Source organism: Rhinolophus hipposideros, assembly GCF_964194185.1.
Source record: "Rhinolophus hipposideros genome assembly, contig: HAP1_SCAFFOLD_69, whole genome shotgun sequence".
Classification (NCBI taxonomy): Eukaryota; Metazoa; Chordata; class Mammalia; order Chiroptera; family Rhinolophidae; genus Rhinolophus; species Rhinolophus hipposideros.
Genome location: NW_027669388.1, coordinates 104,746 through 176,668, shown reverse-complemented (window position 1 = coordinate 176,668; position 71,923 = coordinate 104,746). Strand labels below are relative to the sequence as shown.

Genomic DNA, 71,923 nt, shown 5'->3' with positions numbered 1-71,923 from the left:
AGAGAGCATTATGTTAAGTGAAATAAGTCAGAAAGAGAAAGACAAGTACCATATGATCTCACTTATATATGGAATCTAAAGAAAAGACTATGTGAATGAACTAATCAGAGACAGTTTTGGGGAAGCAGACAAAAAACCGAGAGTGGTTAGATGGGTGTGTGGGAGGGGGTTGGGCATAAGGGGAAAGGTGAAGGGATTTGGAAGCAGCTGGTAACCACAAGATGGCCTCAGGGTTTTTTTGAAAATTAATTTGGGGAAGGTATTCTATAATGTTGTAAAGATTTTGTTGGGTATCCGATGGACATGCGTCCTATTTGGGAGACCACCTCAGGGATACAGTGAATACCTGATCATGGCATTGTACACCAGAAGCTAAACATTAATGAATGCCAACAATAATTTTATATATATAATGTGATAGTTCAGTATGAGGTCGGAGGGATAGTGGATGGGGTTGGGGGGTTCAAAGTATGAGGGATATAAATGATGAACGTCTAAGTATTACCTTGTTTTGTACACCTGAAACTAATAAATAAATTAATTAATAAAAAAATAAATAAATAAATAAAATAAAAAAAAAATGAGCAGCGGACCGGCCTGCGTGGTGAGCGCGAACCAGGCTGCCGGGCTTCTCCCGTCCGGAGCATCTCCCCGCTGGCCGGCTCCGCCAGGGCCCCGCCTCCCGCCTGCTCCCCCCCTCCTCAAAACGCCGCCTGGGTGGACTGCCTTTTCCTCCTTGCCCGCAGCGAGGCCCCTTCGCGCCATCCGAGACTCCACGGGGCCTCTACCACTTCCCTGGAGGTGGCAGAAGACAGACAGACAGGGGTTGGGAGTTGGGGAGGAGGGGGGACTGACGCACAGGATGGGACACCGACTGGGACAGAGGCACTGAGGCTGAGTTGAAGTGGCGGCTTCCCCACAGGAGTGCGGTGGTGCCCGGGGCTGGGCCCCGTTACGGAGGCAGTGCCCGGGCGCTGGCAGTCACCGTGGGACCCCGGGGCAGGCCTCCAGGGTCCGCGGATCGCCGCCGGGCTCCGAGCCCCGCCCTGGGTCCCGCATGCGGGAGGAGAGGAGCGGCCCCAGGCACCCTCCTCGTGTGGGTTGTGTGCATGCCCGCCTGCCTGCTTTTCCCTGTGCTGGTCTCTCCTGGAGCCGGAGGGCACGTGTGCTCCCAACTCCTGCCGTTTTGTCCCTGCTCTTTTGGTGCTGTGGGTGGGGCCACCGAGTTCTGCGGGAACGGAGGGCGCCTGGTGCTCCGGGGAGATGAAAGGGGGGCGGGGAGGGGTCGCGGTGCCGGCCATCAGAGACGGAGCTATCCGGTGGGGTGGGGCTGGTGGCGTTCCCCTTGGTCCGGTGTCGGGCGACACCCGGAGTCTCTGTCTAGGGGCCCAGGGGCAGGCAGAGCGATGGTCGTGCCCTGGGCTGGGTCCCGAGGTGTCAAGCACCAGCACGTCCTTGGCTGGAGAAAGCCGCCCAAGGCCGAGGCAGGCCTGCGCCTGCAGGCAGATCGGGGCTTGGGCCTTGGGGGCGGGGCGAACGGCTGCTGGCAGACGGCTTGCGGGAGGGAAGGGGACTAAGAAGGTGGTGGGGGGGAGGGGGGAGCCCGGGCCGAAGGGCCTGGCGTGGGGCCGGGGCAGCGAGATTGTAGTGCTGTGTGGCGCCACCCATTCCTCTCCCCCTGCCCACTAGCCCCCCCAGCGCCACCCCTGGCCTGGGTTTATTAGGCGGGCTGGGCCACTCCCGAAAGACGAGGGCCGGGGCGGCCGCAAAAGGAGTGGCGGGCGGAAGCAGAGGGCACCCGGTATTCCCGGGCGGTCCCCCATCCAAGTACTGACCAGGCCCGACCCTGCTTAGCTTCCCAGATCAGAGGACATCGGGCGCGTTCAAGGTGCTGTGGCCACAGACGCTGGGAGCAGGCCCCCGCGCCACAACCATAAAATATCTAGAAGAAAATATGGGAAGAAACTTCATGGACATTACCCGGAGTAAGATTTTTACTGATATATCCCCTCGCGCGAGCGAAGTAAGAGAAAAAATAAACATGTGTGATGACATCAAACTGAAAAGTTTTTTCACAGCAAAGGAAACCATCAATAAAACAAAAAGGGATCCTACTGTATGGGAAAAGATATTTGCCAATGATATATCTGATAAGGGATTAATATCACAAATCTATAAAAAACTTACTCAACTCAACTCCAAAAAAACAAACCACCCAATTAAAAAATGGGCAGAGGACTTGGGGAGACATTTCTCTAAAAAGGACATACAGAAGGCAAGAAGACATATGAAGAAATGCTCAACCTCACTAACCAGCAGAGAAATGCAAATAGAAACCACAATGAGATACCACCTCACTCCAGTCAAAATGGCTATTATCAATAAATCAACAAACAACAAATGCTGGCGCGGATGTGGAGAAAAGGGAACGCTAGTGCACTGTTGGTGGGACTGCAGATTAGTGCAGCCACTATGGAAAACAGTATGGAGGTATCTCAGGAATCTGAAAATGGAACTCCCCTATGATCCAGTAATTCCACTCCTAGGCATCTACCCGGAGAAATCCAAAACTCCAATTCAAAAATCTGTATGCACTCCTATGTTTATTGCAGCACTTTACACAATAGCCAAGATATGGAAACAACCAAAATGCCCATCGGTAGATGACTGGATTAAGAAGCTGTGGTACATTTATACAATGGAGTATTACGCAGCCATGAAGAAGAAAGAAATCTTATCATTTGCAGCAACATGGATGGATCTAGAGAGCATTATGTTAAGTGAAATAAGTCAGAAAGAGAAAGACAAGTACCATATGATCTCACTTATATATGGAATCTAAAGAAAAGACTATGTGAATGAACTAATCAGAGACAGTTTTGGGGAAGCAGACAAAAAACCGAGAGTGGTTAGATGGGTGTGTGGGAGGGGGTTGGCCATAAGGGGAAAGGTGAAGGGATTTGGAAGCTGCTGGTAACCACAAGGTGGCCTCAGGGTTTTTTTGAAAATTAATTTGGGGAAGGTATTCTATAATGTTGTAAAGATTTTGTTGGGTATCTGATGGACATGCGTCCTATTTGGGAGACCACCTCAGGGATACAGTGGATACCTGATCATGGCATTGTACACCAGAAGCTAAACATTAATGAATGCCAACAATAATTTTATATATATAATGTGATGGTTCCGTATGAGGTCGGAGGGATAGTGGATGGGGGTGGGGTGTTCAGAGTATGAGGGATATAAATGATGAACTCCTGGGTGGACTGCCTTTTACTCCTTGCCCGCAGCGAGACCCCTTCGCGCCATCTGAGGCTCCACGGGGCCTCTACCACTTCCCTGGAGGTGGCAGAAGACAGAGAGTCAGGGGTTGGGAGTTGGGGAGGAGGGGGGAGGGACGCACAGGATGGGACACCGACTGGGACAGACGCGCTGAGGCTGAGTTGAAGTGGCAGCTTCCCCACAGGAGTGCCATGGTGCCCGGGGCTGGGCTCCGTTACAGAGGCAGTGCCCGGACGCTGGCAGTCACCGTGGGACCCCGGGGCAGGCATCCAGGTTCCGCGGATTGCCGCCGGGCTCCGAGCCCGCACGGGGTCCCGCATGCGGGAGGAGAGGGGCAGCCCCAGGCACCCTCCTTGTGTGGGTTGTGTGCATGCCCGCCTGCCTGCTTTTCCCTGTGGTGGTCTCTCCTGGAACCCGAGGGCACGTGCGCTCCCTATTTTCGCCGTTTTGTCCAGCTCTTTTGGTGCTGGGGGCGGGGCCACCGAGGCAGGCCGGAAGGGAGGGCGCCTGGCGCTCCTGGGAGATGAAAGGGGGGCGGGGAGGGGTCGCGGTGCTGTCCAGCGGAGACAGATCTTTCCGGTGGGGTGGGGCGGGTGGCCTTCCCCTTGGTCCGGTGTCCGGCGACACCCCGAGTCTCTGTCTCGGGGCCCAGGTGCAGGCAGAGCGATAGTCGTCCCCTGGGCTGGGTCCCGAGGTGCCAAGCACGTCCTTGGCTGGAGAAAGCCGCCTAAGGCCTAGGCAGGCCTGCGCCTGCAGACAGACCTGGGCTTGGGCTTTGGGGGCGGGACCAAAGGTGGCTGGCAGAGGGCTTGCGGGAGGGAAGGGGACTAAGAAGGGGGTACGGGAGGGGAGAGCCCAGGCGGAAGGTTCTGGCGTGGGGCCGATGCAGCGAGATTGTAGTGCTGTGTGGCGCCACCCATTCCTCTCCCCCTGCCCTCCAGCCCCCCCAGCGCCACCCCTGGCATGGGTTTATTAGGCGGGCTGGGCCACTCCCGAAGGACGAGGGGTGGGGCGGCCGCAAAAGGAGTTGCGGGCCAAAGCCTAGGGCACCCGGTATTCCGGGGCGGACCCCATCCAAGTACTAACCAGGCCCGACCCTGCTTCGCTTCCCAGATCAGAGGAGATCGGGCGCGTTCAAGCCGCTGTGGCCATAGACGCTGGGAGTAGGCTCCCGGGGCCACAAGAGCGGCGGACCGCCCTTTGTGGTGAGCGCGAACCAGGCTGCCGGGCTGCTCCCATCCGGAGCATCTCCCGGCTGGCCGGCTCCGCCAGGGCCACGCCTCCCGCCTGCTCCCCGCCTCCTCCAAATGTCGCCTGGGTGGACTTCCTTTTCCTCCTTGCCCGCAGCGAGGCCCCTTCGCGCCATCTGAGGCTCCACGGGGCCTCTACCACTTCCCTGGAGGTGGCAGAAGACAGTCAGGGGTTGGGAGTTGGAGAGGAGGGGGGAGGGACGCACAGGATGGGACACCGACTGGGACAAACGCACTGAGGCTGAGTTGAAGTGGAAGCTTCCCCACAGGAGTGCCGTGGTGCCCGGGGCTTGGATCCGTTGCGGATGCAGTGCCCAGACGCTGGCAGTCACCGTGGGAACCCGGGGCAGGCCTCCAGGGTCCGCGGATTGCAGCCAGGCTCCGAGCCCCGGGGTCCCGAATGCGGGAGGAGAGGAGCAGTCCCAGACACCCTCCTTGTGTGGGTTGTGTGCATGCCCGCCTGCCTGCTTTTCCCTGTGGTGGTCTCTCCTGGAACCCGAGGGCAAGTGCGCTCCCTATTTTCGCCGTTTTGTCCAGCTCTTTTGGTGCTGGGGACGGGGCCACCAAGGCAGGCGGGAAGGGAGGGCGCCTGGCGCTCCTGGGAGATGAAAGGGGGGGCGGGGAGGGGTCGCGGTGCTGTCCAGCGGAGACAGATCTTTCCGGTGGGGTGGGGCGGGTGGCCTTCCCCTTGGTCCGGTGTCCGGCGACACCCCGAGTCTCTGTCTCGGGGCCCAGGTGCAGGCAGAGCGATAGTCGTCCCCTGGGCTGGGTCCCGAGGTGACAAGCACGTCCTTGGCTGGAGAAAGCCGCCCAAGGCCGAGGCAGGCCTGTGCATGCAGACAAACCAGGGCTTGGGCGTTGGGGGCGGGACGAAGGCTGCTGGCAGAGGGCTTGCGGGAGGGAAGGGGTCTAAGAACGGGGTGCGGGGAGGGGGGGAGCCCGGGCCGAAGGGCCTGGCGTGGGGCCGATGCAGCGAGATTGTAGTGCTGTGTGGCGCCACCCATTCCTCTCCCCCTAACCCTCCAGCATCCCAAGCGCCACCCCTGGCGTGGGTTTATTAGGCGCGCTGGGCCACTCCCTAAGGACTAGGGACACGGCGGCCGCCAAAGGAGTGGCGGGCCAAAGCCTAGGGCACCCGGTATTGCGGGGCGGACCCCATCCACGTACTAACAGGCCCGACCCTGCTTCGCTTCCCAGATCAGAGGAGATCGGGCGCGTTCAAGCCGCTGTGGCCATAGACGCTGGGAGTAGGCTCCCGGGGCCACAAGAGCGGCGGACCGCCCTGTGTGGTGAGCGCGAACCAGGCTGCAGGGCTGCTCCCATCCAGAGCATCTCTCTGCTGGCCGGCTTAGCCAGGGCCACGCCTCCCGCCTGCTCCCCGCCTCCTCCAAACGTCGCCTGGGTGGACTGCCTTTAACTCCTTGCCCGCAGCGAGACCCCTTCGCGCCATCTGAGGCTCCATGGGGCCTCTACCACTTCCCTGGAGGTGGCAGAAGACAGAGAGTCAGGGGTTGGGAGTTGGGGAGGAGGGGGGAGGGACGCACAGGATGGGACACCGACTGGGACAGACGCGCTGAGGCTGAGTTGAAGTGGCAGCTTCCCCACAGGAGTGCCATGGTGCCCGGGGCTGGGCTCCGTTACAGAGGCAGTGCCCGGACGCTGGCAGTCACCGTGGGACCCCGGGGCAGGCATCCAGGGTCCGCGGATTGCCGCCGGGCTCCGAGCCCGCACGGGGTCCCGCATGCGGGAGGAGAGGGGCAGCCCCAGGCACCCTCCTTGTGTGGGTTGTGTGCATGCCCGCCTGCCTGCTTTTCCCTGTGGTGGTCTCTCCTGGAACCCGAGGGCACGTGCGCTCCCTATTTTCGCCGTTTTGTCCAGCTCTTTTGGTGCTGGGGGCGGGGCCACCGAGGCAGGCCGGAAGGGAGGGCGCCTGGCGCTCCTGGGAGATGAAAGGGGGGCGGGGAGGGGTCGCGGTGCTGTCCAGCGGAGACAGATCTTTCCGGTGGGGTGGGGCGGGTGGCCTTCCCCTTGGTCCGGTGTCCGGCGACACCCCGAGTCTCTGTCTCGGGGCCCAGGTGCAGGCAGAGCGATAGTCGTCCCCTGGGCTGGGTCCCGAGGTGCCAAGCACGTCCTTGGCTGGAGAAAGCCGCCTAAGGCCTAGGCAGGCCTGCGCCTGCAGACAGACCTGGGCTTGGGCTTTGGGGGCGGGACCAAAGGTGGCTGGCAGAGGGCTTGCGGGAGGGAAGGGGACTAAGAAGGGGGTACGGGAGGGGAGAGCCCGGGCGGAAGGTTCTGGCGTGGGGCCGATGCAGCGAGATTGTAGTGCTGTGTGGCGCCACCCATTCCTCTCCCCCTGCCCTCCAGCCCCCCCAGCGCCACCCCTGGCGTGGGTTTATTAGGCGGGCTAGGCCACTCCCGAAGGACGAGGTGCGGGGCGGCCGCAAAAGAAGTGGCTGGCCAAAGCCTAGGGCACCCGGTATTCCGGGGCGGACCCCATCCAAGTACTAACCAGGCCCGACCCTGCTTCGCTTCCCAGATCAGAGGAGATCGGGCGCGTTCAAGCCGCTGTGGCCATAGACGCTGGGAGTAGGCTCCCGGCGCCACAAGATCGGCGGACCGCCCTGTATGGTGAGCGCGAACCAGGCTGCCGGGCTGCTCCCATCCGGAGCATCTCCCCGCTGGCCGGCTCAGCCAGGGCCCGCCTCCCGCCTGCTCCCCGCCTCCTCCAAACGTCCCCTGGGTGGACTTCCTTTTACTCCTTGCCCGCAGCGAGGCCCCTTAGCGCCATCTGAGGCTCCACGGGGCCTCTACCACTTCCCTGGAGGTGGCAGAAGACAGACAGACAGGGGTTGGGAGTTGGGGAGGAGGGGGGACAGACGCACTGGAAGGGACACCGACTGGGACAGACGCTCTGAGGCTGAGTTGAAGTGGCAGCTTCCCCACCGGAGTGCGGTGGTGCCCGGGGCTGGGCTCCGATACGGAGGCAGTGCCCGGGCGCTGGCAGTCACCCTGGGACCCCGAAGCAGGCCTCCAGGGTCTGCGGATTGCAGACGGGCTCCGAGCCCCGGGGTCCTGAATGCGGGAGGAGAGGAGCAGTCCCAGGCACCCTCCTAGTGTGGGTTGTGTGCATGCCCGCCTGCCTGCTTTTCCCTGTGGTGGTCTCTCCTGGAACCCGAGGGCACGTGCGCTCCCTATTTTCGCCGTTTTATCCAGCTCTTTTGGTGCTGGGGGCGGGGCCACCGAGGCAGGCGGGAAGGGAGGGCGCATGGCGCTCCTGGGAGATGAAAGGGGGGCGGGGAGGGGTCGCGGTGCTGTCCAGCGGAGACAGATCTTTCCGGTGGGGTGGGGCGGGTGGCCTTCCCCTTGGTCCGGTGTCCGGCGACACCCCGAGTCTCTGTCTCGGGGCCCAGGTGCAGGCAGAGCGATAGTCGTCCCCTGGGCTGGGTCCCGAGGTGCCAAGCATGTCCTTGGCTGGAGAAAGCCGCCCAAGGCCGAGGCAGGCCTGCGCCTGCAGACAAACCAGGGCTTGGGCGTTGGGGGCGGGACGAAAAGCTGCTGGCAAAGGGCTTGCGGGAGGGAAGGGGACTAAGAAGGGGGTGTGGGGGGGTGAGCCCGGGCCGAAGGGCCTGGCGTGGGGCCGATGCAGCGAGATTGTAGTGCTGTGTGGCGCCACCCTTTCCTCTCCCCCTGCCCTCCAGCCCCCCCAGCGCCACCCCTGGCGTCGGTTTATTAGGCGGGCTGGGCCACTCCCGAAGGACGAGGGGTGGGGCGGCCGCAAAAGGAGTTGCGGGCCAAAGCCTAGGGCACCCGGTATTGCGGGGCGGACCCCATCCACGTACTAACAGGCCCGACCCTGCTTCGCTTCCCAGATCAGAGGAGATCGGGCGCGTTCAAGCCGCTGTGGCCATAGACGCTGGGAGTAGGCTCCCGGGGCCACAAGAGCGGCGGACCGCCCTGTGTGGTGAGCGCGAACCAGGCTGCAGGGCTGCTCCCATCCAGAGCATCTCTCTGCTGGCCGGCTTAGCCAGGGCCACGCCTCCCGCCTGCTCCCCGCCTCCTCCAAACGTCGCCTGGGTGGACTGCCTTTAACTCCTTGCCCGCAGCGAGACCCCTTCGCGCCATCTGAGGCTCCATGGGGCCTCTACCACTTCCCTGGAGGTGGCAGAAGACAGAGAGTCAGGGGTTGGGAGTTGGGGAGGAGGGGGGAGGGACGCACAGGATGGGACACCGACTGGGACAGACGCGCTGAGGCTGAGTTGAAGTGGCAGCTTCCCCACAGGAGTGCCATGGTGCCCGGGGCTGGGCTCCGTTACAGAGGCAGTGCCCGGACGCTGGCAGTCACCGTGGGACCCCGGGGCAGGCATCCAGGGTCCGCGGATTGCCGCCGGGCTCCGAGCCCGCACGGGGTCCCGCATGCGGGAGGAGAGGGGCAGCCCCAGGCACCCTCCTTGTGTGGGTTGTGTGCATGCCCGCCTGCCTGCTTTTCCCTGTGGTGGTCTCTCCTGGAACCCGAGGGCACGTGCGCTCCCTATTTTCGCCGTTTTGTCCAGCTCTTTTGGTGCTGGGGGCGGGGCCACCGAGGCAGGCCGGAAGGGAGGGCGCCTGGCGCTCCTGGGAGATGAAAGGGGGGCGGGGAGGGGTCGCGGTGCTGTCCAGCGGAGACAGATCTTTCCGGTGGGGTGGGGCGGGTGGCCTTCCCCTTGGTCCGGTGTCCGGCGACACCCCGAGTCTCTGTCTCGGGGCCCAGGTGCAGGCAGAGCGATAGTCGTCCCCTGGGCTGGGTCCCGAGGTGCCAAGCACGTCCTTGGCTGGAGAAAGCCGCCTAAGGCCTAGGCAGGCCTGCGCCTGCAGACAGACCTGGGCTTGGGCTTTGGGGGCGGGACCAAAGGTGGCTGGCAGAGGGCTTGCGGGAGGGAAGGGGACTAAGAAGGGGGTACGGGAGGGGAGAGCCCGGGCGGAAGGTTCTGGCGTGGGGCCGATGCAGCGAGATTGTAGTGCTGTGTGGCGCCACCCATTCCTCTCCCCCTGCCCTCCAGCCCCCCCAGCGCCACCCCTGGCGTGGGTTTATTAGGCGGGCTAGGCCACTCCCGAAGGACGAGGTGCGGGGCGGCCGCAAAAGAAGTGGCTGGCCAAAGCCTAGGGCACCCGGTATTCCGGGGCGGACCCCATCCAAGTACTAACCAGGCCCGACCCTGCTTCGCTTCCCAGATCAGAGGAGATCGGGCGCGTTCAAGCCGCTGTGGCCATAGACGCTGGGAGTAGGCTCCCGGCGCCACAAGATCGGCGGACCGCCCTGTATGGTGAGCGCGAACCAGGCTGCCGGGCTGCTCCCATCCGGAGCATCTCCCCGCTGGCCGGCTCAGCCAGGGCCCGCCTCCCGCCTGCTCCCCGCCTCCTCCAAACGTCCCCTGGGTGGACTTCCTTTTACTCCTTGCCCGCAGCGAGGCCCCTTAGCGCCATCTGAGGCTCCACGGGGCCTCTACCACTTCCCTGGAGGTGGCAGAAGACAGACAGACAGGGGTTGGGAGTTGGGGAGGAGGGGGGACAGACGCACTGGAAGGGACACCGACTGGGACAGACGCTCTGAGGCTGAGTTGAAGTGGCAGCTTCCCCACCGGAGTGCGGTGGTGCCCGGGGCTGGGCTCCGATACGGAGGCAGTGCCCGGGCGCTGGCAGTCACCGTGGGACCCCGAAGCAGGCCTCCAGGGTCTGCGGATTGCAGACGGGCTCCGAGCCCCGGGGTCCTGAATGCGGGAGGAGAGGAGCAGTCCCAGGCACCCTCCTAGTGTGGGTTGTGTGCATGCCCGCCTGCCTGCTTTTCCCTGTGGTGGTCTCTCCTGGAACCCGAGGGCACGTGCGCTCCCTATTTTCGCCGTTTTATCCAGCTCTTTTGGTGCTGGGGGCGGGGCCACCGAGGCAGGCGGGAAGGGAGGGCGCATGGCGCTCCTGGGAGATGAAAGGGGGGCGGGGAGGGGTCGCGGTGCTGTCCAGCGGAGACAGATCTTTCCGGTGGGGTGGGGCGGGTGGCCTTCCCCTTGGTCCGGTGTCCGGCGACACCCCGAGTCTCTGTCTCGGGGCCCAGGTGCAGGCAGAGCGATAGTCGTCCCCTGGGCTGGGTCCCGAGGTGCCAAGCATGTCCTTGGCTGGAGAAAGCCGCCCAAGGCCGAGGCAGGCCTGCGCCTGCAGACAAACCAGGGCTTGGGCGTTGGGGGCGGGACGAAAAGCTGCTGGCAGAGGGCTTGCGGGAGGGAAGGGGACTAAGAAGGGGGTGTGGGGGGGTGAGCCCGGGCCGAAGGGCCTGGCGTGGGGCCGATGCAGCGAGATTGTAGTGCTGTGTGGCGCCACCCTTTCCTCTCCCCCTGCCCTCCAGCCCCCCCAGCGCCACCCCTGGCGTCGGTTTATTAGGCGGGCTGGGCCACTCCCGAAGGACGAGGGGTGGGGCGGCCGCAAAAGGAGTTGCGGGCCAAAGCCTAGGGCACCCGGTATTCCGGGGCGGACCCCATCCACGTACTAACCAGGCCCGACCCTGCTTCGCTTCCCAGATCAGAGGAGATCGGGCGCGTTCAAGCCGCTGTGGCCATAGACGCTGGGAGTAGGCTCCCGGCGCCACAAGAGCGGCGCCCGCCCTGTGTGGTGAGCGCGAACCAGGCTTCAGGGCTGCTCCCATCCGGAGCATCTCCCCTCTGGCCGCCTCCGCCAGGGCCCCTCCTCCCGCCTGCTGCCCGCCTCCTCCAAACGTCCCCTGGGTGGACTGCCTTTTACTCCTTGCCCGCAAGAGGCGCCTTCGCGCCATCTGAGGCTCCACGGGGCCTCTACCACTTCCCTGGAGGTGGCAGAAGACAGACAGACAGGGGTTGGGATTTGGGGAGGAGGGGGGACGGACGCACTGGATGGGACACCGAGTGGGACAGACGCACTGAGGCTGAGTTGAAGTGGCAGCTTCCCCACAGGAGTGCCGTGGTGCCCGGGGCTTGGATCCCTTGCGGATGCAGTGCCCAGACGCTGGCAGTCACCGTGGGAACCCGGGGCAGGCCTCCAGGGTCCGCGGATTGCAGCCAGGCTCCGAGCCCCGGGGTCCCGAATGCGGGAGGAGAGGAGCAGTCCCAGACACCCTCCTTGTGTGGGTTGTGTGCATGCCCGCCTGCCTGCTTTTCCCTGTGGTGGTCTCTCCTGGAACCCGAGGGCAAGTGCGCTCCCTATTTTCGCCGTTTTGTCCAGCTCTTTTGGTTCTGGGGGCGGGGCCACCGAGGCAGGCAGGAAGGGAGGGCGCCTGGCGCTCCTGGGAGATGAAAGGGGGGGCGGGGAGGGGTCCCGGTGCTGTCCAGCGGAGACAGATCTTTCCGGTGGGGTGGGGCGGGTGGCCTTCCCCTTGGTCCGGTGTCCGGCGACACCCCGAGTCTCTGTCTCGGGGCCCAGGTGCAGGCAGAGCGATAGTCGTCCCCTGGGCTGGGTTCCGAGGTGACAAGCACGTCCTTGGCTGGAGAAAGCCGCCCAAGGCCGAGGCAGGCCTGTGCATGCAGACAAACCAGGGCTTGGGCGTTGGGGGCGGGACGAAGGCTGCTGGCAGAGGGCTTGCGGGAGGGAAGGGGTCTAAGAACGGGGTGTGTGGCGGGGAGCCCGGGCCGAAGGGCCTGGCCTGGGGCCGATGCAGCGAGATTGTAGTGCTGTGTGGCGCCACCCATTCCTCTCCCCCTAACCCTCCAGCATCCCAAGCGCCACCCCTGGCGTGGGTTTATTAGGCGCGCTGGGCCACTCCCTAAGGACTAGGGACACGGCGGCCGCCAAAGGAGTGGCGGGCCAAAGCCTAGGGCACCCGGTATTGCGGGGCGGACCCCATCCACGTACTAACCAGGCCCGACCCTGCTTCGCTTCCCAGATCAGAGGAGATCGGGCGCGTTCAAGCCGCTGTGGCCATAGACGCTGGGAGCAGGCTCCCGGCGCCACAAGATCGGCGGACCGTCCTGTATGATGAGCGCGAACCAGGTTGCCGGGCTGCTCCCATCCGGAGCATCTCCCCGCTGGCCGGCTCCGCCAGGGCCCGCCTCCCGCCTGCTCCCCGCCTCGACAAAACGCCGCCTGGATGGACTTCCTTTTATTCCTTGCCCGCAGCGAGGCCCCTTAGCGCCATCTGAGGCTCCACGGGGCCTCTACCACTTCCCTGGAGGTGGCAGAAGACAGACAGACAGGGGTTGGGAGTTGGGGAGGAGGGGGGACGGACGCACTGGATGGGACACCGACTGGGACAGACGCTCTGAGGCTGAGTTGAAGTGGCAGCTTCCCCACAGGAGTGCCGTGGTGCCCGGGGCTGGGCTCCGTTACGGAGGCAGTGCCCGGGCGCTGTCAGTCACCGTGGGACCCCGAAGCAGGCCTCCAGGGTCCGCGGATTGCAGCGGGGCTCCGAGCCCCGCCCGGGGTCCGGCATGCGGGAGGAGAGGAGCGTCCCCAGATACCCTCCCTGTGTGGGTTGTGTGCATGCCCGCCTGCCCGCTTTTCCCTGTGGTGGTCTCTCCTGGAACCCGAGGGCACGTGCGCTCCCTATTTTCGCCGTTTTGTCCAGCTCTTTTGGTGCTGGGGGCGGGGCCACCGAGGCAGGCGGGAAGGGAGGGCGCCTGGCGCTCCTGGGAGATGAAAGGGGGGCGGGGAGGGGTCGCGGTGCTGTCCAGCGGAGACAGATCTTTCCGGTGGGTTGGGGCGGGTGGCCTTCCCCTTGGTCCGGTGTCCGGCGACACCCCGAGTCTCTGTCTCGGGGCCCAGGTGCAGGCAGAGCGATAGTCGTCCCCTGGGCTGGGTCCCGAGGTGCCAAGGACGTCCTTGGCTGGAGAAAGCCGCCCAAGGCCTAGGCAGGCCTGCGCCTGCAGACAGACCGGGGCTTGGGCGTTGGGGGCGGGACGAAAGGCTGCTGGCAGAGGGCTTGCGGGAGGGAAGGCGACTAAGTAGGGGGTACGGGATGTTTCTCAGAATGCCTAATCATGTCTAAGTTTATTAATTGTATTATGTCTGTATGATCTGTGCTTCTGGGTGTTGGTAAATTCATTTTTATATTTCCCACTCAGTTTTATAATGACAAAAAATGATTAAATACTCAAATATTGGCAAAATAATTGTACAGACAAGTGTGTAGACACTGCCAAAAAATGAACAGTCAGTAGTGTGGTTAGTTATGAACTGATTAACTTAATGCAAACTCACCTTTGGAAAGACAACTGAAGGATTTAAGTGACAAATTTAAAGTGGGTTTTTAAAAAGGTGTTTGAAAATCAAACCGGCTATAATAATACTGGTCCAGTTGTCACAAATTGACAAGTGAATATAATACCAACTAAAGAAAGGATTGGAAATGTGGATCTTTTCTGGCCATTCTAGACTGAATAAATTGGTGAAATCCTGAGGCAAAACAGCAAATTTCCTTTCTTTCTTAACATATATACTGAAAAGAGAAAGAGATTTCTAGTTTCACAGGCCTTATTCAAAAAGCAGATAAGTACAAAGTATACTCCAATTTTTAAAGAAGATTTTTGGGTCTAAGGTGATAGATATTGAGGTTGAAAATAAAACGTTTCAAAATACAAGAGTTTCCCTCACAAAGTGATAAGCCCCCAATGTACTACCCCTGTGGCAGTGTTCATAGCTGTTACAGTACCACTGACTATTCCCTATGCTGTACTCCACATCCTGTGGCTATATATGTGTTAAATTGTGGTTGACATTCAGTATTGTTCAGCCTCGGGTGTACACTGCAGGGGTCGGGCGTCTACACCGTCCGTGGGGCGGTCTGTCTGATGGGACGGGTGCCCGTCTGACGCTTGCAGGGTTTTCACGGCATTGTTGATTACATTCCCCAAAGTGTCTTTCGTATGTATCCCCGTGGCAATGTTGTGGCTACTGATTTGCACTTTCTGGTCCCCTCGGCTTCTCCCCCACCCCCACCCCCCAGCATCTGGCAACCCTCGGTTTTTCCTCTATATCTCTGAGACTGTTTCTGTTTAGTTTGCTCATTTAGGTTGCCCACTTTAATGATCATTTGAAAACGGAAGTGGCGGGGGATTTCATTGGTTTGTCACGGTGAACGCCGCTGGGGAAAGTGCAGTTGGCGGCGGGCAGGCCGTCCCGCGGGTCCTCGGCCGAGGCCACAGGGGGCCCTGTCGCGTCTCCCGAGGAAGGCCGCGCCCAGGCTTCGCAGAGAGGTCCCTGCCCGCGGCCCCGCCCGCGGCCCCGCCTCACGTGTGTGCCCTCTTCTTGGCCCGCAGAGCCCCCCCGGCGCGGACCCGGACACGCTGCGAGCCTGCGCGGGGGCTTCACCGGCTGCCTCTCCGCCGTGCGCTTCGGCCCCGCCACCCCGCTGAAGGCGGCGCTGCTCCCCGGCCGCCCGGGCCCAGTCGCCGTCCGCGGACAGGTGGCCGCGTCCCGCTGTGCCCGGGGGCGGGGCCCGGAGCCCCGGCGCGCGGCGACCCGGCCGCCCGCAGGTGGCGCAGGTGCGTGGCCCTCCGCCCGCGGCCTGCCAGCCGCTCTGCGTCCCGAGGCTCCCCGAAGTCCTCTGTGGGTCCGCCTTCCCCTTCTCTGCCCTTTCCAGTCTCAGTGCCTCGGCTCTCGTTCATTTCTATGGCTGCGATTGTCTGCTTTCAACTGTTTGTGGATTTTCAAAAGTCCGCCTTTCCACCCCCCTGTCGTTCTGCCTTTTTCTACTGTAGGTCGTTCTGGACCGACAGATGGGGGCGAGCCCTGGGTCAGAGCGGACGGACATGGCTCCGCGGTCATTGGAGGTAACAGGCCCGCGAAGGGCACCCTCGGAGGTGCTGTCGCTGTCAGCGGGATCCCCACGGGAGAACCGCGCCACGGAGGCCTCAGAGGCAGGCCACACCCCTGTGACGTGTGGTGCACAGGTGGCCCCCGTGCGGCACGGCTGCCAGGGCCCTAAAACTGCCGTGTTATGCGAAACAAGAGCTCCTACAAAAAAGGTTAGGCTCCAAAAATCAAAAACACAAAGTATCATATTTTTATAATTCAGTGAAATATCTTGATTAAAGCAATTTTCACCCCAAAAAAAAGAAAAAAAATACAAGAGTTTTCTCTGGGAAATCAAGCTTTTAAATGCTTTTGTGTTTTATAAATCGAAATTAATACATTTCAGTTTTAGGGTACATAAAGGTATTTTTTCTTCTCTCATTTATGGTTTTTGCTTCCCCCAAGTTCTCTGCCTGTTACATACCTGTTTTCTTAATTCAGGAAATGAAATTTCCTATTTCATTTTGCTCAGACGACCCAGCAGAAGCCTGGGCCAGCGCCCACCGAGGTCCGAATGGAACTCAGCGCTGCCCACAGGCCACCTCTGAAGCTTGAGGCGCCTGGGCCTTGCACGTGGGCTCCGGGTGCCCTTGACCTTGGCCACGGGGCTCTGTGCGCACGCGCAGCCCTCGGCCTCTGCCCCGTGCACCGTTGCTTGGCGACGGCCGTTCTGGGCGGAGAGATTCCAAACCGCCTTGCTGTCCTGCGGGGATACTGTGGCGACTGGAGTTGGCTGCTCTAGAGGCTACTGTTGGCTGGGCGCGGAGAAAACAGGCGTGAGAAGTGCGGAGGAGGTTCTGAAGCCCGTGGCTTGGCCATGAGGAGGTTCATTGGCTTAGGGATTCTGAAGGTCAGGTCCGGCTTGGGTTTCCGAAGGAGACCCCAGAGCGATGGTGGTGGCTGGCAGCCTGAGACCGGAGGTGGGGTCACCTCGGAGTCCGGGTACTGCATCCGAGACAAAGATCTCCAAAAAATCCACAGAGCTGCCTCCAGGGGCGACGTGGCCGGAGTGCAGAAGCTGCTCTCGCTCCATCCAGAGAGACTGAACGACAGAGACCGGCAGAAGAGGTGAGCGGGCCTGGGGGGCCGCTGGGCACGGGCCGGAGGCGGCGGGGGCCTGGGAGAGGGGCCCACCTGCCGGCTCCCCCGGGAGGAGCGCAGCCTGGGCGGGGCCCTTACCTGGGGGCCAGGGCCCAGGCCCACGTGGTGAGCACCAGGACAAACTCTCAAGGTCCCGTCACTCATAATTCCCCTTATAAAGCACTTTACTGACAATGTTAAACCAATTTAACTAAATATCAGTAATAGAAATGAAAAGAAGTATATGCAGCATTTTACTTTTGATGTGCACAGTTTTAGACCACATTGTTAAACACTATAGAAAAGTCCGTAATGAGAAAACTAATTCCCATAATAGAGCGACTTGTGGGCTAAAAGTTCTTCAGCTAAAACCCAGTATCCGTTTTACATCAGTGTCCACCCATGTATGTATGGTGTTTATTGAGGGGCCTTAGAAGGGAAGCTTCCAGTGGAAGATGCCTGTGGTCTTGGCTAGGAAGACTCGTTTTCTCACCGTGTGTGCTCTTCCTCTAGTTATCAGTTTTCCATAAGCCAACTAAACTCTCAGGGTTTTAAAAGTTTTGGGTTGCACATGCTCTTTGATTGTAGTGATAAAATTAAGAATCATTCTGTATAGTAGACGAAGATTTGCCCTTCTAGGTGTCAACGGGTGCTGTATTGCCACAATTTCTTTACTAAGAGCTGAAAAGAGAGATAAATGATTGGAATATAGCAGAAAATGCCCAAACACCCTAATATATGCAGGATGTTAGAGCTTCATAGTGATGACATTTAGGGTTAGTAGAAAATATGAATTACTCATGAATGATGGAAAAATACCTGTTAAGTATTTGGAGAAAATTCGTTAGATTTTCATATCACAAAAATAAGATCCAGATGTACTGTAGATTAAAAACTATAAATACACGAAATGAGGAAAGTACCAGAAGAAAACAGAAATTCCTATTTATACATTTTTTTATGTTGGCGAAGACTTCAAAAAAACCAAGAGTTCAGAAGGTTGGTTGAGCAATATAAGAAATCAATAGTCTCTGTATATCAGATAATAATACTAACAAAGCACAAGAAAAGGTACTTGTAAATTATGTACAGCATACACATATCAGGGAAAAGTGTATCTTTGTTTTATAGAGAAGTGTCTGAAATCAACAGAAAAAAAGCAGTCGAATTTTGAATTTGACCAAGTTCTTTCTGTGTATCTATAAGTGACCAATACTTAGTGTCCTAGGTAAAAAAAAAAAAGGAATTAAAGTTGCAAAAGAAATGAAAACTTCTTTTCCATCCTCAAAGGTTGAGAAGATGAGGAACCATGGTACTTGTACAGCTGCTTCAAATTTAAGTTGCTTCTGACTTTTCAAAGAGGCAGTTTGGTGATAAGTACCACATTTAAAAATGTATATTCCCTTTACCCATCAATTTCAAGCACTAAAATATCTTTATGAAATAATTAGATAAATCACATACAATTTGCTTTTCTCAGCACTGCTTACAATATCAATGTCTTGTGAAAAATTCACATCAGCGGATTTCGTAAATAAATTGCAGTGCGTCTGTAGGGTGGAATTACCTGAGACCATTGAAGGTGGTATGGATAATACATACATGTTTACATGCAAAGATGTACTTTGGTAGATTGGAAAAGGAGAAAGCATTCCTTTGATTATATAGACACACACAGACTATGATGTTATTTTAGCCAAAAATATGTGCAAACTTGATATCTGAGTGTTTGTACTGTGACATTTTCTTTTTTAAAAAATCTGATCTCTACACTGAACATATACAGGAATTCTAGTAACAGCTTGTTATTAATAAAGTAATCCCAGGTAATATTTCATTATTCCCAGGAATATGCATCTTGTACAGATTAAAACAATTTCTCACTTCTATGTCCAAATTTTTTTTTTAAAGATTGGTATTTTCTGGCAACTTTTAGCCTCTTCAAAAGTAAAGGCAGTCTTTTTATCTGTGCTGGTAGAAGTTCATGTATCTATATTTCTGTACACACTTATTTTTTTATTATATAGAGCTTCACTACCTATAATATTAAATGATTTTTGATTCATCATTTTGGTTCTGTCTTTATGGAAATCAAAAATAGCACATATAAGTGATTATTACTATTGCAGAAGTACTGCATTACTATAAACATTTTGTTTAAAAACATTGAACTCTCCAGCTGTAGTTATCCCTTCTTTCAATGCATTTATTCATCAGATATACACTGAATACCTGTTATGGAGCAGACACAGTCTACTCGGGACTCTCAGAATCTATCTCTCAGGCCCTCTTCATCCTTAAAAACTTTATGTTGCCCAGTAGGAGCGAAATGAAAAATTGTAAATGGAAGTATTAGTACCTAATATCCATTGAAGCTTTTCCTCCCTTGTTTCAAACAAAAGGATTTCTCCAGTTAGGACATTGTGAACAGTGACCAAACTTGCTGTTTAGCTAGTGTACAATAGTATTAAATACGAGTATCGATCACTGGAAATCATCCGATTTTCATGTAATCTATGAATCAAAACAGTCAATGAAAGGAGCCATCCCTAGTCACTTGAATGCTGAGTCTCTTTTGGCTTCAGGTTTCTTGAAAATCAAAACAAGAATTTCTTGGTGATGTTAGTCCTCTTTCCCCATGATGCTCTTAAGAATGAACATTTATTTAGATGCCAACTTATGATGAGAACTACGGAGGAAGGTCTGGTGTGTTTCCATTATTTCACTTCACGTTAGGGTGGTAGGATGCCCGTTCTTGTAAATACCAGTAAGAAATTATTTAAATGCTCCAACTATACTTTCAAGGCATTCTGAATTATACATTGCCTTCCAGAGTCAGAGGTGTTAAAATATGAGAAAAGAAGCATCTTAGAATCACTGAAATACAGTGTTCTTTCTTAATCCTTAAAACACAGCTGCAAAGTAGGTGGAATGATATCATTTTACTTAATTGAAATGTTGTCTTTTAAAGTAGTAGTGATGGTAATGATTCTGATAATATTACCAAAGAGTTATTGAGCTGTGTGTTTTGTGCTAGGAACCTAAGTAAACACTTTGCATAGATTCCCATGTAAGCCCACAACAGTGTCCTGTGATGTTAACTACAGTTTTTATCCCCATTTTGTTGATGAGGAAATGGAGGCACACAAAGGCTAAGGGACAGCTAATAAGTGGTCGAGTTAAATTAGGATCAGACCCGAGTTGAGCTGATTCCCCAGGGCATGCTCTCTGTAGTCACATAGGCTGCTCTGTCCTTAGTGTGGCGAGTAACAAGAGCTCGTGAATATTGTACTTTGTGCAGAAGAAAACTCCATGTTGGTTCTGAAGGCATTGGAGTGGCGCGTCATGTTTACAATTGCGTGCAGAGCTGCATGTTTGAGACAGTGCCCTGTAATGTCCTAAATGTCCTCTCACCCTCATAGGACTGCTCTCCATTTGGCCTGCGCCTTTGGCCATGAGGAAGTGGTGACTCTTCTAGCAGAGAAAAAATGCCAGATGAATTTCGGTGACAACAGAAACAAGACAGCTCTAATAAAGGTATGTGGTAGCCAGGTCTGTCAACAGGAGATGGATTTTATTTAACTATTTAGAATAAAAATGAAATAGTTTCAATCAACTATAACTAATTGTGGAAACTTGTGGAATGCTTACTTTGAATTCCCATAATTTACCGTTCATTTAATGACGTATCCTGACAGGCCGTGGAGTGCCAGGAAGAGGAGTGTGCAACAATCCTACTACAGCATGGAGCGGATCCACATGTGAAGGACTTCCGTGACAACACGGCTCTCCACTACGCGGCCATGGGGCACAACACCGCGATAGCTGAACTGCTGCTGCAACACCAGGCAGACATGGAAGCAACCAATGAGGTATAGATCCACAGACTGTATTTACACAATATTTGTAATACATGTGTTTCAGCCACAAGCATTTTATTTCTAGTCGATATATACAGCATGCTGTACACCTGGCCCTGTCGCCATAGAAACAAGTCCAAAGCCAAGTCAGGAAGGGGAAATGGGGTGGCCACAGAAAGGGCCCAGTTCTGTCCTGTAAGAGTCCTGTTACTGCTTAGGAGTCGGTGCCAGGTTCACTCACACCAAGGACTGAAGACCCCGGGGGAGGGAAGTATGTGGGGGTGGCTGCTGCAGGGCAGGGCCTAAGAGATGGGTGTTCCTGGGGGTGGGTGGGAGGAGGAGTGGAGCCTGGGTCCCGCCAGGGAGCTGGGGGTGTGCAGGTAGGGAGGGGAAGCAGCAGGACACTGGCCCTGAGCACCCCAGGCCTCGGGGATTCTGAAGATTAGGGCAGGAAGGCCAGTCACGTTTGGACATCCAGCAAGGGCATCCACCTGCGTTCCTAGCCACTCTGCCAGCCACGGCCCCCCTTGAGGTCTCCACCTCGGAGTGGGGCTCCTGCTCAGCCTTGTGGAGGTGCTGGGCAGGTTTTAGGTGTACAGAGGGAGCAGGTGATGGGGACGCGTTCACCCCTTTTTGTTCCTGGACGTACATCACTGCTCGCCACTGCAACCCCAGCAGGAATGCCCTTGGTTGACAGAGGAAGGGTCAATTTTACATTTTTGGAAGCTCAAGCGTTCCCTGAATGCAAACAGTTGGAACTTAATTTTCTAAAATTTTACTTTACGTGATGATACCTCTAAAGTAGCAGTAGAGGGCACAGCTCTCTTTTATGCACTTACGACAAATTACGTGTGAAAACAAAACTTGTTACAGGCAACACTTCCTTTTTTAAGTGTTTTTTCACGTCCGAGTTGTTTTCCAATTAATGCAAAACAATGTAGGAAGGCAAAATTTGCCTTTGAAATTGGCTTTACCTTAAAACTCAAACAAACAAAAAAGCATTTTACAATATCATAGAAATCTTCCCGCTGTTGACAATTTTTTTTTTTTATAAACAAATGATTTATATAAAGCTATTTAGTACTCATTGGCTAAAGCCTAAGAGGGAAAAAGGAAAGGGAAAGGAAATAACCATCAGAAATATGCAGGGCAATTTGGAAATTTGGCTATTGAAGGGAAATAACAAGAAGAGGTTTTTCAAAACCTCATGGACACAGACAGCAGTTCAATATTTGCCAGAGGGTAAAGGGGGGAGGGGAGATAGATGAGGAAAAAGGGGTCAAACATATGGTGGTGGAAGGAGAACTGACTCTGGTGGTGAGCACACAATGCGACATACAGATGCTGTATCATAGAAATGACACTTGTAACCAACGTAATTTTACTAACCAGTGTCACCCCAATAAGTTTAATTAATAAAAAGAGGCTTTTTATTTTTGTTTTTCTTCAGTTTATGTGCTTAGTCAAGGTCCTCTTCAGTTTTGGGGGATAATAATCCTTAGTTTTGAGAGAGAGTTAGTGAGTTTTAAACTTCCCTGAGACCACATCTGGGAAGGCTCCGAATCCACCAGATTGCAGTGAACAGGCGGCAATTAAGTGGGAAAGGAGGGAAGGACAGACAATTAAGTGACATGTCATCTGTTCTGGCAGAAAGAGCCACCTAGGGAAGAGTCTAAACTCTGCTGTGAAATGTAGACTGTCCCATGAGAAGTAAGGGGTTTAGCAATAATGAAATCAAGTTGCATTTTAATTGTTAATCCCGTTTCCACTCCTACCCAGGAAATTAAGTGTGGTTTTCATAAGTGACATGTCTCTTCCACTTTTATTTGGCCTAATCGTCAATGTCAGAGGAAATTGGTGACTTAGGCTAGAGAAGAGACCGAAGGGATCGTCTCCCGGACTACTTCTCGGCTAGAATTCTGCTGGCGAATCACAGTCACCCTAGGAACTTGGAAACCATTTACAAGCTAGGCTCTTCCTGAAGGTTTTGACTATGGAAAGCTAATAAGGCCTGGACATGTGTTGTTTAGAAATATCTCCCTGAGATTCTGATACAACTCTTGGTTAAGAACTACTAGTGCAATGTATCAATTCGCAGATCTCAAATACTTAAGAAATCTCTAGAAGAGGTGGAGTGTGAGAGGTGATTCTCCTTCAGCTCTCTCCTTCCCAACACTCTTCGCCTGACTTTTGAACTGTCTGTACCTCTGGGCTCGAGAAGTGGAAGGAAATATCATTGGCGGTACCTGCTGGCTTAAAGAAGAAAACCTTTTTCCTTTCAGCCATCAGTCATTCACTGGTGCTCAGAGAATCTTTAGAAATTTGCTGATGGGTGGTCTCCTAATGCATAGAATCGGGCCCTTTAAGAGTTTTGCATGTTTGTTTGTGCTCAGGTTGTTAGATCAACAAATGCTTACTGCACGCAGGGTTTTCCTGCAGTAATAGGAAATTGTGAACCTACTTTTTTTGCCTGTTGTTCTGTAAATCTCCAGTTTTCTTTTCTTTGTTTTTAATTAAATTTATTGGGATGACAATGGTTATTGTATTTAAATGGGTTTCAAGTGTACATTTCTATAATGCGTCATCTGTATGTCATAGTATGTGCTCACCATCCAGAGTCAGTTCTCCTGCCTTCACTGTATGTTTGACCCCCCCTTACCCTTCTCTACTATCCACCGTCCCCCCCTTACGTTCTGGTCACCACTGAACTGTTGTCTGTGTCTATCAGTTTTTGTTTCCTTGTCTTGTTCGTCTGTTGCTTTCAGTTTAATATCCCTCATATGAGTGAAGTCGGATGGTCCTCGACTTTTTCTGTCCGATTTGTGTTGCATAGCATAATAATGTCATGGTCCATCCGTGTTGTCCCAAAGGGCAGCATTTTATTTTTTCTATGGCAGAGTAGTATGCCATTGTGTATGCATACCACATCTTTTTTATCCAATCATCTGTTGAAGGACAGTTTGGTTGTCTCCACTCCTTGGCCACCGTAAATGATGCTGCAATGATCGAAAGTGTGTGATAAATTCTCTCAGTATGTCTGTGAAATTCATAGAGCCGTGGCATAATCACGATGGTAGGTTTAAACATGAAATCCCATGAAGTTAGTAGCAATACAGATGGGAAGTGTCAATAATTTAGTGTCAGCAGTCCTATAATGTAATTGTCCATTGGATTAACAATCTGAAAAATGAATACAAATAGATTATGGTTTGAATAAGAATGGGAAAAATTCTTGAAGTGGGTGTAATGAGTCTAAATGACAGTTTTATTGCATGTTGGGGCCCAGTTTTTTAATGAAGCATATGATACTAAAAAACAGAAAGATTTTACATACAAATATTCACATTATACACAAACGTTTGGAAACAGCAGATAAAACATCCCAAGTGGGCCACGGACTAATTATGGCTCCTTGATATGTTTAGTTTACCTCCATATGTTGAGTGAACATCGAAAGTTTTGGAGACTCATGAAGAAATAAGGATGTCAAGCTTCTCCTAAAGAATCAAGCCTGGTCCCCTTGAGCCCTGACTACAGATGGGTGTCCTGTGGCGAGGCTGCGCCTCTTATATGAGACATGTGTTCCCTAGTGTGCTACTGTCCCCACCTGGCTTCTTCACTTACTTGGGTCACCTTCTTTGCCTCCGTAAGCACTGGAGTGTGCGATTCCTGTTTTATAGAATATTTTGATAAACGCTTCAAGATTTTCAAGACAGTCTATATTGATTTATTATACGTATTCTGTATTAATCACCTTAGAATGAGACTGAGTTTTTCAAGCTAGAATTCCTAAGTTGTTTTTCTTTTAAAAAAAACAAAAAACAAAACACTTCCTTTATCATTATACGTCCTATAAATAATCATACCCATTGAAATGTCTTTAAGTCTTATGAGGTCAATGATGGTTATAGTTGTAGATGTTATGCATAGTCCAGGCAGTATTCTATCATCCTCCTCAACGTGGTTCCTTAAAAATGCAAGTGATTTAGTCACTTTCATGATGCTAAAAATCATCCATATAGATCAGTATTAAAACGTTAACTGATAAGCCATGATGTTTTATTTCGGAGTTATATTTTGCCTGAGCTATAAAATAATTTTAAGTAGCAATTAAAATAGAAACAGAATAAAAAACAGATTTTTTCAAAAAGTAGATAGGCATTGGGGTCCCAAGATTATCCTTGCAACTGAGAATAAAATTTCACATTGAGCTTACCAACAGCCAAGATAAAATCCCATCGTCTTATAATGGGAGAAAACCCATGGACCATTTAGTGATAAGCAATCAAAGGTCATTTGAAGCCTAACTCTTTTTAATTTAGAGTCCATTTCCTTAGTGACCCTTTTGGAGCAGGAGAGCCTGAAGTTGACATCTGGGATCCTGAGAACATGGATAGAAGAGAAGCAAGCAAGTTTGTATAAACTGCAGAAAACCTTCACTTCTGTTGGAAAGCTCTCCAAACTGTATCCCTGAAATTCTATGATACTTCAGATGTTAATGTTTGCCACAGAAAAGTATTGTCAAATCGGGATTAAGCGACCTGAAACACTTCTTTAGTAATAGCCATATAAAGCACAGTTTTATATTTCTCAAATACCGGTGATCTTTCTGGAATATTCCTACTAGGGCACAGTAATTAATTTCTGCTAAAGTACATATTCTTTGGAATATAATGTAACAAACTCTACCCCAGAAATAATTATTTAGGTTATCAATTCAATAAAACGACTTAAAGCATTTACGTCTATGTTTTCGAACTTGGAGATACAGGGATGAAGAATAGCCCCTGCCCTCAGAAAGCTCTGGGTTCAGGTGGGGAACGATAAAATAACTGCAGTATAGTGCGATAGAGATTGTGATGGGAGCAAAGTTCTTGGCACCAGGGCTGTCAGTGTTTGAAGGGAGTTCTGTAGAATGAGGTGGAAGTCCATCTGTTAGAGAGGAAGGAGGAGGATATTTTAAAGGGAAGGAGCAGCAGATGACAACACAGAGGGCTACTTTTTATTTACTTTCTCTAGTGTATGTTCAAGTTTAGAGGATCTTTTATGAGTTTTCAAATTCAATTTAGAACTATCTAGCTTTTTAAGCTATAAATTGTTTTCTCTGTTTTACAGTTTGATTTTACACCACTTTTATTTGCTGTGTATAAGGACCGCTGGAAAATGGTGGAATTTTTACTCGAGAGACATGCAAACATACATGCAGTTGATAAGTGGAAAAGGTACATTTGTTTGTTCTTTTTTTTTAACTTAGAACTGTTTTAGAGCGGTAACAGTTACTCAAGTCAGAAAGATTAAATTAAGAAGAAGAGGATTAACCTATAATTTCAAAGTGAAAAATATCAGCACATCGTCAGTTAGGTAGAAAAGCAATTATTCTGCCTGGTGAACAGGAAGAACCGTAGCCTACAGGATTCATATTCATTTATGATATCGACTGATGTCATTTGTCATTGCAGTTTTTGGTCACATGGTATTATATTAGCTAAAGGGTTTTCACAGTAACTTTACTAGTTTTGTATAGTATGGACTCTAACTTAGTTTATGATACAATATTGGATTTAGTCTCTCTGACAGTTTTTTTTAACCTCTACTGTGTATTCAGGTTTCCTTAAAAGATGCACGTTAAACGTAAATAGGAGTTGATTTTGTTGTTTGGATGACTGCTTTAAATTGTTTTCTTCAAGGAATACTGATGTTATAGGGTTTGCCCTAAGTGACTGTGTATTACTACTACCAGATATTCCTCAGTTTTTATCCTTTTTCGTTTCTAGTCTATTTTGATGGTTTTTTTTATCATTTTTAATTGGTATGGGTAGAAGGGAGAAAGACAGCATTAACTGAATAAACTTCTTCTTTAATGAAACAAGTCATGGATGGGTGATTAAAAAAGAGATGGGCTTTCAGTTCACTCAAGACTGGCTTCAATGCTCAGCTTTCCTATGTGTCACGTGTGTGACCATGGGAACATTACTGTCATCACCAAACATGTTTCCCGATGTGGAAACGAGGGAAATAATATCTCCTTCAAGTATGGTCGTGTGTCTTGACCTGGCATGTGATTCAGTGCCCAGCACATGCTTATGAGCACCGTTAACTCAATGATGACAATGTTTACTAGAATTAGTACTAATATTATTGTTTTGAGCCTGCCAAGTAGCTTTAACTTGCCTGACTTCTAGCTGACTTTGGATGTACCATATATAAGACTAAGGAAGAAATGGGAAATTCTTTATTGAAATCTTCACCTACTTCAGATAAGTGACCTTAGCAGAGTTACTTGTCTATTAGAGAACTTTAAATTAGCACCTTCTAGGTAATACCCAAGTGGAGCAAGAGGCTTTTTTTTTGTTGTTGTTTTTATGTCCCTTCATTTTAGACACAATTTGGACATAATTTACAAAGATGAACACTTAAGCATGTAAATGGTCAATTCTATACAGATAAGCAATATATTGAACTTGGTAAAGTCTCTCAATGTTGCTGTTTACGTAATTTAAGTTCCTAAGGGTGAAGTTGTCTCTCCGTTATTTCAGAACAGCCCTCATGCTTGCTGCAAAGAATAAGTCCTCAAATACAGTCCGGCTTCTGCTTCAGGCAGGTGCAGATGTCTTTGCTCAAGATGACATTGGAAGGACTGCTGAAGAATATGCTTTATCTAAGGGTTTGACGGAGTAAGTGTGTACATTGAAATGGTAGTTATCAACAAACTGGGCTTCCAGACACTTTCACTGTTACTTCTTAGGGAACAGGTGAGACGTCCTAACTGGGGTCAGGCAGGGGGGGGATGGCAGTGAGTTAGTAGACATCCTCAGCCAGAAAACAAACAGTCAGACGTGTGAGACGTAGCGAAGGGACAGATTCCTTATCCCAGAACTTTGAAGACCTTTATCTTTAGGGATCCCCACGTTCTCCATTTCATTCCAAGCATAACCCCTGTGTTTCAGGTACCAATAATGTCTCTTCTCTGACTTTTCCAACTAGTTATTTGGGGGTGTAAATTGTACAGTTTAGCAGGAAATTCTCTATTTTCTGGAGGCTATTGGCTATGCTCCCCTCTTGAATTTTTCAAGAAGCCAGAGTGTTCCCTAAGTCCAAGGGGGACCATCCTCTTTCACAAGTTAGATGGAGAGGGAAGGAAGGTCATTCTGGTCATTCATTGGTTTCCATCGATTGTGTTGCTGCACGGTTGCTATAGAAACGGTCCTGTCGTCATGACTCCCTATGCTCCAAGGTTCCCTTGCTGATCCCGAGTCCTCTGTGTCCATGGTTTTCCACACTTGGACTTCAAAGTGGCGATATTTTTAACTTGACATGCAGATGCTCGCTTACATCCTTAGCTCCTATTCCAGAGCACCAGCTCCCTGTCCCGGGAGTCTGGACTTCTAGCTTTAGCCACACACAGCCTTCCCCAACACTGAAAAACTATGCGGGGCCCACATCTTAGCCCAAACCTCATAATGACTTACCCTTTTGAGTGTCTTGTTGTGTCTTCTGCCGGCACATGTTAATTGGAACTTTCTGAGCTGTCAGAGAGGTGCCAGTAATGCTGCAGGAAAAGATCAGACTTTCCTTTCTCCTGTTACCAGATCTGTACCCCAAGGCCACTTGCTATCCCATGGAGTATCTTTCCTTAGGTCCTGGAAGGTCCCATACGCCTTTCCCAGAGTAGTAGACACTAAGTTGCCTGTGATTCCTTAGTTAAGATGAGGCTCAGTGATCTGTTTTCCAAAATAATGAAAATCTGGCCAGTGACTTGACTCTCCCTCAGGTTTCAGAGTATTTAAAGTTTTGCCTGACACGGAAGCCAGTAAACAGAAAGCTCTGGATCTAAAGGAGGTTACTTGGTGTTAGAATAGCTGCACCCCTTCCACGCCTCATGAGTGTGCATGTGTTCTATCTTCCAAGTCAACTGGGGATGCCTAGGAAGGTTAGAAAGATCTGAGAGGTCAGAGTTTCAGGAGGTAGACATGAGACGGAAGTAGTCCAAGCCAGGTCTTGACTTCTGTGACTTTTCTGCCACTGGTGTGATTAGCTACGATAATAGGGGCAGTTATGTTATCTACCTTATTGAGGTAACATATTTCTAAACGCATTTAATTACAAATTACATAATAGCTGAGATGTACTGAATTACAAACCACAAAGAGAGTAGCTGATAACCAAAATTAAAAACATTTTCTGTAAACTGCAACATTTGAATGTTAAATAGAACCTATGAAAAGCACACATTAGGTTTATTTGGAATTCCAAAATAATTTCAAAAACTAAAGCTCAAAAATACTTATTCCATTGCCTTACCATTTTGCTGTATTACCTATTTGATCCTCTGACAACCTGTAAAATAAGGCAGTGAGATGCTTGGTTTGTAGAGGAAAGCTCTGAGCCTAACAGCGGTGACTTCCCCGAAAACGGATCTTGTGGGCTATAGAACTAGGATTTCTGAGTTCTCAACTCTCGCCCCTGCTAATTCTAATTAACTGACTGAACTATGCTGCCCTCAGCATGACTGGTTCACCTTGCTCTTTTGTCTTCTTTAATCACATGCTTAAGAAACATTTTGTGCAACTTACTATGGGTTTTTTTAACTTAAATTTACAGGGGTGACATAGGGGTTTAACTTAAATTTATAGGGGTGACATAGGGGTGACAATAGGGGTAAAATTACATAGGTTTCAAACGTACAATTCTTTAATATATTGTCTATATATCACATTGTGTGTTGACCACCCAGAGTCAGTTCTCCTTCTGTCACCATATGTTTGACCCCCTTTACCCTTTTCTACTATCCCCTCTTCCACTTACTCTCTGACAACCACTGAACTGTTGTCTGTGTCTATGAGTTTTTGTTTCTTTATTTGTTTGTCTTTAGAACTTACAAAATTGAAGCGTATGGGATAATTCAAGTTTTTATATTAGCTCAGACATTACCTGAAATACTCTAAGAATTCCATGTTTTGATAAATGTTTTCCTGTCAGTATTAAAACAGTAATATTCTCACCTCTTTTATACATAGCAACGCCCAACTAATTTCTGATTATAAAAAGGAAAGGAGATGTAAAACGTCTTCTGACAGTAACAGTCGAGGTAAGACTCTTAATGGTGAAGTATTCTTTGTGGTCCTACCAGACATACAGTAAGACTAAGAAAGTTTTGCTATTGAAAGAGCTGTTAAAAAAAATGTGTATATTGCATGTATATTTTTTCTTTGTTAGTTAATGTCTTTCTTCATAGTCTAGTATTCAGAATTATTATAAAAGTTAATTGTAGGTAATTTAAAATCTGAGAGAAAAGAAACTCATTTATCTAGTCATGACCCCTACAATCCCATATGATATTTATGTAAATAAGAAAAATGATTTTTAAATTAGTATGTTGTATGTTGCTTCTATAATCACCTTATAAGTTGGTCAATAAGTTGGACTTGTAAAAATAAATATTTGTTTAAATTTTACAGCAAATGGATTACATGTAGTGATTGAATTCTTGTTATTACATTGTGGTTTGTCTCACCATAATGTAACTAAAACTAGGAACTCAACAATACCTTCCTAGTCCCACAAACAAATGGCAAACAATAAGAGCTGCAAAACTTAGCCAGTGTGAAGGAATCGCAGTGAGACTGTTTTTAAAACGTATCTACTGATACAAGTCAGTAAAGCTGTGCCTTGTTGAGAAGCATGGGTTATTTTCCATGTGGATATGCCAACAAGGTCTCACTATTATCACCTTTTTTCCTCATAAGTCAAAACAGAGTGAGACATGTTGACCTCATTAGAAGATGTTTTCTTCTGTTAGTTGGATAGTTGTCATGACAGTGTAATTTCTCTAGAACAATATGCTCTGTAGCCACTAGTCAAAAGATAATCATAATAAATGTTCCCATAGCCTAACTTAGGACTCAAAAGATTATAATAAAAGTACAGAAAAGTTTCACAATGACAAAAACGCTATTCTACTCACTGAATGTGGCACCTTGTGCACTGTGCAATCTGAAATGCCCGAGGACCCCTTTAACTTAGTAGACCTCTATCAAAGCACTTGTGTCGGTGGTTTTGCAAGTTATAGGAAACACAGAGATGAAACGGAATTTGATCTTTAATGTGCCCCTAAGACTTTAGAGCTGTCCCTGGTTTATTTCTATGGTTTCTTAAAACAGAATTTTCAAGGGCGATCTTTTCATTTATTTATTTATTTGCCTCTGCAGCCATTTGCTGTGTAACCATCAGGTGTCTTTTAGGCACTAAGTGTTATTTTGATGTTGTAGAAGACAAGCATTTTAAAACCACAGTCCCTACCTCCAAGGGCGTGTTCTTATTATTGTCATTTTTATTATTTATTATACTTTACACAGTGCTTACTAGGTGCCAGAGCCCACTGAGAGCTTATAATTATCATTATTGTTTGTTATTCGGTGTGTAGTATCAGATCTGACAATTAAGTTTGAGAACTTGCCACCGTGCGCTTACATTGGCAGCACTGTACAAACAGCTCAGTAAGGTTTCATAACCTTGGTATATCAGTGTCTCAGAGTTGTGTTTGTGTTGATGTGTGGCTGTGTCTTGCTGAGTGGCAGTGTCTTGCTCGTTGTTGTTGCATGTTTTTGTGTGCCATTGCGAGGCTGTCTGAGCTTGAATCAGAGCTATGATCAAACATTAAATTTCTTGTTAAACTTGGCAAGAGTGGAAGTGAAATCAGGAACATGTTAGTCCAGGTTCATGGGGATAATGTCATGAAGAAAACGGCCATGAACAAATGGATTAAACATTTTTCTGAGGGGAAAGATTGTGTCACTGATGAAGAGACGTCATGGTGGCCAGAATTGACCAGAACTGAGGAAAACATTGCAAAAATTCATTGAATTGTGAGTCAAAATCATTGGCTGACTGTGAGAAGCGTAGCAGACCAAGTAAACATCGATACAGAAACAGTTAGGAAAATTTTAACTGAAAATCTTGGCATGAGAAAGGTGTGTGCAAAAATAGATCCAAAGGGGCTCACCGATGAACAAAAGCAAAGGAGAGTCAAAGGTTGCCAAGACCTTTTGGAGAGGCAAGACAATGTTTTGAGCCGTGTTTTCACTGGTGATGAAACCTGGGTATACCAATACGATTCTAAAATAAAGCATCAAAGTGCACAATGGACGTCAGCCAATTCTCCATGACCAAAAAAGTTCTTCCAGTCCAAATCAAGAATCAAAACAATTTTGCTAACCTGTTTTGATATCAGAGAGATTATTCATTATAAATTTGTACCAACTGGACAAACAGTTAAGCATGTTTAGTTTTTGGAAGTTCTGAAAAGACTGCATGAAAATGTTAGAAGAAAACAACCTCAACCTTTGGCCCACTATTCATGGCTGTTGCATCACGACAATGCACCAGCTCACACGGCGCTGTCTGTGAGGGAGTGTTTAGCCAGTAAACAAATAACTGTATTGATATACTCACCCTACTCACCTGATCTGGTCCCCAATGACTTCTTTCTTTACCCGAAGATAAAGGAAATACTGAAAGAAAGACATTTTGATGACATTCGGGACATCAAGAGTAATACAACAACAGCTCTGATGGCCATTCCAGAAAAAGAGTTCCAAAATTGCTTTGAAGGGTGGACTAGGCACTAGCATCGGTGCACAGCTTCCCAAGGGCAGTACTTAGAATGTGACCATAGTGATATTCAGCAATGAGGTATGCAGCACTTTTTCTAGGATGACTTCGTGAACCTAATTGTCAGATCTCGTGGGCCAGACACTTTATGTCCATGATGATGATTTCGGTTGTAAAAACCTGGGTAGGATTTAAGGGAAGTATGCAGTGTGAGTGGGAGTTGGCCAGATAAAGAGGCAGGACCGTGTTGGGCAGGGGAAACAATAATCAAGATTACAGGTTTGGCAGAAGGAACTGCAGACATAGGCTAAGATACACAGTGAACTTCGCAGGATTTACAAGCAGTTCAGTTTTGATGGTATAAAAAGCGTGCTGTGGGAATGGTTGAGAAGGTGGTGAACACCTAGGTAAGGCGAGCTTAAGAAAGTCTTTAGTTCTAGAGAAAGGAGTTGCTCTTATCCTGTAGGCCTTGGGAAATATATCAGTTAGAATAGTTTAGCTGCAGGTAATAGGTGACCTAATTAACAGTGGTTACAACAGGAGGCACCAGGATGGTTTTGGTGGTTCTGTGATGCCATGAGTTGCCTGTTGTTGTCCCTGTTTCAGTTGTGAGGTTGTCAGTGTTTTGTTTAAGTCTCATTTGCTGGCTGGTTAATTAGCAACGGCTCCAAGCATCATATTCTCACAGGACAATATCCAAAGGCTGAAGGACTGCGTTTCTGTGGTATATAGTTGGCATACCACATTATATCAGTTCAGGTGTACAACATAGTGATTTGACACTGATATACCTTGCGAGGTTATCACCACAATATGTCTAGTAAGCATCTATCACCCTTCAAAGTGACTGTAATATTATTGATATTTTCCCTGTGCTGTTAACTACATCCCTGTGGCTTAGATATTTCATCACTGGAAGTTTGTACTTCTCATTCACTTTCTTTTTCGTTCATCTCTTCAACTCCCTTTCATCTGGGAAAAATCAAGTTGCTTTTTTGTAGCTATGGGTCTGTTTCTGTTTTGTTTGTTTTGCTTTTCTAGGTTCCACATATAAATGAGATCATAAGGTATTTGTCTTTTCCTGTCTTCTTTCACTTAACATAATACCTCTAGGAACTTCCACATTGTTACAAAGGGCAAGATTTCATCTTTTATGGATGAGTTATTATTATATCAGTTATATTAAGGATGAGTTAATTATTCTAATATCAGTTATAGTATTACTGTATACACACACACACACACACACACACCTCACACACATATCAAATCCTCTTTATGCATTCATCTATCGAAGGACGCCTATGTTGCTTCCATATCCTGGCTATTATATATACTGCTGCAGTGAACATAGAGGTGCAGATGTCTTTTCAAATTACTGTTTTGTTTTTTGTTGGACAAATACCCAGAAGTAGAATTGCAAGATCTCATGGCAGTTCTATTTCTGATATTTTGAGGAATCTCCATACTGTTTCCCCCAGTGAATATAACAATTTACAAATCCAAAAACAGTGCAGGCTCTGTTTTTCCTTTCCTCCACTTCCTTGCCGACATTTGTTATATGGTGCCATTTTGATGGTAGCCATCTGAGAGTAATGAGGTGGTATTGCTCTGTGGTTTTGATATCTGTTTCCCTGATAAACGGTGATGTTCAGCTATGTGATTCTTTTAAATAGGAAGAAGACTGAGAGGCTGCCAGTATATCCCTTAACATTTCCAGGCTAGGGTACAGCACATGCTGGTTCCCACAGCAGTTAGGGGTAAAGCAGTCACTGTGATTAGCTTAGTATAATCATTTTTCTTTGTGGAGCTGGAGAGAGGCCATGTTCTTTGTGTATTGGGACAGTAAATATCCACACAGCATTGTGGTTCTCCAGTGAGAATGAAGATGAAGAAATGGCAAGTGGGCAGGGACTCAGCAATGGTTACTGCAGGGATCATGGGAGAGTTTTGAGCAGACTAGGAACAAGATGAGACGGCATTCGGACACTCTGGTTGTGGTATAAAGCAGGGACCAGCAAGCTTATTCTGTAAAGGGCCTGATTTTAGGCCATGTGGTCTCTGTCATACCTACTCAAATCTGCCATCATGGTGTGAAAGCAGTCGTGGGCCAACTGAATAGGCAAGACTGTGCTACAGTAAAGCTTTATTTACAAAAATTGATGGCAGGTTGGAGTTTGCTGGCCCCTCACATAGAGGATAGATTGAAGAAAAGCACATGAAAATAAGTGGCAGACAAAGGAAGCTTTTACTTCCTTGGACTAGTATCAGTCCATTGTGATATTTTTCACCCATCCATTTTGAAAGAAAAAAAAGTCAGGAAGGTTAATTTATTCAATTTAACATGTTCGTCTTTGCTGGCTAATGTCTTTCTCATTTGTTTTGCTGAAAATAAATCCTATTCATTTAGGAAGCAACAATAAGAGTCGGTGGTGTTTCATTTCTTCCCCCTGTGAAAGCCATCTGCTAAGAGCCCCTGTTTGACTAGGGCAGTGGCTGTGGAAAAATAAAGCAGAGCCTGGAGAGTGTTATGGTTAATACAATTTAGTGATGATTGAATGTAAAAAGTTAGTGGGGAGTGAGAAAACTAAGATGATTCCTAGGTTTCCAGAATGTGCACTAGCATTTCAATGGGACATGAGAAGAGTGACTAGGACATTATCAGATGGAGAGAGAAGAACAGCAGGTCAATAGGGAAGACACGTTTTTTTCCTCTGAATGTTGAGTTTCTTGGTATATCCATGGGTAACTCATCCTACATGGATATAATTTTTTGTTTCCTTTTCACATATTCTGTTAACCACTGCTTTTTCATACTAGAGCTATGTTTTTAGTTTTATAAGCAATAAAGAGGTTTAGAAAGCAAAGGAACTCTATAATCAGTGTACATTATTATACTACAAGTGATAGTTATATGTTTTTCTGTAATTATCCCAGTTACTTGATTGATTCATAACTCTTATAAAAAGGACATAAACCCTACCTAGTTGTAGAAAATTGACAGTGTGATCTCTTCATTTGCTATATAGGAACTGATAGAACATGTTGTCATTAGGATGTTTTATTTTTTATTCTGATTAAAATAGGATGGTTGCTTGTTTTACAGTATTTTCTGACATCATTTCATTTATCCTCTTTATGCCTTTATTCAAATATATCTAGCTCTACAGGAATCTGCAAAAGAAGAATAAAAAAAAACAAATTTAATGATAGGTAATCTGCAAAATCACCTTCTGACCTTAATCATGTAGAAAGCATCAACCCAAAGAATGAAAATTTCATATAATGCCATTTATTAGAGATTCTTAACACCACCCCTAGGTTTGGTTATTCACTAGAGCACTTTACAAGACTCAGCCTATAGCTGTACTAATGCCTGTGATTTATTACAGTGAGAGCAAAATCAGCAAAGAGAAAAGGTGTATGTGACAGTGTCTGACAGGAGGGAACCAGGCGCAAGTTTCTAAGACGCATGTCCTGTGGAGTTAGCAGGATGTGCTTAATTCCCCACTGTTAAATTCTGGCACCACATGTGAAATGCTGTCTAGTGGTACCGGAGTCTCATTAGACTCAGTGCCTTCATGGAGTGCTTTCATGGCACGCCAGTCACATAGGCAGCGTCCCCCTAGCAGGTGCTAACATTCCTGATTCCCAGAAGGAAAGCGAGTGTCCAGCATGAACCACCTTGTTTGTACAAGCATTTCAGGCACGGTGAGCCACACTTAGTTAGGGAATGGTGGGAACCCTCCCCATATGCAGGTTTCCAGATACCAGCCAAGGGCCAGCCATTCAAGCAGGACTTTCAAAGGATAGCAGTCAGGCCTGCTGTATGAAATCTTTTCTGCACAGCAGTTATAGGCATGACTTAATTTTTGGTGTAGCTTAAAATTTTATTTTAATAGCAAGTAATATGGTGACGTGCCTTGGTACTGGTTTTGGTTGTATCATCCATTAAAAATTGCAGTGCTGGTTACTTTTTTGCCTTTTCGTGAGTATTTCAAAGGTATTGTACATACATTACTATGGCAATAACCATGGCAATTACAATCTTTTTGTGTGATTAATGTTTCAATATAGCTTTTGAATAAAATCAGCACAATGATTTTTGATTTACAATGAGAATCAAAGTTGTCCTGTAAGTACAGGGACGATTCCATTTTGATTCACTTGGCATCCCTATTCAGCATGCTAATGCGAGATGTTCAGTCACGTTTATCAGTGATTTTCTTGTGTAAGTATTCCAAAAATCACTTGCTTTGTTTATGGCTTTTCATATGCTTCATTCGGTTGGGTGAATAATCATATTCTGATACTGGATCTTTATATTCATTTTCAAGGTGACTGTATTTTGAAAATAGCATTAATGTGTTCATATCTGGTAATAGCAGGTTCAGTGGAAAACTTTTTTTTTTTTTAATTAGTAAGCCTTCGTTTTTAGAGCAGGTTTAGGTTCAGGGCAAAATTGAGTGGAGAGTAGAGAAAGTTCCCTCAAAACCCATGTCCCCGTCCACACAGAGCCTCCCTCACTGTTGACACCCTGCCCGCGGGTGGTACATTCACGACGACCCATGAACTGCACTGACTCAGCATGACCACTCACAGCACACACTTTACGTTAGAGCTCACTCTTGCTGTGGTCCAATCTGTGGGGTTTGACAAACGTATAATGACAGGTCTCCCCCCTTCCAGTCTCACCCAGACTAGATCCACTACTAGATACCCTCTGTGGCGTTTCCTCAGCCCTCCCTTCTCCCTAACCTCCGGAAGCCACACGTCTTTCTACTGCTTCATAGTTTTGTTTTTTTCTGAATATCATATAGTTGGAATCATACAGTGGCCATCTTTTTGACTGTTTAAAAACTTAAAACTCCAGGGTCATTGAAGGTAGTTATTCAAGATAACCTCTTTGTCTTTTTGGGGGGGGGGTGTTTGTTTGTTTGCTGTTATTCATCGGCTTAGGATTTGATGACATATGACTTACAAGGTAAAAAACCATGATTTCTATACACATTTGCCACTATGGGGAGGGATGAGAAAAATGGCATCACTCGCTGCTGTACAGCAATAACTCTTTGGACCTTCCTGCTCTATGAGGTGAGCCGGATAGATTCTCCAGCAATGGAGGGAAACAGTCTCAGGGGTTAGACTTGATAAAACTGGAATCGCAAAGTCTTTCATACTTATCCTGCACTGGAGAGAGGGCCAGAAAGAGTCTGTTTCCTGTGTTTTGCCGTGCTGCAAAGCAGACTGCCTTTGACTAAGCTGCTAATGACAGGGTGTTTCATCCTAAACTGAACACCCTTGACTGAAGAGCGGCACAGCGGTACTGTGTCAGAGCAAAACAAGTGGACTCTCTTCTAACTGCTCTTCATGACAGAAGTGCAGAAAAATCATGCTATTTAAATTGGACCGTGTTAGTTTATGATAGTGATTTTACTACTGATACCATTTTCGTTCACTCCGATGGGTTTGGTAAGGATTACAATCATTGTAAGTAGCACTTGACTTGTAGCTATCAAATGATTGCACATCACGTTTATTTTTCTCTCATTAGATATAAATGTATAATACATACAAACATGCATAAGTACATGCATGTACATACATATGTGTACGTATATATGTATGAATATATAAATATGAATATATATACACACATATATATAGGAGAGGAAGTAAAAGTTCTTCATGTATTAATTGCCCACCAGTTGTATCAGTAACATTCACTCTACTATAGTCTTCAGGGGTGTTCCCAAAGAAATATTTTTTCATCACTTCAGTCTGATGCTTTCAAAGTTCTGTGTTTTTCTATTGTGTATTTACAATGTATTTGAATTTTTTTCTTTTAACAGTGGATGAGTGTTCTCAATGCGACCATGCAAGCAGGTAGGATTTTATGGATTTCTAAAATTGCATGTTAACTAAGAGACTGCGGAGAGAAGCCAGTAAGCTTTAATGAGTGTTCTGCTCTGGGCTAGACCCTATACTATGTGCCTAACATTGGTTATCCCAGGTCGTCGGCACAGTAGATTTGCAAAGTAGCTGTGCCGTTCGGCCGTTTTTATTCATTAGAGGAGTATGGTTCCAGGAGGTGGATTAATTTAACCCTGATTCCATAGTTACCAAGTGGCTGACATGTGATGTGACCTTCAGCCTGCTTGGTTTCCCAAGTCCGTTCTCTTGTCCCTCAGCCTATACTGAGAAGTGCCTGGACAGGACTGGATTCAAGATTCAGGTACAAGTCAGGTGGCCTCAGAGAGTCCCGTTTAGTGATGCCTTAGTGCTGATTTAGAAGTTTCCTATCAAGCCCAGTTAGCCCAAGCTCTGTCTTAATGTACTTGACAATTGCAGCAGTCACGAGAACCTTGTTTTCACCATCAGTGTTGAGGGCAGATGTCAGTTCGCTGTGGCCACAGAACCACAGGTTGTACATAAGCAAGACCTAATCAGATAAATGTTTTCAGGGATAATGCGATGTACCCTTCTTGGGACGAATCGTTGTTCTGTAAGTGAAGATCATCTATGTATACACTGTTGTGTTAATTCAGCACAAATTGAGAGGATATTTTTCATTGATTTTTCTACTTACTGACTCCCATTACTGTGTTTCCATTTAAGCTAGTACGCTTCCCTCATTCTAGGAAGTTTTTTCTTTTTTTCTAGTCTTTCTTCCTTCTTCCATGACTTTTCTTGATTTTTTACCTTTTTCTCTGCTTTACTCGGGGTAGTTTTGTTGCTGTTGTTGTGTTATTTTTTTCCACTTCTGCCAGCTAAGTATTCTCCATTTTTCTAGACAGAACCAAAAATACATAGAATTCCAGGTGTTGAAGGAATGTTATCAATTAATTATTCAAAACACCCCCTAGTACTTCATGCTGCCATTAATGTTTTGGTCAAGTGGTTGATCACATGAGGAGTTTGAACTCCCAGAGATTGAAGTGACTTATTTGACTACAGTGAGTGATGAAATGAGATTAGTATAGGTTTCTAAGCCCAGTACACTTCCTTCTTTATCATCCTTTGGGTGAGTGTTTTAATTATGGAAAGGTCTAGTGAATGCAATGGAAGAGGCTAAGAATGGAATTAGCAGGGGAATCCACGTTTCAAGAGGAACAACACAGGTTGGGATAGGAATAAGGCTCTTAGAGCAGAGATTAGACATCAGATGAGGGAAAAGAGATCAGAATGGTAGGGTATGACAAGGTAAAGAGAAATTACAGGAAGGAAGGACACAGGATGTTGGTAGTTGTCTAAGTAGTTTTGCTTGTTGAATTGGAGGAACCAGGAAAATTTAAGGTTTGTGTGAAAACATATTAAACCTTTGAGCCTTTGGAAACACTCTCTTTATAGCAAGTAGGAATGTGGTATCTTCCACCTGCACCCGGAATTACAGAGGGGGTCCCCTTGAGTCCAAAGGCACTGGAGATTGCTGAACTACATAGATCTATGGCCCACAGCAGGTGTCTCGTCACCTCCACCTCTTTGCCCAACGCGCTGATGTCCTTCCCATGGAGATGGAGGGTTGGGCATTACTGTGAAAACAGTAATGGAGTTGGGTAGGTGGTAACATGCCTGTGTTGGGAGTGGATGACTGAGGCTCCATTTAGCTTGTTTTCCAGGAACAGCGAAATAGAGAACTCCTACTGTGGGTCATTTGAGCCCAACCTTGTTTCAGGAGTCTATGCCTTCGTAGGCTGAAGTTTTCAAGTTTGGAGATTGCCAGCAAGCTGTGCGGACAAGTGATCTGGGAGTGGGGAGGCTAACAACGTACATATTTGTTCTTTGACTTTTGTACATGTAAGCTGCAAACATTTCATGCATTTCAGGGACCTCACTGTAGTGTTTTTGAGTGAAAACAAGGAATGGGGTAAGTTTAGTAACTGCTTTCTATGTTAAAGAAGCAAGACTGCCGTTTTTGACCCACACAGATTAATCTTTGAACCAGGGACAGACCATGGAGAAGGGTTAGTGTATCGTTCTACCTTGATTTAGGTCATTGCTTTTGTCCCAGTTCAGGTTCCTATTGTCAGCTATTAATTGCGTTTTCAATTCAGCCTTCAGGACTTTTGGTGAAAACAAGGTACTCTCAGGTGTTGCCAACATGTTTGCTGTCATTCTTTGTTATGGAAACTTAGAGTGTCTCTTCATTAAATATTGCACGAGTTGGGAGTGGTGGAGGCAGCAATAGATAACTGATAGCTTTTCTAGAACATCGTCTAAATTTTAATCATATCAAGAAACTTCATTTCCTATGCAGATAGCTGAATTTTGCTCCCTTTGTGTTTGTTGTTTTTGTAAAGGAATGCACTCACTGTTTTTGTTGTGTATTTTTACCCTAAAGTCTTTCCTGGAAACCTGGCAGGAATGATTCACGGGCTATATCAGACGATGGACTCTTGGATGTTGGTACCAAGGTAAAAGGCTCCTGTGTGAAATTAACTTTTTTACTCTGAATTTAGTTTTGTGTAGCACTTGTAAAATTTAATAGTGTTCCCCCTACCATTGTTTTATGTTTGTAATGGAAAATGTGTCACTGTGAACCATTTTATAATATATCACCACTTGAGGGTTTTTTTCCTTTAAATTAAAGTTTATTGGGGTGCAATTGTTAATAAAGTGACATGGATTTCAGGTGTACAATTCTGTAATATATTATCTATATCTCACATTGTGTGGTCACCAGCCAGCCAGTTCTCTTTCCATCACCCCATTAGACCCCATTTAGCAATAGTCCTATTTCATCTTTACTTACCACCGAATACTATTCCATTATTTATATGTACCACAACTTCTTTATCCATTCATCTATCGAAGGACGTTTTGGTTGTTTCCGTTGTCTTACCCACCGTAAGTAAAGCTGCAATGAACATTGGAGCACACTTGTCTTTATGATTCAAAGTTTTCAGATTATTTGAGTAGATACCCAGGAGAGAGATTGCTGGGTCATGTGGTAATTCTATTTGTAATTTCTTGAGGAACCTCCACACTGCCTTCCATAGCGGCTGCACCAGCCAGCATTCCCCCCAACAGTGTATGAGGGTTCCTTTTTCTCCACAGCCTCTCCAACACTTGTTACTATTTGTCTTGTTGATGATAGCCATTCTGAATGGGGTGAGGTGATATCTCATTGTGGTTTTTATTTGCATTTCTCTGATGATTAGTAATGTGGAGCATTTTTTCATATGTCTATTTGCCATTTGTAAGTCCTCTTTGGAGAAATGTCTCTTCAGGTCCTCTGCCCATTTTTCAATTGGGTTGTTTGTTTTTTTGTGTGTTGAGTTGCATGAGTTCCTTGTATATTTTGGATATTAGCCCCTTATCGGAGGCACTGTTTGCAAACTTTTTCACCCATTCAGTTGGTTGTCTCTTTATTTTATCGATGGTTTCTTTTGCTGTGCAGAAGCTTTTAAGTTTCATATAGTCCCATTCATTTATTTTAGCATTTACTTCCATTGCCTTTGGAGTCATAAAATTCATAAAATGCTCTTTGAACCCAAGGTCCATAAGTTTAGTAACTATGTTTTCTTCTATGCAGTTTATTATTTCAGGTTTTATGCTTAAGTCTTTGATCCATTTTGAATTAATTTTGGTACACGGTGACAGATTTCAGCCCTGTTTCATTCTTTTGCATGTGGTTTTCCAATTCTACCAGCACCATTTATCGAAGGAGCTGTCTTTTCTCCATTGTATGCTTTTTGCTTCTTTGTCAAAAATTGTCTGTCCATATTTATGTGGGTTTATTTCTGGGATCTCAATTCTATTCCATTGGTCTATGTGTCTGTTTTTCTGCCCATACCATGTTGTTTTGATTATTATTGCCCTTTAGTACAAGCTAAAGTCAGGGAGTGTGATACCTCCAGCATTGTTCTTTTTGCTTAGGATTCCTTTGGCTGTTGATGTCTTTTGTGGTTCGATACAAATCTGATGATTTTTTTGTTCTATTTTTTAAAATGTGCTATTGGGATTTTGATGGAGATTGCATTAAATCTGTATATTGTTTTGGTAATACGGGCATTTTAACTATGTAGCTTGTTCCAATCCATGAGCATGGAATGTCTATCCATTTCTTTGTGTCTTCTTCAATTTCTTTTAAAAATGTCTTATAGTTTTCAGCGTATAAATCCTTCACATCCTTGGTTAAGTTTAATCCTAGGTGTTTTATACTTTTTCTTGCAATTGCAAAAGGAATTGTTCTTTTGCTTTCTTTTTCTGAGATTTCATTGTTAGTATATAGGAATACAATGGACTTTTGTACATTGATTTTGTAGCCGGCAACTTTACTGTATTTGTCGATTGTTTTCAATGGCTTTTTGGTGGAGTTTTAGGGTTTTCTATATATAGCATCATGTCATCTGCAAAGAGTGACAATTTAATTTCTTCATTCCCAATTTGGATGCCTTTTACTTATTTGTCTTGCCTGATTGCTCTGGCGAGGACTTCCAACACTATGCTTAAAAGCAGAGGTGATAGGGGACAGCCCTGCGGTGTTCCTGAACGTAGAGAAAAGGGCTTCAGTTTTTCATCATGAATTATGAGATTAGCTGAGGGTTTGTCATATATGCCCTTTATTATGTTCAAGTATTTTACTTCTATACCTATTTTATTAAGTGATCCAATCATAAATGGATGTTGTATCTTGTCAAATGCTTTTTCTGCATCAATTGATATAATCATATGATTTTTGTCCTTTATTTTGTTTATGGGATGAATCACATTGATGGATTTCTGAATGTTGAGCCATCCTTGTGCACCTGGGATGAATCTGCTTGGTCATGATGAATAATCTTTTTAGCATATTGTTGCATTCGATTTGTTAGCATTTTTCTTAGGATTTTTGCATCTGCATTCATCAGAGATAATAGTCTGTAGTTTTCTTTTTTTGTGTTATCCTTACCAGGTTTTGGTATCGGTAATGTTGGCCTCATAAAATGATTTAGGGAGTATTGTCTCTTCTTCAATTTTTTGGAAGAGTTTGAGTAGGACAGGTATTATATCCTCTTTGTAGATTTGGTGGAATTCACTAGTGAAGCCATCTGGTCCTGGACTTTTGCTTCTGGGAAGGTTTTGGATGACTGATTCAATTTCCTTAGTGGTGATCGATCTATTTAGATTTTCCAGTTCTTTATGATTCAGCCTAGGAAGGCTATATGTTTCCAAGGACCTGTCCATTTCTTCTAGGTTATTGAATTTGGTGGCATGTAGTCCCTCATAGTATTCCTGGATGATGCTTTGTGTTTCGGTGGCGTCCGTGATAACTTCCCTTCTCATTTCTGATTTTATTAGTCTTTTTTTATCTTACTGAGTCTACCAAGGATTTGTCAATTGTATTAATCTTTTCAAAGAACCAGCTCTTTGTCACATTAATTTTTTCTATTCTCTTTTTGTTCTCTGTTTCATTTAGTTCTGCTCTGATTTTTATTGTTTTCTTTCTGCTGCTGACATTCAGTTTCATTTGTTCTTCTTTTTCTAGCTCCATAAGATGTAAAGATGAGGTTATCTATTTGGGATTTTTCTTATTTCTTGAGATAGGCCTGTAATGATATAAATTTCCCTCTTAAAACTGCTTTCGCTGCATCCCCAAAATTTTGGTAGGATGTATTTTCATTTTCCTTTGTTTCTATGTATCTTTTTTTTCTTCTGTAAGATAGGTTTTGTTTTTTTATTTTTTTTTGAAGCTTTTCATTGTTCCCTTTCCAGTTTACTGTTTTTTTCTGTTTTTCACATTCTTTTATTCGTTTCCGGTGCACAAAACAATGTAATAGCTAGACATGTATCATTTATATCCCTCACACAGTCATAACCCCCTCCCCCCTCCACTGCCTCTCTGACATCTCACACAGCCATTACATTTCCACTGTCTCTATTCCTAATGCTGTACTCCGCTTCTTGTAACTATATGTAATATATATGTAATATATATATTTATATAAGATATATATATATAGTATGTATATATATATTTTTATATAAAATATGTATATGTATTATATGTACATGTAAATTGTACTTGACATTCATTATTCAGCTTCAGGTGTACAGTGCAGTGATCAGCCATCTACATCATCCCTGAGGTGGTCTCCCTAATGAGACAAGTATCCATTGGATACCCTACAAAATCTTTACGAAATTATTGATTACATTCCCCAAATTGACTCTCGTATCCCCGTGGCACTCTTGTGGTTACCAACTGTTCATTCTGATCCCGTGACTTTCCCCCTTATCCCCACCCCCTCATCTAGCAACCCTCAGTTTTTCCTCTGTGTCTTTGAGACTGTTTCTGATTAGTTCATTCATTTATTATTTTCTTTAGATTCCCCATATGAGATCATATGGTATTTGTCTTTCTCTGTCTGACTTATTTCACTTAATATAATGTTCTCTACGTCCATCCATATTGTTGCATGGTAAGATTTCATTCTTCTTCGTGGCTGTGAAATACTCCATTGTATAACTGTAACGGTTTCTTAATCCAATCGTTTACCAATGGGCATTTCGGTTGTTTCCATGTTTTGGCTATTGTGTATAGTGCTGCAATAAAGATAGGGGTGTATAAATTTTTTTGAATTAGAGTTTTGGATTTCTCCTGATAGATACCTAGGAGTGGAATTGCTGGGTCATAGGGTAGTTCCATTCTCAGATTTTTGAGATACCTCCATACTGTTTTCCATAGTGGCTGCACCAATCTGCAATCCCACCAACAGTGCATAAGCGTTCCCTTTTCTCCACATCCAGGCCAGCACTTGTTGTTTGTTGATTTGTTGATGAAAGCCATTTTGACTTGGGTGAGGTTGTATCTCATTGCGGTTTTTATTTGCATTTCTCTAATGATTAGTGAAGTTGAGCATTTTTTCATATGTCTGTTTCCCATCTGTATGTCCTTTTTAAAAAAATTACTCTCCATGTCCTCTGCACATTTTTTAATTGGGTTGTTTGTTATTTTGGAGTTGAGTTGACTGAGACATTTTATAAATATGGGATATTAACCCCTTATCAGATATATCATTGGCAAATATCTTCTCCATTCAGTAGGATCCCTTTTTGTTTTATTTTTTTTTATTTTTTTATAGTTTTATTTTATTTTATTTTATTTTTACATCCCTCACACCGTGAACCCCCCTCCCCCCATCCACCACCACCCCGACCTCACACCGAGCCATCACATTATACACATAAAATTATAGTTGGCATTCATTAATGTCCAGTCTCTGGTGTACAATGCCATGACCAGGCATCCACAGCATCCCTGAGGTGGTCTCCCAAACAGGACACATGTCCATCGGACACCCAACAAAATCCCCAAACACTATTGAATAAGTTCCCCAAAGTAATTCTCAAAAAACCCTGAGGCCATCCTGTGGTCACCAGCCGCCCCCCAATCCCTTCACCCTTCCCCCCATCCCCAACCCCCTCCCCCCTGCCCATCTAACAACTCTCGGTTTTTTGTGTCCCCAAAACTGTTTCTGATTAGTTCATACACATATTCTTTTCTTTAGATTCTGCATATAAGTGAGATCATATGGTACTTGTCTTTCTCTTTCTGACTTATTTCACTTAACATAATGTTCTCTAGATCCATCCATGTTGTTGCAAATGATAAGATTTCTTTTTTCTTTATGGCTGCGTAGTACTCCATTGTATAAATGTACCACAGCTTCTTAATCCAGTCATCGACCGATGGGCATTTCGGTTGTTTCTGTATCTTGGCTATTGTGTAAAGTGCTGCAATAAACATAGGAGTGCATACAGATTTTTGAATTGGAGCTTTGGATTTCTCCGGGTAGATGCCTAGGAGTGGGATTACTGGATCATAGGGTAGTTCTATCTTCAGATTCCTGAGATACCTCCATACTGTTTTCCATAGTGGCTGCACTAATCTGCAATCCCACCAACAGTGCACTAGCGTTCCCTTTTCTCCACATCCCCGCCCGCATTTGTTGTTTGTTGATTTATTGATGATAGCCATTTTGACTGGGGTGAGGTGGTATCTCATTGTGGTTTTTATTTGCATTTCTCTGATGGTTAGTGAGGTTGAGCATTTCTTCATATGTCTTCTTGCCTTCTGTATGTCCTTTTTAGAAAAATGTCTCCTCAAGTCCTCTGCCCATTTTTTAATTGGGTTGTTTGTTTTTTTGGAGTTGAGTTGAGTAAGTTTTTTATAGATTTGTGATATTAATCCCTTATCAGATATATCATTGGCAAATATCTTTTCCCATACAGTAGGATCCCTTTTTGTTTTATTGATGGTTTCCTTTGCTGTGAAAAAACTTTTTAGTTTGATGTGATCCCACATGATTATTTTTTCTCTTACTTCTCTTGGCTGAGAGGATGTATCAGTAAAAATCTTACTCCAGGTAATGTCTATAAAGTTTCTTCCTATATTTTCTTCTAGAAATTTTATGGTTTCAGATCTTACACTTATGTCTTTAATGCATTTTGAATTTATTCTTGTATATCGTGTAAGGAAGTGGTCCAGCTTCATTCTTTTGCATGTGTCTGTCCAGGTTTCGCCAACACCATTTGTTGAATAGACTGTCTTTACCCCACCATAAATTCTTGCTTCCATTGTCATAGATTGAATGACAATATAGGCATGGATTTATTGCTGGGCTCTCTATTGTGTTCCATTGATCAATGTATCTGTTTTTATACCAGTATCGTGGTGTTTTGATTACTGTAGCCTTGTAGTATAATTTGATGTCAGGTATCGTTATACCTCCCACTTTATTCCTATTTCTCAAGATTGCCGAGGCCAACCAGGATCTTTTATGGTTCCATATAAATTTCAGGATTATACGTTCTATTCTTGTGAAAACCATCCTTGGTAATATGATAGAAATTGCGTTGAATTCGTATGTTGCCTTAGGCAGTATGGACATTTTCACTCTATTAATTCTTCTTATCCATGAGCATATTATGTGCTTCCATCTATTTGTATCCTCTTTAATTTCTTTCTTCAGTGTCTTATAATTTTCTGAGTATAGATGTTTTACTTCTTTCATTAAATTTATTCCCAGGTATTTTATAGTCTTTGAAGCAATTGTAAATGGGATTCTTTTCTTAATTTCTCCTGATACTTTATTATTGGTATATACACATGCAACTGATTTCTGAATATTAATTTTGTATCCTGCTACTTTACTAAATACATTTATCAGTTCTAATGGTTTTTTGGTGGAGTCTTTAGGGTTCTCTCTATATAGTATCATGTCATCTGCATATAATAACTATTTTACTTCCTCCTTACCAATTTGGATGCCTTTTATTTATTTTTCTCGTCTGATTGCTGTGGCTAGAAGTTCCAGCACTATGTTGAATAGAAGTGGAGAAAGTGGGAAACCTTGCCTTGTTCCTGATCTTAAGGGGACTATTTTAGCTTTTCCCCGTTGAGTGTGATGTTAGCTGTGGGTTTATCATATATGGTCTCTATTATGTTGAGATATGGTCTCTCTATTCCCATTTTCTTAAGAGTTTTTATCATAAATGGCTGCTGGATTTTGTCCAATGCTTTTTCTGCATCTAATTGATATGATCATATGATTTTTATTTTTTATTTTGTTAATGTGGTGTATCATGTTAATTGATTTGCGGATGTTGAACCACCCTTGCATACCAGGAATGAATCCCCCTTGATCATAGTGTATGATTTTTTTAATGTATTGCATAATTGTGTTCAGTAATATTTTGTTGAGGGTTTTTGCATCTATGTTCTTTAGAGATACAGGCCTATAGTTTTTTGTTTGTTTGTGTGTTTTTTGTAGTGTCTTTGTCTGATTTGGGGATCAGAGTGATAGTGGCCTCGTAAAAAGGTTTTGGGAGCCTTCCCTCCTTCTGAATTTTTTGGAATAGCTTGAGGAGAATAGGTGATAATTCTTTTTTGAATGTTTTGTAAAATTCACCTGTAAAGCCATCTGGTCCAGCACTTTTGTTTGTTGGGAACTTGTTGATTACTGATTCAACTTCCCTGGTGGTAATCAGTCTATTCAGGTTTTCCGTTTCTTCTTGAGTTAGCCTTGGAAGGATGTATGCTTCTAGAAAATTTTCCATTTCTTCCAGATTGTCTAATTTGTTGGCATATAGATGCTGATAGTAATTTCTTAAATATTTTTGTATTTCTGTGGTGTCTGTTGTCACTTCTCCTCTTTCATTTCTGATTTTATTAATTTGGGTCCTCTCTCTCTCTCTTTTTGATAAGTCTGGCTAAAGGTTTGTTGACTTTGTTTATTTTGTCTAAAAAACAACTCTTGGATTCATTGATGTTTTTTATTGTTTTTCTGGTTTCTATTTCATTTATTTCCGCTCTGACCTTTATTATGTCCCTCTTTGTACTCCCTTTGCGGTTATTTTGCTGTTCTTTGTCCTGATCCCTTAAGTGTGAAAATAAACTGTTGATTAGTGATTTTTTTGTTTCTTTAGGTAGGCCTGCAATGCTGTGAATTTCCCTCCTAGGACTGTTTTCGCTGCATCCCATAGATTTGGTTTGTCATGGTTTGATTTTCATTTGTCTCGAGACATGTTTTGATTTCTTCCTTGATCTCATTGTTGATCCATTCGTTATTTAGTAACATGTTATTCAGGCTCCATGAATTTGTCTGTCTTCCAGTTTTTTTCCTGTAGTTGATTTCTGATTTTATAGCGCTGTGGTCAGAGAAGACAATTGGTATGATTTCAATTTTCTTACATTAATCAAGACTTGTTTTCTGGCCTAACACGTGGTGTACCTTGGAAAATGTCCCGTGTGTGCTTGAGAAGAACGTGTATTCTGCAGCTTTGGGGTGAAATTCTCTGAAAATGTTGATTAAATACAAATGGTCCAATGTGTCATTTAAGGCCATTGTTTCCATATTGATTTTCTGTCTGGAATACCTGTCCCTTGTCAGAGGTGTGTTGAAGTCCCCTACTATGATAATATTACTGTTGAGTTCTGTCACTATGTCAGTAAATATCTGTTTTATATATTTAGGTGCTCCTATGTTGGGTGCATAGATGTTTACTAGGGTTATGTACTCTTGTCGGACCAATTCCTTTATTATGTATAGTGCCCATCTTTGTCTTTTAATATATTCTTCAGTTTAAAGTCTATTTTGTCAGATATAAGTATTGCAACTCCAGCTTTTTTCTCATTTCTGTTTGCATGAAATATCTTACTCCAAGCCGTCACTTTCAGCCTGTGTGTGTCTTTTGATCTGAGGTGAGTCTCTTGTATACAGCATATACAAGGGTCTTGCTTTCTTATCCACTCAGCCACCCTATGTCTCTTGATTGGAGCATATAATCCGTTTGCATTTAAAGTGATTATTGATAGGTACATAGTTATTGCCATTTTTAAATTTGTCGTTAGATTGTTTTCATCTTTCTTCTGTTTACAGAAGCCCTTTTAATATTTCCTGCGATGCTGCCTTAGTGGTAATAAATTCCTTTAGCTTATTCTTTTCTGGGAAGCTCTTTATCTCTCCTTCAATTTTAAATGATAGCCTTGCTGGATAAAGCAATCTAGGTTGTAGGCCCTTGTTTTTCATCATTGTGAGTACCTCCTGCCCCTCCCTCCTGGCCTGCAATGTTTCTGTAGAAAAGTCATTTGATAGTCTTACAGGAGTTCCCTTGTATTTAACTTGCTATCTTTCTCTTGCTGCTTTTAGGATTCTGTCTTTGTCTTTAATCTTTACTGTGTTAACTGTAATGTGTCTTGGTGTGGGCCTGTTTGGGTTTATCCTGGTTGGAACTCTCTGCACTTCCTGGAGTTATACGTCGGTTTCCTTCACCAGGTTAGGGAAGTTTTCAGACATTATAACTTCAAATATGTTCTCGATCCCTTGCTTCCTTTCTTCACCTTCTGGTATTCCTGTGATGCGCATGTTGTTGCGCTTGATGTTATCCCAGAGGACTCTTAAGCCATTTTCGTTGTTTTTTACTCTTTTTTCTTTTTGTGTTCCATGTGGGTGATCTCTGCTGACTTGTCTTCATGTCGCTGATTCGATCCTCTGCTTCATCTAGCCTGCTGTAATTCCTTCAAATGGGTTCTTTATTTCAGTTATTGTATTCCTTAGTTCTAACTGGTTGTTCATTATGATTTCTCCATCCTTCTTTATGTCGTCACTAAACCCCTTCAGTATTCTTATCATCAGTGTTCTGAACTCTGTCTCTGACAGGTTGGTTACCTGTATTTCATTTGGTTCCAATTCTGGAGGTTTCTTCTGTTCTTTTATTTGGGACATGTTTCTTTGTTTCCCCATTCTGGCTGACTCTCTGTGTTTGCTTTGATGTATTAGGTAGGTCCCTTATGGGTCTTTGTTTTTATTGGTTATCTTACGTAGTATGCGTCCTTTATATTTGACTTGCATGACTTCCTTCTTCTCCTCTGCGTGTGCACCAAAGGTGACTCTCGTTTTGTGTATATTGTCCTGTTAAAGTTGATCTTTAATTGCTTTTGGCTGGTCAGTAGGTGGGATTGACTCCTAGGCTGCCTAGTTGTGAATCTTGGCTCTGCCCACAGTGGTAGTTCTGCTGAGTGAGGGTTGACTGCTCACATGAGGCTTGGCCCCTATGGGCTCTTGTGCCTGTAGAGAATTCCTTCTGGGTGTGTCACTTGTAGGTCAAACCCGATAATACTCTAACTTGGTCTGGAGTCGGCCTCAGGGTGTTTTGAATCTTGTGCCTCTTGAGCTGGGCCCTGGTATAGAGCAATTTCAGAACAAAGCAAATCACCCAGCACAACAGCAACACCAACAGCAAAGAAAAAACAAATACACCCATGTAAAAACAACTGATAACCCACACTCAACACCGGCAAAAATATCAAAAATACACAAACAAAACAAAACAAAAAAAGCAGCGTCAGTCTTTGCTTAAGCCTACCAAGTAATCTCCAGGTTGTCCTCTCCTGTACCAAAGAGTCCTCTGCGTCTTGGGCAGGCAGAGACGCTCACCTGGTGCCCAGAGTGACCCTGGGACGGCAGTTTTAGATGTGTGGTGCCATAAATTCTGGATGTCAGTTTTTACAAAGTCAGTGCATTTTCCTCTCTTGCCTGCACATATGCGCACTGAGAGTAACACAGCCAGCCCTGTGCCCAGGTCTCCTGAGTCTTAGGGTACTTCTTCCCTATGTGTGTGTGGAGGGCAGGAGATTTCTGAGTTGATGAAAGCCCAGAGCTGCGTCTGCCGCCTACTGCTGATCCCTGGGAGTGCCTCCGCAGTTGTAATTGCCCTGCCCTAGGCAGGCCAGAAAAGGTGAGAGCTGGAGATGGAGGAGTCTTCTCTCTCCCAACCCAGTAGCGTCACACTCTTCCCAGCCTCTTCCCTGAGTCAGAGCTGCAAACCGGGTCCTCCCAGATCCTGAGTGCTCTGACTCCTCTGTAAACTGACACTGCTCTTCAGCTCAGGGGCCAGCGTGAGTCTCTGGAAAGGCAGGGGTAGGATTGGGAGAGTGGGCGGAGGGGCCCAGGTGTGTTGATCATGTCCTTTGTCCGACCTAGGGCCCAGCTGGAGGTCTCAGCTGAGGTGACTGCCTCAAATGCTGGATATGCTGCTCTCTTGGCAGGAGAGATCAGCTGTGGGATGCAGGGAAAGAGCCTATGTCTTGGCTCTTGTGGTCTCTGTTCTGTCCTGGGATCCTCTGTGTCTCCACAGCCGCAGATGCGGGCTGAGGTCGCCACTCCGCCCCCTTCTGTCTTCCCCTGCTCGCCCAATTTGCCCACCTTCAAGTAATCCTCGAACGAGTCTCTTACCTTTTCTGTGTGATGAGCAGAGTCCATTGACCTGGTCAAAGAAGAAATAAGAGGATAGATCAAAAGATACATAGAAGAGTGCTGCCATTCCTATGATGTCACTCTTCGCTGCTGCCATTCCTATGATGTCACTCTTCGCTGCTGCCATTCCTATGATGTCACTCTTCTGTGTATCTTTTGATCTATCCTCTTATTTCTTCTTTGACCAGGTCGTTCTTTAAAAGTATGTTGTTTAATCTCTATGTATTAGTGGTTTTTCCTGCTTTCTTTTTGCAGTTGATATCCAATTTCAAAGCCTTGTGATCAGAGAATATGTTTGGTATGATTTCAGTCTTCTTAAATTTGCTGAGGCTAGTTTTATGTCCCAATAGATGATTTATCTTTGAGAATGTTCCATGTACACTCGAAAAGAATGTTTAGTCTGATGTTTTAGGATGAAGTGCTCTATAAATGTCAATTATGTCTAGTTCATCTAATGTGTCATTTAGGGCTGCTATTTATTTATTTATTTTGTTTGAATGATCTATCCATAGCTGTCAATGATGTATTTAAGTCCCCTAGTATAATTGTGTTTTGGTCAATTTCTCCCTTTAGTTCTGTTAGTAGTTTCTTGGTATATCTTGGTGCTCCCTGATTGGGGGCAGAAATATTGATGACTGTTATGTCTTCTTGTTGTATAGTCCCCTTCATCACTATGAAATGTCCATCTTTGTCTCTTGTTACCTTTTTTATCCTGAAGTCTGTTTCATCTGATATCAATCAGTATGGTTACACCTGACTTTCTCTGGATACCATTTGCTTGGAGTGTCAATTTCCATCCTTTCACGTTGAGTCTATGTTTGTCCTTGTAGCTGAGATGTGCCTCTTGGAGGCAGCATATGGTTGGGTTTCGTTTTTTGATCCAATCAGCTACTCTGTGCCTTTCTATTGGTGAGTTCAATCCATTTACATTTGGGGTGATTATTGATATGTGAGGATTTCCTATCATTCTATCTTTTCTTTTCTGGTAAGACTGTGTCTCCATTGTTTCTTTGCCTTTTCGTTGTTGTCTCTTATTTCTATGTGGTGGTATTCTATGATTTTTCCCTCTGTTTCTTCTTTTATTACATTATGTATTTCAGTTCTGGATTTTTTTTGAGTGGTTACCATTAAGTTTATGTAAAAGAAAGTTTGATATTTAGAGTATTCCATTTTCTTCAGCATGCTTACTTTCTCCATTCCCATTTTCCGGTTCAGACCTTTACTCTCCCCACTTTTATGTTTTGGTTGCCACAAATTGTCCCTGTTGATGGTGGTCGAATAGCCTCCTTCAGCATTTCTTGTAGTGTAGGTCGTGTATTAGAAAATTCTCTCAGCTTCTGTATGTCTGGAAAGGTCTTTATTTCTCCTTCATATCTAAAAGATGTTTTTGCTGGATACATTATTCTTGGCTCATCATTTCTCTCTTTCAATAGTTTGAATATTTGGTTCCACTCCCTCCTGCCTCGTAGAGTTTCTGCTAAAGAAATCTGATGACAATCTAATGGGCTTTCCTTTGTAGGTTACCATCTTCTTTTCCCTGGCTGCCTTGAGGATTCTTTCTTTGTCATTGATTTTTGACAGCTTCAATATAATGTGCCTTGGAGAAGGCCTGTTGGGGTTGAGATAATTAGGTGTTCCATTTGTTTGTTGGATTTAAGGATCCAGTTCTTTCCATAAGTTTGGGAAGTTCTTATCGACTACTTGTTTGCATATATTCTCTGTTCCCTTCTCTCTTTCTTCCCCTTCTGGTATGCCCATTATTCTTATATTGCTCTTTCTGATGGAGTCAGAAAGTTCTTGTAGAGTTCTTTCATTTCTTTTAAGTCTCAAGTCTCTTTCTTCTTCCATCCCTGTGATTTCCAGATTTCTAGCTTCGATGTCACCGATTCTTTCCTCCATCTGGTCAACTCTACGACCTAAACTGGCTGTTTCATTTGTCATTTCTTTTGATTTCTTAATCTCCAGAAATTCTATTTGGTTCTTTTTTAAAATTTCAGTCTCTTTTGTAAAATACTCATTTTGTTCTTGATTATGTTTCTGAATTCATTAAACTGCCTGTCTGTGTTTTCTTGCATCTCATTGAGTTTTTTCAGAACTGTAATCTTGAATTCTCTGTCATTTAAGTCACATATTTCCATATCTTTAAGTTTATTTTCTGGAGACTTTTCAATTTCTTTCTGAGCTGTGTTGTTGCCATGGCTATTCATGGCAATTGATGATTTATTATTTCTCTTCCTAGACATCTATAGGAGTGGGTTGTGCAACAGGTTGATAGAAAGAGGTCTTTCTTTTGCTTTCCAGTAGGTTTTGGGATAATGTTTTATTTTCTGTGCGACTGCAGCCGTTTGTTCTGTCTCACACTGTAGTGTTATGTTTTCTGTGCGCTATTCCGGCTTCTCACACAGTGGTGGGATTCCCTGGAAGGCGGGCGTCTCCTCTGTGAACAGTTCGCTGGGGTCACAAGGCCCTGCCTCCGTGGGGAAATGCGGAGAACTTCTGAAGTTCCAAAGCTCTTCCTGCACCAGATTCAGAGCCCCTGCATTTCAGCAGTTCTGTTTATTCCTGCAGGGGTCCACCCAGATAGGTGGGGACAGGGGTGGCACCGGTGGGTTGTGAGAGATGGCCCAGAGCAATGGTGGTGACAACCACCTCAGCGGGTCCTGCTTCCACAGCTCCCTCCTCTTTGCTGGAAGTACTTGGGCTGTGAGTCCTTGACTGCAGACCACAGTTCTCAGAACTGCAAATATTCTGTTCTTTTGATCTGACACTGCTACTGTTCTGCTTCTAGCACTGGGCAGGTGGGGGCGGGTCGAGCTCTGGGAGGGTTGGGAGGGGGCAGCTAGTCTCAGTGTCTGAGTCTTCCATTCTTTACTCTGCAGTGAGGGCTTACCACTGTTTTCATCCTTCTTCCCTCAGTCTTTGCTCTGAGGTCTCTGCCATTAACGTTGGGTTCAGCTGTGTTATATGCTGTCCTCTCAGCCCTGTGGGCCATAAGCGGAGCCCTAGTAGCACGAGTTCTTTCCTCTTCTGTAGCTGTACTAGTTCCGGGACTCAGGGAGCTCGGAGCACTAAGCTAGGTCTGGGTCCTGAGCCTGCATGGCCCCGTCTCCGCACTTCTCCCTTCTCTCCTCCACCGCTCGAGCAATTTGTCCACCTGTAGGCTATTGCAGTAGTACGCCCCTTAGTCTAGCCGGTCTGCTGCGCAGGGAGTCCTTTGTGGAGTGATAGTTGTTCAACTTGTTGTAAATTCCAGGGAAGATTTCAAGAGGCACACCTCACACTGCCATTTTCACGACATCACTCTTTCTTTTTTCCCCTTAACTTTAGGAAGTATTGAACATGGTGACTGAAAAAAAGAAGGGGCTGGGAAATACATAGTGATAGTTAAATTTTATTGGGAGGTTTCCCACAGTGATGGAGCTATGCAATTTGGTTAAGGGTAAGGAATCTTAATGTGACTTTTACATTACATCAGTGGGTCTTTTATAATACTCGTGCCTACGTGAAATCTGTAATGGATTCATTTACTTATTGTAATAGTCATGAAATCTTCCTGATACATTTCAGTTTTTAAAACTATGTAGCATGTAATATATAGTTTTTATTTTATTACACTTTGTATTTTGGTATCACATAGTTGGTAGGCGTGAGTGTTTTCTCTATGTTTTTTTTTTCTTTTTTTAAGTTATATTCAGTTGACATTCAATATTATTTTATATTAGTTTCAGGTATTCTGGGTTCATCATTTAGACTAAAATAATAGAAACTTTGAAAATTTAGAACTCAAGTTCTCTATCTCAAAACCCATATTACAAAGGGATTCCACTATGTCCTCAATCATTACATTATGAATATATTTAACTGTCTTCATCTAATTGAAGAGTACATGTTTTGCTTAAAATAATAACTAATTTTAGAAGCAGAGGTTCTTAAACCATATACTAAAATGTCAAATTTCAGAAGGTTTTTAGTTTCGCTTCTTAAATGTAAAATTTTTCATTTCTGTTATAGTTGACATTCCATGATGTCAGCCTCAAGTATACGGCATAGTGGGTAGGCATTTATATAATGTGTAAACTGGTACCCCGATTAGTGTGGTATCCCTGACACCGTACTTAGTTATTACAATGTTATTTACTGTATTCTCTGTGCTGTGCTTGACATCTTCATGACTATTTTATAACTGCCACTTTGTACTTCTTAATCCTTTTTCCATTTCAAGCATTCCCCCAACAATTCTCGAACCGGGCAACGATCAGTTAGTTCTCTGCATCTATAAGTTTGTTTCTCTTTTCTATGTTCATTTATTTTTTATTTTTTGCATATCACCAATACGTGAAATCAGGTGGTATTTGTCTTTCTCTATCTGACTTTTATCACTTAGAATAATACCCTCTAGGCCCACACATGTCACAAACGATAAGTACTTATTGTTTATTACAGACAAGTAGTATTTTGTTATATATATGTCCCACTTCTTCTTTATCCAAGATGATGGATCCTTTGGTTACTTTCTTATCTGGACTATTGAAAATAATGCGGCAACAACCATAGAAATGCATATTGCTTTTCAAATTAGTGTTTTGTGTTTCTGTGGAGGAAAACCCAGAAGAGGGACTGCTGTGCCACATGGTACTTCTATTTCTAAATTTTTGAGGAACTTCCATATTGTTTTCCATTGTCTGCTTGGATTTGCAGTCTCACCAACAGTGCACAAGGACTCTTTTCTTCACATCCTCAACAACACTTGTTGCTTGTTGATTCATGGATGATGGCCATTCTGACAGTTGTGAGGTGGTAGCTCATTGTGTTTTTAATTTGCATTGCTCTGATGATTAGTGACACGGAGCATGTTTTCGTATGTTTCTTGGCTATCTGTGTGACCTCTTTGGAGAAAAGTCTATTCAGGTACTCTTCTCATTTTGTAATCGCATTGTTTGTCTTTTGGTGTTAAGGTTTATGAGTTCCTTATATGTTTTGGATGTCAACCCTTTATCAAATATATCATTGGCAAATATCTTCTCCATTCACCCGCTCGTGACTTCATGTTGTTGTTGGTTTCCTTTGCTGTGCAGAAATTTTGTAGTTTGATTGTCGTGTATATGGGTCTTGCATTCTTAACCATTCAGCTACCTTATGTCTTTTCTGGAGCATTTAATCTATTTACATTTAAAGTAATTATTTGTAGGTACATAGTTATTGGCATTTTATTATTCACTTTTCTTCTCCTCCTCCTGCTCTTCCTCCTGCTCTTTTTCCGTCTTCTCCTCCTTCTCTTCCTCCTCCTCCTCCTACTTCTCCTCCTCCTTTTTTTTCTAGTCGTGGTTTTACATTTCTTGTAATAGTGGTTTCCTGGGGCTGAACTGCATCACCTCCTTTTTCTCTGGCAAGCTCTTTACCTCTCGTTTGATTCTAAATGAGAGCCTTGCCGGATACAGTGCTCTTGGTTGTAAATTATTGCGTTTCATCACATTTCTATATTTCTTGCCCATTCCTCTGGCCTTCAGATTTACTTTTGAGAGATCACCTGACAGTCTTATGCGAGCTCCCTTGTATATAACTAACTGCTTTTCTCTTGCTGGTTTTAATATTCTCTCTGTGTCTTTACCTTTTGGCGTTTTAATTCTGGTATGTCTTGGTGTGGGCCTGTTTGACTTTATTTTGTTTGGAACTCTCTGTGTTTCCTACACTTGTGTTTCCTTCAACACGTTAGGGAAGATTTCCGTCATTATTTACTCAAATAGGTTTTCAATTCCTTTCTGTCTCTCTCTTCTCCTTTTGATAGCCCTACGAGTTCTGTTACACTTTATCTTGTCCCAGAAGTCCCTTAAAGTATTCTCTCTCTCTTTTTTTTTTACTCATAATCATTTTTCATATCTTTTTCTTCTGTTCTGATTGTGTGTTTTCTGCTATCTTGTCTTCCAAATCACTGATTTGAACGTCTGCCTCAACCAAATCTGGTGCCGATTCCATCTATTAATTACTCTTTTCAGATGTTGTATTTTTCATAGTTGAGTTTTGTTAATGATTTCCATGTCCATTTTTTATGTTTGCTGTCTCGGTTGAAGTGTTACAACGTTTATCTATTTTTCCCCAAAGTTCACTGAGCGTCCTTAGAAGTAGTATTTTGAACTCTGTGTCTGGTAGATAGCTTGTGTCCATTAGTTCTTGTGTTTAGTTCTTTCTCTAGAGTTTTTTCCTGGTCTTTCGTTAGAGAAATGTTTCTTTCTGTCTTCTTTTTTCACTGCATCTTTATTGTTGTTTCTCTGTATTCTGTAGATTGCTAATTCTCCTCATCTTGACAGTATTGCCTTACATACCAGGTGTCGCATGGGGCCCAGTGGTACAGTCTCCCCGGTCACCTGAGCTGGGTGCTCCAGAAGCTCGTGTGGGTGGTGTGTGCCCTCCTGTTGTACTTGAGCCTTATTGCTGTTGGCACATCTGGGTGTGGAATTGACCCTCAGGACGACTGGCTGTGACTACAGTAGATGAACCTTTGTGTGTGGGCTGACCCCACAGAGTGAGATCGGCTGTAGCAGGGCTCCGGTGTCTGCTCAGTCCATGGCTTGGGCGTGTCATTTGTGAAGCTAATTTGGTGATGTTCTGGTGTCACTTGAAGCTGGTCCAAGGTGTGTTGGATTTGGGGCCTCTTGGGAGGGGCTGTGGGGCAGGCCCAGGTCAGCTGCTGCTTGTGCCCAACCGGGAGCCACCTAGGGGAAGCTACAAAGTGACCTGCTATGGATAGCTGCGTTTGTGAGTTTGTAGGCACCTGCGAGGCGCTATGTTGTGAAGCAAGACAGGCTGATGGATAGGATCCTAGAAAGAAACGGAAGTCCTCAATATCATAAATTGCAGCCCGAGTGGCTGTTGTAAACTAGAATTGTGATGATGCAACACCTCTGCTTCCTGAGTGACTCCCCATTACGTGAGTGTAGAATTCATCTGCTAGCATGACATGCGCCTTCTTTGATTTGGTTCTGATTCTGCAGTTGTCTCTCCATCCCTTTCTCAGAGTTCCAGGCTAACCCCATTCTTCTTCTGCCCTCACCTACAATATGTTATTTTATACGCAGGCTTTTGCGCCCGCTGCCCTTTCTGGACTCTCCTTCATGGTTTCCCTCAGTACCTCGTATGTCTTTCAAGATGCAGCCCTATTTTTGCAGCATCTGGTACAACTGATTGTTGTTTCTTTTGTGCCCGTACTCTACTTTCTTCATCTGAGGTGTAGAACTGGAGAGTGGTACTTTCCTTTCTGATTGTTTTCACGAATTGTAATATATCGACCCCTACTAGAATATAGGACAAAATCTTTCATTTCTATTTCCAGCTTCCCCTGGGTCTATGCCTATGATTCGATGGCTACGATAGCGGTTTGTTGTCTTACTGACAGAAGGACTGAGTGAGCGAGTGAACGAGTAAATGAATATGATGTTTGCTGAAGTTGGGTTTTTCTTTTCTTTTTTTTAATAGAAAGAAGCAACCAAGCCGGCAACTGGAAAAAGAGAAAATGGTGTGGATATTATTGAAAGTGCTCCACAAGAGCAAACAAAAACTGATATCTTGACTTGTGTTGATGGAGCATACCAAAATAATACAAGTGATAATTTAGTGACTATCTATGAATTCTTTCTAGCTTAAGTGCTGCTATACACAAATCTAACACGTGTAGATCCAACTGTGATTTTCATTTCTTATAAGCATTTCTTCCTATCTTTTTTGCAAAAGTATCCCCACTACTAACAACTGCTTCTTCTTGCAAATGCTTCGGCCCCCCGAAATTCTTTTCTGCTATTACTTTTATGGAAATATTTTTGAATGTGTATTTAAAATTCGTAGTGATATATGTTCATATTAATGTTCTGTGACTACATTTTATAGTTAAAATATCAGCATTAAGATTCGGAAAAGGAGCTGTGAAATCATGTTGGGATTCTGAGGTACTGTCATTTTTTATCATTATTATTTTAAATATCACCATTCAGTGATGTTAAAACGTAAAAGGTATGCTTTGACTATACTTTCTCACCTCTGCATTTCCCCACCTAAATTATTTTCTTATGGTTTAGCCTATAATTAATAAAATACATATGTGCTTAATATAATGAGACAGCGTAGTACAATTCTGCTAACTTGCAAGGTTCACTTAAGGCGGTCGGTGTAGAATAGTATAAAACAAGAAGGCTTCCAAGTCATAAGGAATCAGTTGGGTTCTGAAGTTAAGTTCACCTAAAAGCTAAAGCATTATTCCAGCTTGAAGTATGTCCAAATGCATGATTCTGTGGTTTTTATGGTTGTGTAAATGTCCTAATGAGATTCAGAAAGAAAGAATTTGGAATTTAGGGTTTTTTATACCTTGGAACTTGAAAAGATAATGCCTGCTATATGCAAGTATTATTGTATTTGTATTCTGCAATAGATCTGCAAGGAACTTTTCCAGGGAAGGAAGAGCATTGTTAATAGTAATACTATGTAGGATCATACTAACAACAATCGGCCGAGTGCTGCTTTAATACACAACAACTGCCCTGTTCAGTTAAAATAGCATGCATTGAGTATCTTGATGGCAACCATGCTTGTAGTAATAGAAGTACAAAGTAATGATGAGCCAATGTGAGATGACAGCTGTGCAAAGAGAGAGGAGGAGTGTGATCTTCTGATATAGGCAACTGCTGCCTACTGGTGTAGACACTGTGTTTGAAGATAAGAACACACTAGAACCCTGGATAGGTCACTTACTAGCTGTGGGATCTGGGGGAAACTTCTTTTTAATCTGTTGGATGTCAGTGACCTCATTCATCATAAAGGTACTTATGCCTACCTTTCAGGGTGTGAAATGAACTAATGTGGTAACAAATGTGAAAACACTTTGCGAAGTGTAAAGGGAGCTATAGAAATGTAAAATCAATGATCACAGTGGGCGGTAGTGACTTACCAAATGGTGGGGACACTTTTTGTAAACCTGAAGGACAATCAAATGGCAGTAGTGTCAAGAATAGAGTGGAAAAGTTAGAAGGGGCATGTGGATTTCTAATCTGGGGGATGCTAAACTTCAGGAGACTGTGATAGGCGATACCCTGTAGATGTGTAGTGTTTCGGTACTTGAGGCTCTGTTGGTGTGAGCTCAGTGTTTTGACCTGAAGTAAATGTCTGTGTGGGATACTGCCACGTGAAGCATGAGAAGGAGCCAGTCATTTGAAGGTCTAGGAGCGAAACCTGCTGGGCAGGGACAGCAATGGATCGTGTGGGTTCATCATTTTATTCTAGTGTCTTGGAATGGTCAGGAAGCAGGAAGAGGGCTAACCAGCATCAAACCATTTTTATATTTGTTGTTTGTGTGGAAAAGAAATAAACTGTGCATGGCAGATGCCCGGTATATTTGAGATGGTTAGTAAATAAATGTTCTTATCTTTTCCTGATTAGAATTTATTAAACTTTTTTGAAAAGTTGCATAACTATATATAATGTTTTTCCTATTGTTTATTTAAATATAATTTAACAAAAAGCTTTTCTTACAACTTTGTCATTCTATTTAATCATTTTTCCTATCAAAATTTTTATCAAATAAGAGTTTGGTTTTTCCAAGCTCTTGTTGACCTAGATGAAGTAGGTTCTAAAATGTTCTGTTTACACTCAACAGGACATACACCAAGGTTTCTTACCATGTCAAGCAAGTATCTTGTTTTAACACTAAAAAAACAAACAAACAAAAAGAATGTATCATTAGAAATATTTCAAGTTATAGGAAATACACTTTTCAAGGTATTAGTTCGGTGCAAGAGTAATTGCGGTTTACAACGTTTAAAAAAAATTGCACAAACTGCACTATCACTTGTACCAAACTAATATTTGCTTAAATACATATTTTTCAAAAAGTCCTTTTCTTGGAGATTATAACATTAATATTGTTATCCTGAATTGTTAACTAGAGATTGCATGAAGTGTCCATTAGTTACTAATCATGTTGTTTCCTAACCCCTTCAGCCGAGCATTGAAGTGGAAGATCCTGTTCCGTACAAACCTATAGGAATGGACGATGTGCAACCCTTCAGACCAGGTACACTTTGTAATACCAATTTAATTTTGGGAAGGAGTACGCAAGGACATGTGACATGCTTGCAGTCTTCTCTTCCTCATTCCTTTTTTTTTGTTACAAATTTAATGGAAGGATTTGACATAAATAACGTGATGTCATTGTTAGTATCGGTGTTTGATGAAAAGGTATTCACAGGAATAAGAAAATGAGATTTTAAAACGGTGACTTCACTAAGATAGTTCTCCGTTTGTTCGATACCCTAAATGTCCCAGTTTGGAATCCCTGTACTTAATACGGGTTACCAATGATCACACTGGAAGATTTTTCCAGCGTTTTCAAATGGTCATTTGAATTTTAACATTTACCCAAGTAATCTCCAGTTGCTACCATGACAATTCTTTTTAACTTTACTTCCTCTTAGTGTTGTAACACTGATGGTCTTAAAACCAGATGTTCTGCTGAGCAGACACTGGCTATGTGTGTACGTGCGCCTATGGTGTCTTCGATTATTAAAAATGGGAGAAGTAATTAATGGTAATGAATATTTGGTAGACACAATCTTTGAAAATAACAATTCTGAAGCTTTTGTGCCTTGGGATGCTTTTATGCTATTAAAAATTATTGAGAATTCCAAAGAATATTTTGAAGTCGGTAGTCTCCATAGATAGTTACAATATTGGAAATAAAAACTGAACAATTTAAAATAGGAGCACACACAGTCATGCATTCCGTGAGCCATTGGAGCTACGACCCAGTAACCATAGAGCTATGATGTCACCATCAGAGCTGTGATATCACGGCTGTGGAAAGCTCTACTGTACACTTAGAAGAGAATGAGAGTGAAAATGGCAAATGACATTCAGTCTTTCTGTGAAAATAGCTTTGACCTTTTCGGGCCCCTCGACTGACAGACCTTGGGACTTCACGGATTCTCACATGACATTGGAAACCACCGTTTTAAATGATGTACGGGCTTCCTGGATGTGAAGTGATAAAAGAGGCTTTAAAGCTTCACTTCTACAATTGTGTTTTTCTTTCACTTGTCTTAAAAAGTTTTAAGCTGAGAATATTGTTTAAAAAAACAAAAGGAAAATACTTTTGTTATATATTCATTTTCTGTCTCATGGTACCCTGTACTCTTTGGAGCTCATGGGGACCTCGTTTGATCCCATTTTTCCTTGTAAACAATAAGGTCGCCCAGGACTGTAATTTGTCATGTGAATATCTGTTTATCTAAGGCTTAAAAATGAATTCTGAAGATATTGGGGTATTTAGAAAAGACCATTTTCTTGTAATAAGTAGTTTCTTATTTGGAATTGTACCATTCAATGAAAGTTTTTTAAATCCATGTTTGTCACACATATTTAAAATTAAGATAAGCGGTTAGACATAACTTTTGATAATGACAAAAAATGTCACACACAGCACCATGTTAAGTAATAAGAAGAAAAGCTTTAATTGGAACCACATTATATAACAGAAATTGCTGAGTGACAATAGTTAATTCAACTTAACTTACGTGAATGGCAAGTATAGGACACCTAAAATAAAATGAGCTCTGAAGGAGTAGAGTGTTTGGGAGAAAGGAGGACGTGGGACTGCTTCTCTGAAGAAGGAAGTTTTACAATATGGTCAACTTTGTGTTATTTTTACCTCCTCATAAACGAAAATTTTATTTTCAGATTTTTCCAGCTGGGATTCTACTTCTTTGACTTTCAATCATGGAACTTGTCAAATATCCGGGGATTCGAAATTTGGTGATAAAAGGCCATTTGCCACACACTCAATGAGACCTCTGTCAGCACCCACAGAGTTTGGACAGATGCCCGTAATAGACAAACGAAAGATGCAGGTTGTAGGTGTGTTCCTCTTACATAATTCTTCCCTCCATGAATTGTGTGAATCACAGCTACAAGAAAACAGAGAAAGCAAAGAAGGAAATAAAAAAAACAGAAAGAGTTCAACCCTAGCCCACCTCTGTGTAGGTTGATCGTAGTTATGAATTTCCTATAGTCATTTTGTAGCAAAATCTGCTTTATGTTTACGCAACTCACAGCCAAATGGAATAAGTTTTAGCAAGACATTGGCATTCTTCCTCAATCAGAGTAACATAAGGAAATAAGAAAGGGAATAAGGAGAAAGGGTGAATCCATTTAGACTAGTATTTCACGTACCCTGGGGAGTATATATGCATACATGCACACATATATAGGTACATATGTATATATGTGTATATATATATATATATATATATATATCTGTGTATATGTGTATGTATATAAATATATAAATATAAATATACACACACACACACACACAGATATACAGCAGAGGAAGTAAAAGTTCTTCATGTATTAATTGCCCACCAGTTGTATCAGTAACATTCACTCTACTATAGTCTTCAGGGGTGTTCCCAAACAAATATTTTTACATCACTTGAATCTGACGCTTTCAAAGTTCTGTGTTTTTCTATTGTGTATTTACAATGTATTTGAATTTTTTTTCTTTTAACAGTGGATGAGTGTTCTCAATGCGACCCTGCAAGCAGGTAGGATTTTATGGATTTCTAAAATTGCATGTTAACTAAGAGACTGCGGAGAGAAGCCAGTAAGCTTTAATGAGTGTTCTGCTCTGGGCTAGACCCTATACTATGTGCCTAACATTGGTTATCCCAGGTCGTCGGCACAGTAGATTTGCAAAGTAGCTGTGCTGTTCGGCCGTTTTTATTCATTAGAGGAGTGTGGTTCCAGGAGGTGGATTAATTGACACTTGGTTCCATAGTTACCAAGTGGCTGACCCGTGATGTGACCTTCAGCCTGCTTGGCTTCCCAAGTCCGTTCTCTTGTCCCTCAGCCTGTACTGAGAAGTGCCTGGACAGGTCTGGATTCAAGATTCAGGTGCACGTCAGGTGGCCTCAGAGAGTCCCGTTTAGTGATGCCTTAATGCTGATTTAGAAGTTTCCTATCAAGCCCAGTTAGCCCAAGCTTTTGTCTTAATGTACTTGACAATTGCAGCAGTCACGAGAACCTTGTTTTCACCATCAGTGTTGAGGGCAGATGTCAGTTCGCTGTGGCCACAGAACCACAGGTTGTACATAAGCAAGACCTAATCAGATAAATGTTTTCAGGTATAATGCGATGTACCCTTCTTGGGACGAATTGTTGTTCTGTAAGTGAAGATCATCTATGTATAGACTGTTGTGCTAATTCAGCACAAATTGAGAGGATATTTCTAATTGACTTCTCTACTTACTGACTCCTCAGACTGTGTTTTCCTTCTGGCTAATACCTTTACCTTGTTCTAGGAAGTTTTTTCTCTTTTTCCAGAGTCTTTCTTCCTTCTTCCATGACTTTTCTTGATTTTTTACCTTTTTCTCTGCTTTACTCGGGGTAGTTTTGTTGCTGTTGTTGTGTTATTTTTTTCCACTTCTGCCAGCTAAGTATTCTCCATTTTTCTTGACAGAATCAAAGGTACATAGAATTCCAGGTGTTGAAGGAATGTCATCAATTAATTATTCAAAACACCCCCTAGTATTTCATGCTGCCATTAATGTTTTGGTCAAGTGGTTGATCACATGAGGAGTTTGAACTGTAAGAGATTGAAGTGACTTCTTTGAGTACAGTGAGTGATGAAATGAGATTAGTATAGGTTTCTAAGCCCAGTACACTTCCTTCTTTATCATCCTTTGGGTGAGTGTTTTAATTATGGAAAGCTCTAGTGAATGCAATGGAAGAGGCTAAGAATGGAATTAGCAGGGGAATCTACATTTCAAGAGGAACAACACAGGTTGGGATAGGAATAAGGCTCTTAGAGCAGAGATTAGATAGAGATCAGATGAGGGAAAAGAGATCAGAATGGGAGGGTATGACAAGGTAAAGAGAAATTACAGGAAGGAAGGACACAGGATGTTGGTAGTTGTCTAAAAAAGCAGATTAAAATAAGGGGCTCAAGGGCGTCCTGCCTGAACAGGTTGCTGCTGTTTTGTTTGTTGAATTGGAGGAACCAGCAAAATTTAAGGTTTGTATGAAAACATATTAAACCTTTGAGCCTCTGGAAACATTCTCTTTATAGCAAGTAGGAATGTGGTATCATCCACCTGCACCCGAAATTACAGAGGGGGTCCCCTTGAGTCCAAAGGCACTGGAGATTGCTGAACTACATAGATCAGCACAAGACACCACGGCAGGTGTCTTGTCACCTCTACCTCTTTGCCCAACGCGCTGATGTCCTTCCCATGGAGATGGAGGGTTGGGCAGAGGGAGGACTGATTGTGAAACCAGTAATGGAGTTGGGTAGGTGGTAACGTGCCTGTGTTGGGAGTGGATGACTGAGGCTCCATTTAGCTTGTTTTCCAGGAACAGGGAAATAGAGAACTCCTACTGTGGGTCATTTGAGCCCAACCTTGTTTCAGGAGTCTATGCCTTCGTAGGCTGAAGTTTTCAAGGTTGGAGATTGCCAGGAAGCTTTGCGGACAAGTGATCTGGGAGTGGGGAGGCTAACAACGTACATATTTGTTCTTTGACTTTTGTACATGTAAGTTGCAAACATTTCATGCATTTCAGGGACCTCACTGTAGTGTTTTTGAGTGAAAACAAGGAATGGGATAAGTTTAGTAACTGCTTTCTATGTTAAAGAAGCAAGACTGCCGTTTTTGACCCACACAGATTAATCTTTGAACCAGGGACAGACCATGGAGAAGGCTCAGTGTATCATTCTATCTTGATTTAGGTCATTGCTTTTGTCCCAGTTCAGGTTCCTATTGTCAGCTATTAATTGCGTTTTCAATTCAGCCTTCAGGACTTTGGTGAAAACAAGGTACTCTCAGGTGTTGCCAACATGTTTGCTGTCGTTTTTTGTTATGGAAACTTAGAGTGTATCTTCATTAAATATTGCACGAGTTGGGAGTGGTGGAGGCAGCAATAGATAACTGATAGCTTTTCTAGAACATCATCTAAATTTTAATCGTATCAAGAAACTTCATTTCATATGCAGATAGCTGAATTGTACTCCTTTTGTTGTTGTTGTTGCTGCCTTTGTAAAGAAATGAACTCACTTGTGTCTGTTGTGTATCTTTCCCCGGAAGTCTTTCCTGGAAACCTGGCAGTGATGATTCATGGTCTACGTCAGACGATGGACTCTTCGATGTTGGTACCAAGGTAAAAGGCTCCTGTGTGAAATTAACTGTTGTGCTCTTAATTTAGTTTTGTGTAGCGCCGAGTTGTAAAATTTAGTAGTGCTCCACCTATCATTGTTTTATGTTTGTTATGGAAAATTGGTCAAGGTGAACCATTTGATAACATATGACCATTTGATGCTTCGTTGTTTTGTTGTTGTTCTTTTAACTTTAGTAAGTATCGAAGTTGGGAGCTGAGAAAAGAAGGGTCTGGGAAATGTATTGTGATAGTAAAATTCTATAGGGAGTTTTCCCACAGTGACGGAGATATGCAATTTGGTTAAAGGTAAGGATTCTTAATGTGACTTTTACGTTATACCAGCCTGACTTTTATCATACTCGTGCCTAAATGGAATCTTTAATGGATCAGGTACTCATTGTAACAGTCATGAATTCTTCCTGATACCTTTCAGTTTTAAAACTATATAGCATATGACATATAGTTTTATTTTTTTACGCTATGTATGTTGGTATGGTATACTTGTTAGGAGGGAGTGTTTTCTCCATTATTTTTTCACTTACATCCCGTGGACATTCCATATTATTTTATATTAGTTTCCGGTATACCAGGTTCATCATTTAGACTTAAAATAATAGTAGAAGTTTTGAAAGTTTAGAATTCATGTTGTCTATCTCAAAACCCATATTACAAAGGGATTCCACTATGTTCTAAATCATTGCATTGTGAATATTTTAAATGTCTTTATCTAATTGAAGAGTATATGTTTTGTATAAAATAATAACCAATTTGAAAAGCAGAGATTCTTTTTTTTTTTTTCAAGTTTAGTGTTTTAATGGCGTGTTTGATTACATGGTTTTTGATGCGTGGGCCCCTGTGCCCGTATAAGCAAGAGCGACACAGATTTTCATTTAACTGATATGCTGAAATACTCCATAGTCAAATCAACACTTGTTCTGTACCTATTCTGTAACAAGCATGATCTGATTTAATCCTCAGAATAGCTTTGTCAAGGAAGGGAATCCTCATGTTCAGAGATAAGGAAATGGAGTCCAAGGCAATCTAGGCAGCATGTCTTGCAGTAGCCAGGGAGAAGTTTGAGGGTTTGATGCAAAATCCACTTGGCTCCAAAGCTGATGATGCTCTTAGCTGCTCCCTATAAAAACATGTCCGTGAGATTTTATGCCCATTGACCATGATGCATTGACCAAAGTAAAGAAAGGAGCCGTGTCTGCAAAAGACAGGATCCTTTCTTTACTCTGGTGAAAAGCAGAGATTCTTAAAAACTACATAATAAAATATCAAATTTCAGAAAGTTTTTAGTTTAAATGTAAAATTTTTCATTTCTGTTATAGTTGACATTCAATGATGTCAGCCTCAGGTGTACAGCATAGTAGTTAGGCATTTCTATAATGTGTAAAGTGGTACCCTGATTAGTGTGGTATACCTGACACCATACTTAGTTATTACAGTGTTATTTACTATATCTTTGTGCTGTACTTGACATCTACATGACTATTTTATAACTGCCAATTTGTACTTCTTAACCCTTTAACCTTTTCAGTTTGTTCCCCAATACTCTTCCCTCTGAGCAACGATCAGTTAGTTCTCTGCACCTATGAGTTTGTTTCTTTTTTCTATGTTCATTTATTTTTTTTTTACATATCACCAATAGGTGAAATCATGTGGTGTTTGCCTTTCTCTATCTGACTTTTTTCACTTCGAATAATACCCTCTAGGTCCACGCACATTGTCGCAAATGGTAAGATTTTGTTCTTTGTTTACAGCCAAGTAGTATGTTGTTGTGTATATGTACCACTTCTTCTTTATCCACTACGATGGATACTTCAGTTATTTCTTTATCTGGAGTATTGTAAATTATGTAAATATAACCATACAGATGCATACATGTTTCAAATCAGTGTTTGGGATTTCTGCGGAGAAAAACTCAGAAGTGGGATTGCTATGCCACCTGGTAGTTCTATTTTCAAATTTTTGAGGAGCTTCCATATTGTTTTCCATTGTGTCTGGTCAGATTTGCAGTCCCACCAACAGTGCACGGGGCTTCCCTTCACATCCTCATCAACATTGGTTGTTTGTTGATTTATTGATGACGGCCATTCGGACAGGTGTGAGGTGGTAGCTCATTGTGCTTTTAATTTGCATCGCTCTGATGATTAGTGGCACTGAGCATGTTTTCGTATGTCTCTTGGCTATCTGTGTGACCTCTTTGGAGAAAAGTCTATTCAAGTACTCTTCTCATTTTGTAATTGCATTGTCTTTTGGTGTTACGTTTTATGAGTTCCTTATGTGTTTTGGATACCTTCTCCCATTCATCTGGTTGTGTTTTCATTTTGTTGATGGTTTCTATTACTGTGCAAAAATTTTTGAGTTTGATGTCATATATATGGCTCTTGTAGTCCTATCCATTCTGCCACCTTATGTCTTGACTGAAACATTTAACCTATTTACATTTAAAGTAATTTTTATACGTATGTAATTATTGCCATTTTATTATTCATATTTCTCCTCCTCCTCCTCCTCCTCCTCCTCCTCCTCTTCCTCCTCCTCCTCCTCTTCCTCTTTCTACTTCTACTTCTTTTTTCAAGTCCTCGTTTCACATTTCTTGATACTGGTTTGTTGGTGCTGATGCCATCATCTTTTTCTCTGGCAAGTCTTTACCTCTCCTTTGATTCGAAATGAGAGCCTGGCCGGATGCAGTAATAGTAATCTTGGTTGTAGATTATTGCTTTTCATCACTTTCAATATTTCTTGCCAATCTCTTCTGACCTGCAAATTTTCTCTTGAGAGATCACCTGACAGTCTTATGAGATCTCCATTGTACGTGACTAACTACTTTTCTCTTGATGGTTTTAATATTCTCTCCATGTCCTAACCCTTTGGAATTTTAATTATGATATGTTTTGGTGTGGACCTGTTTGGGTTCATTTTGTTTGGAACTCTTTGTGTTTCCTACGCTTGTGTGTCTATCTCCTTCTCCAGGTTAGGAAAGGTTTCCATCATTGTGTATTCCAATAGGTTTTCAATTCCTGCTCTCTCTCTCTCTTCTCCTTTAGATAGCCTTACGTATGTTGTTACACCTGATATTGTCTCAGACATCCCTTAAAGCACTTTCTGTTTTATTTATATTTTTATATTCATTTTTTCTCTGTTCTGATTGGGTGTTTGTGCTACCTTGTCTACCAAATCACTATTGAACCTCTGCTTCACCAAATGTGGTGCTGATTCCATCTATAAATTATTCATTTCAGATATTGTATTTTTCATTTCAGACTTTTTTTAAACGATTTCTGTGTCCTTTTTATGTTTGCTGTCTCTCCGTTGAAGTTTTACTTACTTTGTCTATTCTTCCCCTAATTTCATCTAGCATCCCTATAATCAGTATTTTGAACTCTGTATCTGGTATATTGCTTGTCTCCGTTTGGTTTACCTCTTTTTCTAGAGTTTTATCCTGTTCTTTCATTAGAGAAATGTTTCTTTCTCTCCTTTTTTCACTGCCTCTCTGTGTTTGTTTCTCTGTATTCTGTAGATCTGCTAATTCTCCTCGTCTTGACAGTATTGCCTTACATACCAGGTGTCGTGTGGGGCCCAGTGGTACAGTCTCCCCGGTCACCTGAGCCGGGTGCTCCAGAAGCTCGTGTGGGTGGTGTGTGCCCTCCTGTTGTACTTGAGCCTTATTGCTGTTGGCACATCTGGGTGTGGAATTGACCCTCAGGACGACTGGCTGTGACTACAGTAGATGAACCCCTGTGTGTGGGCTGACCCCACAGAGTGAGATCGGCTGTAGCAGGGCTCCCGTGTCTGCTCAGTCCATGGATTGGGCGTGTCATTATGGAGCTATTTTGGTGATGTTCTGGTGTTGCTGAAACTGATCCCCAGGTGTGTTGGATTTGGGGCCTCTTGGGAGGGGCTGTGGGGCAGGCCCAAGTCAGCTGCTGTTGTGCCCAACCAGGAGCCACCTAGGGGAAGCTACAAAGTGACCTATTGTTGGCAGCTGCCTTTGTGGGTTTGGAGGCACCGGGGAGAGGCTATGCTGTGACACAAGACAGGCTGATGGATAGGATCCTAGAAAGAAACGGAAGTCCTCAATATCATAAATTGCAGCCCGAGTGGCTGTTGTAAACTAGAATTGTGATGATGCAACACCTCTGCTTCCTGAGTGACTCCCCATTACGTGAGGGTAGAATTCATCTGCTAGCATAACATGTGCCTTCTTTGATTTGGTTCTGATTCTGCAGTTGTCTCTCCATCCCTTTCTCAGAGTTCCAGGCTTACCTCATTCCTTTGCTGCCCTCACTTACAATATGTTGTTTCACACCTCCGGCTTTTGCTCCTGCTGCCCTTCTGGAATCCCCTTCATGCCTTCCCTCAGCACCTTGTATAACTTTCAAGATGCAGCCCTATCTTTGCAGTATCTGCTGAGCTTCCCTTATACAACGGATTGTCGTCTCTTTTGTGCCCTTACTATACTTTATTCACGTCAGGTGTCGAAGTGGAGAGCGGTACTTTTCTGTTGTTATTTTTCATGTATTATACTCCTACTAGAATGTAGGACAAAATGTTTCATTTCTATTTCCAGCTTCCCCTGGGTCTGTGCCTATGACGGCTACAGTAAAGTTTTCTTGTCTTACCTACGGATTGACTGAGTGAGTGAGTCAATGAGTAAATGAATAGGATGTTTTCTGAAGTTGGGTTTTTCTTTTCTTTTTTCTTTCTTTTTTTAATAGAAAGAAGCAACCAAGCCAGCCATTCGAAAAAGAGAAAATCATGTGGATATTATTGAAAGTGCTCCACAAGACCAAGCAAACAATGGTAATTTGACTTGTGTTGATGGAGCACACCAGAATAATATAAGTGGTAATTTAGTGACTATCTATGAATTCTTTCTAGCTTAAGCTCTGCTATAAAGAAATCTAACATGTGTCGATCCAAATGTGATATTCATTTCTTTTAAGCATTTTTTCCTATCTTTTGGGCAAAAGTATCCCCACTACTAACAACTGCTTCTTCTTGCAAATGCTTCGTTCCCCTGAATTCTTTTCTGCTATTACTTTTATGGAAATAAGCACGACTGAATGTGTACTTAAAATGCATAGTAATATATGTTCACATTAATGTACCTGTGACTACA

General features: G+C 44.2%; 1 protein-coding gene across 1 annotated transcript; it reads left to right on the top strand.

The window, feature by feature from the left end:
- Positions 1-15,995: 15,995 nt before the first annotated feature.
- On the top strand, positions 15,996-59,712 carry LOC308495615 (uncharacterized protein). The gene is made up of 9 exons (XM_081080581.1): positions 15,996-16,382; positions 19,817-19,931; positions 20,093-20,266; positions 25,370-25,476; positions 26,791-26,928; positions 29,272-29,342; positions 37,717-37,750; positions 40,206-40,278; positions 59,077-59,712. Exons 1-9 carry the CDS (start codon positions 16,132-16,134, stop codon positions 59,242-59,244), a joined length of 1,131 nt encoding a protein of 376 aa, XP_080936707.1. The 5' UTR covers positions 15,996-16,131; the 3' UTR covers positions 59,245-59,712.
- Positions 59,713-71,923: the final 12,211 nt, after the last annotated feature.

What these genes read in the sequence shown, in the direction of transcription:
- LOC308495615 (XM_081080581.1), top strand. Translation starts at nt 16,132, where the DNA reads ATGAGGAGGTTCATTGGCTTAGGGATTCTGAAGGTCAGGTCCGGCTTG. An exon ending in ACAAGACAGCTCTAATAAAG is followed by an intron (nt 19,932 to 20,092) that starts GTATGTGGTAGC and finishes GTATCCTGACAG; the next exon opens with GCCGTGGAGTGCCAGGAAGA. An exon ending in TTATCTAAGGGTTTGACGGA is followed by an intron (nt 26,929 to 29,271) that starts GTAAGTGTGTAC and finishes TTTTATACATAG; the next exon opens with CAACGCCCAACTAATTTCTG.